Source organism: Crocuta crocuta, unplaced genomic scaffold (assembly GCF_008692635.1).
Source record: "Crocuta crocuta isolate KB4526 unplaced genomic scaffold, BGI_CrCroc_1.0 scaffold32, whole genome shotgun sequence".
NCBI classification, from domain to species: Eukaryota; Metazoa; Chordata; class Mammalia; order Carnivora; family Hyaenidae; genus Crocuta; species Crocuta crocuta.
Genome location: NW_027529424.1, coordinates 9,329,206 through 9,381,443, shown reverse-complemented (window position 1 = coordinate 9,381,443; position 52,238 = coordinate 9,329,206). Strand labels below are relative to the sequence as shown.

General features: G+C 47.5%; 1 protein-coding gene across 1 annotated transcript; it reads left to right on the top strand.

Moving 5' to 3' along the window:
* Positions 1–12,272: 12,272 nt before the first annotated feature.
* Positions 12,273–51,896, top strand: FBH1 (F-box DNA helicase 1). Its single transcript, XM_077758541.1, has 20 exons — positions 12,273–12,428; positions 14,767–15,368; positions 18,363–18,493; positions 18,599–18,734; positions 21,164–21,354; positions 23,505–23,597; positions 23,965–24,059; positions 25,816–25,984; positions 26,683–26,905; positions 27,586–27,673; positions 27,758–27,844; positions 28,537–28,673; positions 30,773–30,872; positions 30,965–31,086; positions 33,828–33,903; positions 34,445–34,642; positions 35,087–35,212; positions 36,681–36,787; positions 50,770–50,901; positions 51,397–51,896. The coding sequence occupies exons 2-20, from the start codon at positions 14,832–14,834 to the stop codon at positions 51,565–51,567; spliced, it is 2,919 nt and encodes a 972-aa protein (XP_077614667.1). The 5' UTR covers positions 12,273–12,428; positions 14,767–14,831; the 3' UTR covers positions 51,568–51,896.
* The last annotated feature ends 342 nt before the right edge of the window (positions 51,897–52,238 follow it).

Below are 52,238 nucleotides of genomic sequence, written 5' to 3'. Positions count from 1 at the left end.
AACCTTTCCGCTCGCCTCCCCAGCCCTAGCGGAAGCACGGACGGGGCGGAGCCCGCCAGCGGTAGCCACGCCCCCTGCGTGAGCGCATTTCTATTGGTCGCTGGGCCAGTCCGTCAGCGCGGCCCCTCCGCTTGCCGTTCCGATTGGGCATGCAGGCCGTCCGTCAGCCCTGGNGCCGGCCGTCGCGCTGTGCACGCAGGAGGGCGAGGGGCGCCCCCACACTGCGTCCTGCGGCCCGGGGACAGCCGGTCGCCCCGCGTCGTTTGCGGACGGAGCCCTGGGGGACGTGGCCTAGGTGGCTGGCAAGCCTGCATTGCCTTTTCTACCCTGGTGTTTTGACCTTGGGCGAGTCGCTTGATTGTGCCCTTCTGCCACTCCCGTTTGCGGTCTCCCTTCTGCTTATCTATTAAGAAAATTAGGGTGAGGTGGGAAGGCCTGGAGCTTGTCTGGCGGAGGGGACGTTGAGATATAAGCAGGCTGTGTGGGGTGATGGGAGAGATTAGGGCGGGTGCTGAATTCTCAACCAGATCTTAACTGGCTACTAGTCATTTAAACCTGCTGTTTTCAGTCCAAAAGTTGCTGCTACATATGCCAGGCCTGGAAACAGTTAGGCTTTACATTTTGTGTTGCGCTATATGGTTTACAAAGTACTTTACGTTAATTATCTAATCTGCAAACAACCCTTTAAGGCATCATCACTACAGGTGGGGAAATTGAGGCCTAAAGAAGTGAGTCCTTTCCCCCATGGAACTACAGGTAGTAAAGTCCTCTGGAGTGTCTGCCGGTGCCAGGCACTGTGCTCGCACAAATTAAGGGAGATAAAAATGAAAAAAGACATCTGGTGAGGGACCCATGAAAACAATCCATTTTACTAATGAGCATATTGAATTTGGTTCACTTACTGGGTAATATGGGTAGTCACTGGGGACAGAAGTGGGTCCAATATCAACTTTGCCAAAGTTATTGTTCTGTTACATCTTGCCACTTCAACAAAAGGTAGGCATAAAAGTATTTTGAGATGCATGACGTTTTAGAACATGCCCAGCATTGCTTTTCCTACAGCCGTTGGTGTGGTGCAAATGGAAGTTGAACATCTAGTGACTTCATATTTTTTGCTGTTCATGCCCTCCCACATCCTCATGACACGGCTTCACTTTTTCTTGCCTGATGTCTCCACTTTCCCAGTTTTAAAAAACAAAATGGGGACACACACAGATGCAAATAAGAATACTTCAGATCCAAATAAGTCATTACGTAACTAGTGCCCAGTGCAATTCTGCCTCTCGCGTGTTCTTCAGCAACCTAGCTTCTGTATCCCCCTTTAGATAACTAGTTGATGATGGATATAGGCATGACCACAGCCCTTGTAATTTTCTAGAGCAAAAGCTCAGTGTAGAGAGGAGGAATCTTGATAATACGCTAACAGATGGAGCCGTGCTTGGGTCTTGCTAATTTCCCAGTTGGGCTGTCCATTCCTTTTGTGCAGGCTTTGGAAAGCCTGTTTAGTGTCACATTTCTCACGTAGTCAGTAATGGCTTTGTGATTTGCCATGTGGCTGCTTCTCTCCTTTCTCTTATGTCGTATTTCGTGGTGCTGTAGCATTCAACCCTGGTCATCAGTGTCACGATCGTTGACATCGTTTTGTGGTCTTGGAGTGTGTGATGCAATTGGTAACGGCCTTAGAACTCTAAGTTCAGATTTGTTGCCATCATCTTTTCTCTGCTCATCATATCCCTCTATCCTTCCCAGGCTGGTGTTATTTGAAAACTGAATTTGGATTCTGTCTGTGCCCTTTGGGCTGTGAAATCACTTACTTCTAGAAATTCATGTGTCATCAGAGCTTCAGCTGTCTGTCACATGCCTTTTGAGGACTAGTGTCCTGTTTCAGAGTTCTTCCTGGACCTTTAATGTGGTGAAAGTCACAGGTAACTCTAAAACAGAACAAAAACAAACACCTGTTTTTCAAAATAGGAAGCTTTCATCTTCCCCTTCAAGGAAAAGGAGAGTAAAACAAAAACTCTCTCTTCCTCCTTTACATGGTTACTGACATGACCACTGTTGTTCTTTCTCTTTCATCTCTTTTCAGTCTTGTCAAAAAAGAGGTGTTGAACTTCCTGCTCCCCTTCTCCCTGTTTCTGCTGCTCCCAGGCCTTTACCAGCTCTTGTCTCGGTTAGGGAAGTGACTTTCTGCTTATTTTACTGGCGGTCTCTGTGTCTACCCATCCTCTGGACCCAGCTTCCTGGATTACTGTTCTAGAGTGTAAATTTGTACATTGGCCCGGCTGGAAAGCTGGATGATCCCCTGACTCTCCTACACGCTCAAGCCCACGATTTCTTGAGTGTTATATTTAAGGACCTTTACAATCTGCCTCCAAGTTCCTTTGCCAGCCTTGTTCCCCATCCGTGAACTTGGTGTTCTAATGAAATTCGACTTCCCGCTACACCAAGTCTGTGCTGTTTCTCTGTGTTTTTTGCACATACCGTGTCTCCTGCCTTACCGAATCCTACTCCTGTTTCGAGGCAGAACACATCGTAAAGCCCTTTTCAACCTCGCTACGCTGTCCCCCTTCCTACCGCAGCGCTTCATGCGTGTGTTTGTGCAACATTTATACTGCCTTATGTCACACACCTTGTGTGTGTTTTGTGCACTGCCTTATGGGCAGGCAGAATCTTTCCCGTTTTGTGTGCTCCGTGTTTATATAATGAATCTGGGACAGAGTAGATACTTAAATACTTAAACGTGGTCGTGGAATGAATGGACAGCACAACATGCCTCTCAAATATATAGAAATATATTCTGGTCTGTAAATAGCCGTCATTGTCTTGTTTTCCTGTTCGTTTACTCTTCCTTCGTTTCCTTGTGAGACACCTGCCTCTCCGTCCTTGTGTGCTGTAGCAAGTGAGTGCTGTCTCTCGGGAGGAGCAGGTGTTTGCGGGGCATGAGGGGATCCGAGGAAGATGAAGCCTGACGCCTAGGCCTTTGGGGTTTAGAGAGAAGCAGGATGTGGTGATCGGAGGGACCTGTGTCATAGGAGCCAGGCCCGTAGTGTTTTCTTTCTGTGTTTATTTCTTGTAGTGCTGATGGGGACAAACTTGTGAAGTTTTTCCATTTTGAGCTTACTGTATTAAGTGATGTTTTCCTTACTGTTAACGTTTCCTAGTACTTGCTTATTATTAAATCTCTGGTTATGACATTTCACAGTGAGTAAAAAAAAAAAAAGTGATCTAGAAATTAAACCTGAAGTTTTTAGAAGCTGCTTTAGACCTTTCTGGATTGGAAGGCAGACTGTGACAGGAGAAAGGACACTGCCCCTGGGGAGTCAGAAGACCTACGTCCCATCACCTGCAAGCTGCCTTGTGACTTGAAGCAGGCCTCCCTGAGCCCCCGCGAAATCGTGGGCCCTGCGGAGCATGTGTGAAGGTCCTGTGGGCACATGTGAAGGACTTTCAGCAGCTACGAAGCACTTGTGAGCTGCGAGGTGTCGGGGGCGGGCGGCGGGGGGCGCGGTTCAGAGCCACGGAAGAAGCAAACTTCTATCGAGCTAAGCAGCGCTGTGGCTGTGTGTTTGTTAGTTTAATCGCAGTCACTCACGGAACAGTGTGTGCTGGGTGCCGGGCTGCGTGAGTCCCTCGCTCCTCCCTCCTCCCACCAGACCACAGACCTTTCAGTCCAGCAGGGAGGGCCTATTTCCTAACACAGTTGACAATAATACAGTAATGGTGAAACATACCACAGGAGGGGTACAATTTGCATATGAGACATAGCGAGTATGTAGTGATGCAGATGATCATTACAAGTATCTCAGAGACGCAAGAGGTGGTTTTATTATCGCGGGTTGCTTCCTGGCTCGAATGAATACTTGCTACAGTGCTCAGGTTGGGTGGTAACTCCAGTAACTGTTTAAATTGGGCCCTTGGTTGTGACTTGAGCTGTGGACCTTTGTCATCACATAGCGGCACAGCCCTGCTGCCTCCGTTGGAAACACGAGAGGGAAAGTGCCCGCCTGTCTGTCCTCACAGAGCCCCGGAGAGAAAAGGGGAGGCTCTTGGGGAGCTAACACGATGAGGTTCTGGCACTCGGTGAGTTAGTAGCAGGACTGCCCTCTGTGGCCCTTGTTCTGAGCAGTCTCTCCGGTCAGGTACCTTGCACTAGAGAGATACCTAGATTGGTTTATCTTTTTAAGTGGTTATTTCACAGTCTTGCCCTCCAGGAATTGGAGGCAGTTAGTATCTTCATCTTGTCCATTGAGGTCTGTAACCTGTAAGTTTTAGAGGACTTTCTGTTACCAATTCCGGTTAGTAATGTAGGGGAAGAACGAAAATGCTTGGTGTTAATTTCAGATGATCCTCGACTGGTTAGAGTAGGTTTGGCTGCAGTAACAAATAGATCCAAACATGTAAGGACAATCAGTTTATTTCTTCATCCCATAACAGTCTAAGGAGGGCCCATGCTGTTACAGTGTGTGTGTGTGTGTGTGTGTGTAAGTAAGTGTGTGTGTGTAAGTAAGTATTGGAGAGTGGGGCAGCTGGGGTGGCACTCTTTAAAGCAGTTATTCAAGGACCATGGCTGCTGGAGATGCTTCCATTTTGAACACGGAGCTTCTAAGGATTCCCTTGGAAGCCCAATTCCCCATTAACTGGAAGAGGGGCAGAGGATGGAGGAGTAAGCCTGAGGTTTTGTGGGCCAGCCCTGGAAGAGGTACCTATCCCCTTCTTTTTTTAATTCTAATTTTTTAATTTTCAACTTGAGAGAGAACGAGAGAGCAAGCACGAGTTGTTGGGGGGGAGGGGGTTGCAGAGGAAGAGGTAGAGAGAGTTCCAAGCAAGCTCTGCACTGAGCACAGAGCTGGATGTGGGGCTCGAACTCACAAATGGCGAGACCACTACTTGAGGCGAGATCGAGTTGGATTCGTAACTGGTGGAACCAGCCAGGCGCTCCGGCACCCATCCCTTTTATTCCCGTTCCATTGGCTAGAGCTCAGTCAGGGTGACCTCCCGGTAGTCGAGACCGAGAAGTGTAGACGGGTTGTGTGCTGAGGAAGAAGAGAAGCCACTGTCTTTGCCACAAAACCCAAAGCACCCTACTCTCTGACTTGTCCCGCACTAGGGATCCTGGAGTAAAGCCGATGGATGAAAACAGGATGAGGAACCACACTCATTGGGTGTTGGAAGGCCTGTTATTTGCAGAGTGTTAGAGGTTGAGAACAGCTAGTTCCAGGGAGGCTGGCGAGGGTCGTGGACAGCGGGCCTGCCAGGTGGTGGGGGCGGCCTGGGAGCGTGGCTGGCACGGGACAGAATGACAGGGTGCGGAGATTTGAAGATGGCTAAAGGTTGTAATTCCTCCAGGTAATCGCCACTTTGAAGTCAGACAGCAGACAGTGGGAACCCGAGGTGCCAGAGGCCTGAGCTGTGGGTATTCGAAAGGGGGGGGCCACAAGAGTGGGGGTCGGGGACAGATGTCAGGCTGGACGAAAGCCATCACAGAAAAAGTGTGGGAACGGGCAGAGTTCTGTTTGACAAAATGGCTTTCGTACATTCTCAGTCTTTCCCCGTCCTGACATGAGGGAGATGACACATGTCTGTTAGTCACTGTGCCAGAGTCCCCAAGAGGGGCACAGATGCCCACCACGGTGCGCAGGTGACTCCTGCTTGGAGAGTCCCTCGGAGGCTCTGATCTCTCGCACCCCTCTATCCTATCACCACCTGTGCTCCTTAGAGGCCCTCGAGCAGTTCGAACAATAAGAGAGGGCCCCCGTGGGCTTGCTGGTTAGAGGGGCAGGCAGCCATGAGGTCCGGGTGACTCAGGGGAGGAGGTGGCAGCACTCGAGCATCTTTATTTTGACAAGTTCTATTTGAAGCGCTGGCTTGTTAATAAGAATAGAAGGGCGGTGAGGATTTTGCCGGAATATCTTTGATCCCCTCGCCAGCACACTCCTGCCGTTAAGATGGAGCTTCTGTACCTTTCAGGAGACACATGGTGTGGCCGGCACGTAGTGCTCACGTTTCGGCTGATGGTTCCGTCAGCCTCCATACAGACGTCTGCAGTGTTTTCTCTACGAGGTCTCATTCGAGGCTCAGCCGTCCTGTGCATTCAGTGTGGCAGGTTATCGTATTGCCGTTTTTAATGATAAGGGAGTCAAGGCTCTTAGTGATTACTGCACCTCCCAGGCGGACGCGGTCTTCTGACTCTGGGTCTGAGAAGGTACCACACAGCCTTTTAGTTCGAGGACTTGACCCCAGGGGCAGACGGACACAGGGCTGCTGGCTCTCAGTGCGGCACTTCCTCGCTCTGAGATCTGAGGGTCAGAGAAAATATAGGCTCGTTTTTCCGAGCTGAAGTCGGAGAAGTAATTTGTGATGTGTAAGTCCAGTCGAAGTGTCAGCTCTGGCTCCAGGTACGTGGTCACGGCTCACGTGACACCGTTTCAGATGGATGGTACCCAGAAGCCACATCTCTCAGCCTGGGCGCCCTGCTCCTACTGCTCTTCACCGTGGCTTCCTCCACGACGGCTTCATGCCAGAATACACGGGAATATACCAGAACTCTCCAGAAGCAGAGCACTGTTCCACTCACACCTGTTAACGTCTTTCTTTTGCTCTTGTGCCGTTGTAAGATTTCTGCAGACATTTTTAAGATTCTGATGTATTTTCCAGAATAAATACATAAGTGAAAGCCTGACTTGTCCTTATTACCTACTTACTTGTCCATATTACCTACTTTTCCAAAAACAGTTCCTTTTGGGTAATTCCTGATGTTCTCTTGTCTGCCTGGGGCAGTACCTTTAGGACGCCCCCCGATGTGGTCTGCCCTGGCTGAGTTCCACATGAAAGCACTTCTGCGCCAAATTCCTAGTGATCTGAAGCCTGGAGTCCGGAGCCATCCGGCCTTACCACACCCTGCTCTCTCCTCCTCCTCCCCTCCCCTCGGTGTCTTGAACAGGCGCTGTGTTCAGAGGGTATGGTAGCGGAAAAGGCAGACTAGTTCCTTACCTACTTGGAGCACATGTACTGTCAGTCTGACTTCTGGGTGTGTGTTTAAAGCATTTCTACCTAGTTGCTGGTCATTATCAGTGCCTCTGTGTTCTCATTATGGCATTGTGGTTATAGTTAGTTGGTTGGGGAAGGCTGTGCTGAAGCCATTTCGGGTACTTTTATGGAGAAAGTTCCAGGGTGAGTGGTTTCTGTATTAGCACCTCTTCTTTTTTTTTTTTTAATTTTTTTTAATGTTTATTTCCAGGAGAGAGAGAGAGACAGCGTGAGCAGGGGAGGGTCAGAGAGAGAGGGAGACACAGACTCTGAAACAGGCTCCAGGCTCTGAGCTGGCAGTCAGCACAGAGCCCGACGCGGGGCTCGAACCCACGAACCGCGAGATCATGACCTAAGCGAAAGTCGGACGCTTAACCGACTAAGCCACCCAGGTGCCCCGTATTAGCACCTCTTCTATGCACACCTGCTGTCAGCTACTGTTTAACAGTTTCCAGGGGTGCCTGGGGGGCTTTGAACCCTGCCTTGGGCTGTACTGGCAGCTCAGAGCCTGGAACTGCTTTGGATTCTGTGTGTCTCTCTCTGCCCCTCCACTCATGCTCTGTCTCTCTCTCTCAAAAATAAACATTAAAAATAATTTTGAAAAGAATTTTTAAAGTTTCCAAAAGCCAAATTTAGGGGTATATTATAGATTCAGGTAAGCATCTAAGCCCTTGATTGACCCCAGTGTTTGAACTGGTTCTATGCTTCTGTTGCTTTTTGGAAGTCTTCCATTACCTGACTCATGCGGGTTAGTCTGCTGGCCCCAAGGCCCAGGGTTGTATGGATACGAGTGGTTTGATGTTCGTCTTACTCTTTTGTGACTTTTCCTGTGACAGCTTTTCCTCTCCAGGCCACTTTGGCAGTAGACCTTCACCTTTAAGTAAGGTGAAACTTATTTTCTATCTCTGTTAGTGTTTGTGTCTCTATCAGTATCTTTTTCTCATCTCTATTAGTAACTCTTTGCAACTCTCCTGACTCTAGACATTCTATTTGCCGGCTGTGAAACAAGTGGGGGGTATTTGAATTTGATTTTGAAAAAGCAAACCCAGTCATATATTTGGGGTCTGCAGTGTTAGAGGGCCTGTTGGGTGGAATTCTGCAGCAGCACCAGGCACACGCAGAGCACCCGAATTGGGGGCCGGGATTTGTCAGCGTTTTGGAAGGTTCACTGTAGCTCTACCTTCTTTCAGCTTTTTTTTTTTTTTTCTTTTCTCTTTTTCTTTTTTTTGACCCTTTGCCAGTTGGACCAGAGGTCCCCATTCAGGCAAAATGGTGAGATTGTTGACTTTTGTTATATGAACGGTTCGGAGCAGAAGTGGTGAAGGCATGCTTACGTATAAAAAGAGAATAATCAGACTTTAAGTTTATTTTTTTCCAGTGTAGAAAATTTCAAGTACATTTTATTTTTTTAACGTAGACACAGCTCACATTCATTTTTTGCCTCTGAGTGTGAATGAGGCTATTGATTTTTAGTGTGAAGGAATATATTCAATGGCAACAAAAAACCAGTTATAAGACCATTACAGTGAGGGGAGATTTTCTGTTCATAATGAGTAATTAAGATATATTACCTTTTCCTTTAGAAAGGTATTTCCTGTACTATAGAATTGGCTGTAAGTGGACTGCTAATGCACTTGACGTCTTGTCATTAGGTGGCACCTTTATAGTTTGAATGTCGTTCCAATATTTTATACACATCAGTCCTGTCTCAGCTTTGTTAAGTAGAGTAAGCAGATGGGTATGTTTGTGTGGCGTTTTGTAGTTCAACAGATGTTTGTGGGTGTATTTTCTCATGTGAGCGTTGTGAACCTCTGAGTCTTAGAGAAAGAGCTAAGTGAGCTGAGGTCCTGCCAGCTGAGGGCTCACACTGCCCCCTTCAAGTGCACTGGCCTCTCGCTCTATGTATGTCCCGCTTTGATCCATCTGGGTGTGTTTCCAAAGGCTGCTCCATGGCCCCACAGTCTGTCACTGCAGCTTGTCTCTAAATTCACAGAGTTAGAAGGTCTCCAGCTTCCTTTTAGAGGGGCTTGGATGACTGCTTTTGCATGTAGAAATGATTAAAGTCTTAAATTATTCATGCAGCTTAAAAAATTAATTTTTTTTTTTTTTTGAGAGAGAGAATGAGAAGAGTGAGCAGGGGAGGGGCAGAGAGACACACACACACAGAATCAGAAGCAGGCTCCAGGCTCTGAGCTCTCAGCATAGAGCCTGACTCGGGGCTTGAACCCATGAACCATGTGGGAGCTGATATTGAATACCTAACTGACTGAGCCACCCAAGTGTCCCAAGATTTTTTTTTTTATTAAAAAATTTTTTTGGTAAAATTTACATCCAAGTTAGCTAGCATAGAGTGCAACAATGATTTCAGGAGTAGATTCCTTTATGCCCCTCACCCATTTAGCCCAGCCCCCTCCCACAACCCCTCCAGCAACCCTCTGTTCTCTGTATTTAAGAGTCTCTTATGTTTTGTCCCCCTCCCTGTTTTTGTATTATTTTTGCTTCCCTTCCCTATATTCATCTGTTTTGTATCTTAAATTCTTCATGTGAGGATATCGGTCTTCTCTAATTTCACTTAGCTTAATTCCCTCTAGTTCCATCCACAAAGTTGCAAATGGCAAGATTTCATTCTTTTTGATGGTCGAGTAATACTTTATCCATTCATCCATTGATGGACATTTGGGCTCTTTCCATACTTTGACTGTTGTCGATGGCGCTGCCGTAAACATTGGGGTGCGTGTGTCCCTTCGAAACAGCACACCTGCATCCCTTGGATAAACACCTAGTAGCACAGTTGCGGGGTTGTAGGGTAGTTCTATTTTTAATTTTTTCAGGAACCTCCACACTGTTTTCCAGAGTGACTGTACCGGTTTGCATTCCCACCAGCAGTGCAAGAGAGATCCTCTTTCTCTTCATTCTCTTCATCCTCGCCAACATCTGTCGTTGCCTGAGTTAATGTTAGCCATTCTGACTGGAGTAAGGTGGTATCTCATTGTGGTTTTACTTTGTATTTCCCTGATGATGAGTGATGTTGAGCATTTTTTCATGTGTTGGTTTGCCATCTGGGTGTCTTCTTTGGAAAAGTGTCTATTCATGTTTTTTGCCCATTTCTTCACTGGATTATTTGTGGGTTTTTTTGTGTGTTGAGTTTGATAAGTTCTTCATAGATTTTGGATACTAACCCTTTAACTGATAGGCCATTTGCAAATATTGTCTCCCATTCCGTCGGTTGCCTTTTAGTTTTGCTGCTGTTTCCTTCACTGTGCAGAAACTTTTTATTTTGATGAGGTCCCAATCTTTCATTTTTGCTCTTGTTTCCCTTGCCTCTGGAGACGTGTTGAGTAAGAAGTTGCTGTGGCCGAGGTCAAAGAGGTTTTTGCCTGCTTTCTCCTCTGGGATTTTGATGGCTTATCTTATATTTAGGTCTTTCATCCATTTTGAGTTTATTTTTGTGTATGGTGTAAGAAAGTGGTCCTGGTTCATTTTCCTGCATGACATGTCCAGTTTTCCCAGCACCATTTGCTGAAGAGACTGTCTTTATTCCATCGGAAATTCTTTCATTCTTTGCCAAAGATGTTTGTCCATTTTGGGGTTCTCTATTCTGTCCCACTGATTAGAGTGTTTTTGTGCCAGTACCATACCGCCTTGCTGATTACAGCTTTGTAATACGTCTTGAAGTCTGGGATTGCGATTCCTCCAGTTTCGGATTTCTTTTTCAGGATGGCTTTAGCTATTCGGGGTCTTTTCTGGTTCCATACAGATTTTAGGATTGTTTGTTCCAGCTCTGTGAAGAATGCTGGTTTATTCTGATAGGGATTGCCCAAGATTTTTCTTTTTTTAACTTCAAACTTTTTTTTAACTTTAAGCCTTCAAAGAATGAACTGAAATTTGGAAGGATCGTTTCTGAAGAAGCTAAAGGCCAAGGGGGATTAATGATAAAAACAAAAACAAACTGTGCTATAGTTATACTCCTCAGTGACTTGGTTTTAATTTGCTTTTTTAATGTTTTATTTATTTCTGAGAGAGAGACAGCGTGAGCAGGGGAGGGGCAGAGAGAGAGGGAGACACAGGATCTGCAGCAGGCTCCAGGCTCTGAGCTAGCTGTCCGCTCAGAGCCCGACGCAGGGCTCGAACCCGCGAACCGTGAGATCATGACCTGAGCCGAAGTCGGATGCTTAACCGACTGAGCCACCCAGACACCCCTGTGAGTTGGTTTTAGACATCTTCATGCTTAAGTGTTGAGTGAGCTTCTGGCATTTGACACTACAATTCACATGAGTATTTTTAGGACCTGTGGAAACTCATTTTATTCTTTCTTGACTATCTTCTGGAAAGGACAACTTTAATTCTGTCCTATCTCTTCCTGTCTTTTCTCTCTCCTTGTTCTTCCTTTTTAAATGTAACAGTAATCAAAATGCTGAACAGTAGTATAACTATTCTATTTTATGCCTTAAGGAGGTAGCTAGATCTTCTACGTGTTAACAGACACAGAAACGTGAAATCTTGGTTGAACAAGAAAATAATTTCCTGACAGAAGATGATTAACGTAAAGGTACCAATGTCAATACTTCTGAGACAGACTTCTAGGCACAGTTGGTGCTCTGATGCGTTGCTAAGGGAAGGCATCAAATTTCCTCCTCTGCAGATCCTCCAGATTGGATCTGATTCTCTTCTACTTGGGGGCTTTGCTCCTGTCTTCTGCATCAGTGCCAATACCGACATGCTCTGGGGGCGGAGAGGCACACATCATGGTCCCCTCCAGGAGTTTACAGTGACTGTTTCATTAGTCACTGTGTTCTGCTTCTGGGATTCTGAGAAGCTGGTATGTGCAGGGGATGACGGATGAGTTTATTTTTGTAAAGCTGTAGCCTGCACTTAAATATTTATGGTTAGTATGGGAACATCAGTGGCCTGGTCGAAGTCAAAGAAAAGATGCCCAATCTTAATTATCCATTCGTGGCAACTTCCTTTAGAATACACAGTTCATGACCAGGGCTTCCAGAAGTTATAATAAAAAAATCATTATAGGATCTTATATTAGGGTTCTTCCTTAAATTCTTAGGAAGAAATTTTAAGAAAACTGTAAAATGACTAAAAGTTGATGGGAGTATAGGGATGAAGGAGAGGGCTGGCTGGGGTGGGCCATGGTCACCTTAGTCCTGGAAGTTAAGTCTAATTTGCTGGCTAGCCTGTAGAGTTGGTGATAACTAATGAGTGTCCCGTTTCTTCTGCCTGTTGGTACAAAACAGTGAGACGGTTTAAGCGGAAGCATCTTACAGCCATCGACTGCCAACATTTGGCTCGGAGTCACTTGGCTGTGACCCAGCCCTTCGGTCAAAGATGGACCAACAGAGACCCGAACCACGGTCTCTATCCTAGACCCAGAACAAAAAGAGGGACTAGGGGTACGTCTTCCCAAAATACCTCACATTTCAGAATCTGTAGTGTGTGTGCCCTTTACTATCTCCTGGTATTTGTTAATATCGCTGCTGTGATTTTGTAGTCCTATTGCAATAGTTTGACACGTTTTTCATTATTTGTGAGTTTCTGTGAAAATTCCATTCTGTATTGTGGTTGGTAAAAGCCCCAGGAAAACGTGGGTGCATGAGTTCTGTTAGCTCAATCCCACCATGGTGGAAGATGTGCACCAGCATCAAACCACTGCGATTTCCAGACTCTGCAGTAGTTGGTCACTAGGTCTACTGGGCCATTAGTATTCCCCAAAAGGTCCCCTCATCCAGTGGTTTCGTGGTAGGCTGTGCCCTTTGTCCCCTTGACCCCAGGCTGCTGCAGTAACCCTTCTCCATGCCTTTAGGTTTTATTCCAAATCAACTGGAAAATACATCATCAAGTTAATATTCTTGAGCACCATTTTCTGTCATGTCACTGCTGCTCGAACACCTGCAGCAGAATGTTCCCGTTACTGTCCTGGACACAAGCTCAGACTTGCCATCTACTTATTTTTGATTACATGCAAGTTCTACTTCGGGTAGTTTGGTTTTCTTGTTACCCATCTATGTGCCAAACAAAATCCTACTTTTGTTAATACTACCTGTTAGTATAATCCTAATTGCCTTATTTCCCTTTGATACATTTCATTTCAGAATCCAACTCATATCCTACCTGGTCATCTTTAAATATTGTCATATGTGTTTATCACTTTCTGGAACTGCTGCAACCAACTAATGAGGCAGTGTAAACCCAGTGGTGGTATTTTGTTTGTTTCGTGTATATTAAGTCAGCTTCTCTGTGTTGTGAATTCTTCACTGACAAAGACTTTGTTATCATATCCATGTTTCCGTGCAGAGTTCTAGCGCTCAGCATGTGGCGGGCTCTCCAGATACTGGCGTGACTGAATCCTACGATTGGAAAATACCAGGATTTGACTCAGACCTATTGACTTTAAATTCTGGGTTTCTTTTTTTTTTTTTTTTTTAATGTTTTTTATTTATTTCTAGGAGAGAGACAGCGTGAGCAGGGGAGGGTCAGAGACAGAGGGAGTCACAGACTGAAACAGGCTCCAGGCTCTGAGCTGGCAGTCAGCACAGAGCCCTACGCGGGGCTCGAACCCACGAACTGCGAGATCATGACCTAAGCGAAAGTCAGACGCTTAACTGACTAAGCCACCCAGGTGCCCCAAATTCTGGGTTTCTATCAGATTGCCCCAGAATCAGTTATACTTTTTCCCCTCCCAACATAGAAAATATTAAATTCTATAAATTCCATTAAGGCTAAACCTAGTTTTGTTCCACTTATTTTCCAAAGTAAGAATTCTGCCTCAGCCATTTCAGGAAGGAATCATGGATTTTGTTATATATATTGTTGAAGATTTAAAATACATTGGTGATGTGTGAAATCACCATTTGGACTCCCTTAAGTGCCTGCATATCTGGGAGGTCAGGGACCGTATATTCCATGTTTCCTTTTTTTCTTTTTAATATTTATTTTTGGAAGAGACAGAGACAGCGCGAGCAGGGGAGGGGCAGAGAGAGGGAGACACAGAATTGGAAGCAGGCTCGAGCCTGTCAGCACAGAGCCCAATGAGGGGCTTGAACTCATGAACCCTGAGATCATGAGCTGAGCCGAAGTCGGACACCCAACTGACTGAGTCACCCAGGCGCCCCCTCCCCCCCTTTTTTCCTCCCATGTTTCACTTTCTACTTGTCTCAGAATCACAGGTGCTGAATAAATGCCCATCAAATAAATCCGTGGACCGTTAGGTACCACTCTAATAACATGAAGAAGATTCTGACTTCTTTTTATTTTAAGATAAATTAGTGTGTCTGCTTCATAGGAGGAAATAAAAATAGAAGTATTTTAACTGAGTCAAAAAAGTGGGTTTCCCTGAGTCCTGATAACCTGAAGCCTTTTCTACTCATGCACACTTAGATTTTCTGTTGTAAGAGCAAGCCAGGAGAAGTGAGTTTTTGTTAGTGGGTGTGTCCACGTGAGCAGCTGTTGACTTTTTGTCTGTCCATTCGGTGTTCAGTGTGTACATACTGCAAGGTGGAAAGTGGCCCTCAGACCCTCCAGAGACTGGTCTTTGTCTTTCCTTGTATGTATAGGCCAAATAGGAATGTTTTTTCAGTTAAACTTGCGCATACTCACCTGACCTGAATATATCCCCCTCTCTCCTGTCTGTTAACAAGTATAACTGCTAGTTTAGCTGGTCTCCTTGGGGTCAACAGTGGGTCAGCGGTCACCGTTCATTTCTCGTTCATCCTGTTTGGGTTCTCCGTGCAGGTCAAGGATGTCAGAGGTACACCCCTGAGTTCCTCCTCGCTGGCCAGCAGCGGCGCACCAATGACATGGCCAAAAGCAATTCTGTGGGCCAGGACCCCTCTAAGGACTCGGAGGGGGACATGATCTTTGCCGCAGGGAGCAACTGTGCCCCGCCTCCGGGAGGTGACGGAGACGCCAGACGGGGGCCCTCAGGGTCCGCGCTGCCTGCAAGGAAGCGGTCCCGGTCCTTCGAGGACGAGAAGAATCCGGCGACAGGGACCAGTCAGTGGGACGGGGCTTCCAAGAAGATGCCACGGCCCCGTGCGGTCGTGTCGTGCCCGAGACCCCGGGAAGCCAGGCGGGAAGCAGAGGACTGCGGGGGCCGGCTCCCCGCAGAGGGCGGCGAGCCCAGCCCGGAAGCGGAGGACCGCGGCCCCGCGCCCGCCCCGGACTCTTACTACGGGCTCCTGGGGACCCTGCCCTGCCAGGAAGCGCCGAGCCCCATCTGCAGCCTGCCCAGTGAGGTGCTGAGGCACGTCTTCGCCTTCCTCCCCGTGGAAGACCTCTACTCGAACGTGAGCCTGGTGTGCCGCTTCTGGAGGGAGCTCGTCAGCGACCCGCTGGTACGTACGTACGTCCGCACGTCCGGCACGTGGGGCCCCGGCGCTGCCTCCGGGAGCGCGCGCCGGCCTCGCCCAGTTCGTGCCTCTGATCGGAAGGTTCTCCCAGCAGTGGTGGTTTCCGTTTGCCCCCAGGACCGTATCCAGATCCCCTGGGGGCGCCCAGGCTTTCGGGTCTGCCCTGTGCGTTGACAGCCTCCCGGCTCGTTCTCAGCACGTGCCTGTATTCTCTCCACACGTGGCTTTCTGCATCCCGGGCCCTGGCGGCGTATTCCTTACCCTTTGCAGGGTGGTCCGGCCGCCTCCCCACCCCCACCCCGTGGAGAGGGCCCTCAGGTCTCTGTTCGCATCTTACGTCTTCGAGGCTTCACTCCTTGGAAAGTGAAGGAGACATCGCCTGCTCTCTCTTGTGTTTCTGTAGCGGTTTCCACTTCTGCCTGAGGCTTACCGCATTCTGGGTTAGGTTTAGAGAACCTTCCTCCTCCCTTTAAACTGTTGGCTCATGGAGGGAAAGCTCTGGTCCTATTTGTTTTTGCATTCCGCCCTGTGCCCCAATGTATGTTGCGTACAGTGGGTGATTCATAAATGAGTCTTGCGTGGAATCACCCTGGTGTCCCTTCTGAGGCTGATGCAGGGGGCAGCCCGTGCTCTCAGGAGAGACATCCTGCTGCTGACGTAGTGCTGCCTTCTGTGTGGGCTTCGGGCACACTGCTTCCATCCCAGGTGCAGGGTCAAGGGCAAACCTGAGGGCTGGGAGCATGTTCTGCTTGGCTTGTATATCCCTTAGACTAGCCAGTGTGGATAAACCACAGAAATGAAGATGAACTTGCCCTTCAAATGAAGTTTAGAAATGTGGGGATGGAGTGCGAAATGCACGTATCCAGACCGAGTACGTTTTCCTTCGAGGCACGCAAGGGTTTGGGAGGAAGTTTCATGTCATCCTTTGCTTGAGGTCTTGTCACCTGCTTTCTGAGGACTGTCAACTCGGTTTTGTGTCCTAGTATTTTTGCCCACTAAATCGAGGTCTCTCCACGGTGACCTGAAGAGATGGGGATAAGCGAAGGCTTTGTCCATTCTGCTTGCGAAGATTTGGAGAAAGATATCCCGGCTTACGCTCAGCCTCACGAAATGTTAGACTGATGCTGTTTTTATCATCAGTTTTTCTGTATCATCCGGTTTTCTGTATCATCCGGTTTTCTGTAACAGCTCTCGTTTTCTTTTCACAGTTCATACAGTCTGGCTTTTGTATAAGGTAATGCCGGCCTCATGGAGTACGTTTGCAGGTCCTTCCTCCTCTTCGGCTTTTTTGGGGCATTTGAAAAGGAAGGATACTAATTTTTCTAGAATTCGTGCTCAAGAGAATCCTCCAGTGAAGCCCTCTGGTCCTGGGCTTTTATTTGTTGGGGGCTTTTGGTGATTGAGTCAGTCGCTTATTATTGGTCTGTGGGAATTTCTTGTGTCTTCATGAGTCAGCCTTGTTAGGTTGTCATTTCTTCTTGACTTCTTGTCCAATTCGTCAGTGCACAGTTGTTCATGCCCTTTGATGTCTGTCATGTCACCTGTAATGTCCTCCCTTGTTTCTTTTTTTTTCTTTAAAAAATTTTTTAAATGTTTTATTTATTTTTGAGAGAGAGCGTGAGCAGGGGAGGGTCAGAGAGAGGGGGAGACACAGAATCTGAAACAGGCTCCAGGCTCTGAGCTGTCAGCACAGAGCCCGACCTGGGGCTCAAACTCAAGAACTGTGAGACCATGACCTGAGCCGAAGTCGGATGCTTAACTGAACCACCCAGCTACTGCCCTCCCCCCCCCCTTCTTTTCTTAATCTACCAAAAGGGTTGTCAATTTTGTTGATCTTTTAGGGAAACCAACTCTTAGTTTCATAGATTTTTTTCCTCTCTTTATTTCCTTTATCTCTGCTCTGGTCTTTATTATTTCCTTCCTGTTGCTGGCTTTGGGTTTAGTTTGGGTGCCTTTTTCTAGTTCCCGTAAACATAAAGTTAGGTTGTTGGTTCGAGATCTTCTTTAATGTGTTTACAACTATAGACTTCTCTCCTAGGATGGCTTCCCTTCATCCTGTAAGTTTTGGATGCTGTGTTTTTTCATTTTTTCTCAAGGTATTTTCTAATTTCTCATGATTTCTTTTTTGACCCATTGTTGTTTTAAGAGGGTGTTGTTTCATTTCCGCATACTTGTGTGTTTTCCAGGTTTCTTTCTGCTACTGATTTCTAGTCCATTCCATAGTGATCAGAAGGGATACTTTCTGTAGTTTCAGTCTTTTAAAATTTGTTAAGATTTGTCTAGCCTAGATCTAGCCTGTGATCTACCCTGGAGAATGTTACATGTGCACTCGAGAAGACTGTGTATTCTATTATTATTATTATTATTGAGTGCAATGTTCTGTATCTGTCTGTTAGGCCTGCTTGGTCTACTGTTGTTCATGTCCTCTGGATTCTTATTGATCTTCTTTCTGATTGTTCTGTTGCTTTTTCAGAGTGGGTATTGAAATCTCTATGACTATTACGTTGCTGTCTATGTCTGCTTCCTGTATTTAGGAGCTCTGATATTTGTCACATGTATATTCAGTATTGTTTTATCTTTTTGGTGAATTGGCCCTTTTATCATTACGTAATCTCCTCTTTCTCTCGCAATAGTGTTTGATGGAGAGTCTATTTTTGTCTGATATTAGTACAGCCATGGTTCTCCTATTATTTCATCTGCTTTAAAACTCTGAGCTATTAGTGTCCTGATGAGAGAAACTGAAACGTTAGCTTCCCTCGGATTCTATATCAAGTTAGTGTCGGAACCAAAACCAGGGCCCAGTTCTCCTAGTTTCCAACCAAAACATGTGTAATGTTTCGACCTTACCTGCCTAGCTTTTGAATTATGAGCTTTAAGTGCTTTCCAAGTGTTAGAAGATTGTTTATATGTTTGTGGCTTCATCTGCTGTCTTGTAGCCATTGCCTGCATGTTATCTTGGATTTTTTTTAAACTATTCAGTTCATTCCTTGGAAGAAGCTGTATTATCGTTACCTGATGAATGAAGAGCAAGCCGTGAGCAAAGTGGATGGCATCCTGTTGAACTCCGGTATAGAGAAGGAGTCAGACTTGTGTGTGCTCAACCTCATCCGGTGAGTTGCTTTTCTTCCGGGAGGAACACTGTTTCTGAAGTCCTTTCCCACGCGTTAGTGCTTAGGATCACCTCTCTCATGGAGTCTGCTGTGAATGTCGTACAGCTATACAGCCACCACTAAGTGCTCTCCAAGTGTGGATCCCGGACGAGCGTTGTGGAGTCTGAGGGATCACCTCCTCCTCCCTGAGGCAGAGGCCTGCGTGCGTCAGCACCTCCCCGATCTCTACGCAGCTGCCGCGGTAAGTGAAGTGGCTGTGGGGGGCGGCTGGCGAATGCAGCGCCTTTTCTCACTGGAAGAAGTGTATTGGTGATTGAGTTTGGCTGAAGGTCATTTTAGATTTATCTTCAAAACCTTTTTTTTTTAAATAGTTTATTGTCAAGTTGGTTTTCATATAACACTCTGTGCTCATCCCCACAAGTGCCCTCCTCCATGCCCATCACCCCCTTCCCATCTCCCCCATCCCCATCAGGCCTCAGTTTGTTCTCAGCATTCAAGAGTCTCTCATGGTTTGCCTCCCTCTCTCTCCCCCACTATTTTTTCCCCTTTTTGTCCCCCATGGTCCTCTGTTAAGTTCCTCCTAATCCTCCTATACGTGCAAACATAACACCCTCAAGTTCCATCCATAGGGGATGTTCTATTATTAATTTTTTGAGGAACCTCCACACTGTTTTCCAGAGGGGCTGCACCAGTTTACATTCACACCAATCGTGTAGGAGGGTGCCCGTGTCTCCACATCCTTGCCAGCACCTAGAGTCTTCTGATTTGTTCATTTTAGCCAGTCTGACCAGCGTGAGGTGGTATCTCAGTGTGGGTTTGATTTGTATTTCCCTGATGAGGAGGGATGCTGAGCATCGTTTCATATGTCTGTTGTCCATCTGGATGTCCTCTTTGGAGAAGTGTCTGTTCATATATTCTGCCCATTTCTTCACTGGATTGTTTGTTTTTCAGGTGAGTTTGGTGAGTTCCTTATAGATTTTGGATACTAGCCCTTTGTTTGATATGTCATTTGCAAGTATCTTTTCCCATTCCGTTGCAAAACCTTTCTTTGATCTCTGCTTTGAAGACTTAAATTTGTCATTGGTCCCATTATGGAAATAACAGGCCACATTGTCATAGATTTCTCAGTTTGGAAGGAACTTTAAAAACATTTAATCCAATTTCCCATTCTGTTGGGGTATCTTCAACAGAAGATGGTCATCCAGTCTCTGAAAGCTTTGGCTAATAAGGATTTCTTTACAAGGTAGCACCATTCATTGTCAACAACTGGGTTATTTAAAATTTTTTTTAATGTTTTATTTATTTCTGAGAGAGAGAGAGAGAGACAGCGTGAGTAGGGGAGGGTCAGAGAGAGAGGGAAATACAGAATCTGAAGTAGGCTCTAGGCTCTGAGCTAGCTGTCAGCACAGAGCCCGATGCGGGGCTCGAATCCACGAGCTGTGAGATCATGACCTGAGCCGAAGTTGGATGCTTAACCGACTGAGCCACCCAGGAGCCCCAACAACTGGGTTACTTAAAAGCACCAGAGAAATTGAGGTTCTGAATGCAGACACTCATGAGTCAGTGGGAAGCTAGAAATAGTTTTCAGTTTTCCTGACTCAGTCCTGTGGCTTCTTATTTAGATCAGGAATTCTTAAATTTTATGTTGGAAGCTATGTGCAGCCTCAGCCTATATTCTGCAACCAGCAGAGGGTGGAGATCTGGCCACGTGCATTTCTCTTTCTGTCTTTGCTGAAGCAATTGCTGGTGATGGTGGAGTGAGGTTTCTTTTGCGGGCTGGCTGGAGTGCAAGATGGCCGGCGAGTTAAGAATGAGAAAGATGCATGTCCAGGGTTGAGCATTTCCGTGTTGGTGAACATTTTCTTAGATCCTTGTGGCATGCTGTGTCCATAATAATACATTGTCATTTATTTAATGTTTAACTTAATGTTTAATAATTATTAAAGAGTAACACGGAGTATGTAGTATTAATGTTTTAATGCTAGAGAATTGTCAGTCTTAGTTTTCCCTCCTAAAGGTTGCTGTCTTCTTTTTTTTTTTTTAATGTTTTTATTTTTTTTTGAGAGAGACACAGCATGAGCGGGGCAGGGGCAGATAGAGAGGGAGACACAGAGTCTGAAGCAGTCTCCAAGCTCTGAGCTAGCTGTCAGCACAGAGCCAAACGCAGGGCTCGAACCCACGAACCATGAGATCATGACCTGAGCCGAAGTCGGACGCTCAGCTGACTGAGCCACCCAGGCCCCCCATCTTGCTGTCTTCTTTTGTGGCTCTCTTCCGTGGTGCCTCCCAGGCAGGCACCCATGTCCTGGTGAGGTTGCTTGGACTCTGTTGGGTCTCTGTGGACCTGAGAGCTCACGTTGGCCTGGCTGGGAATGGTGGGGAGGCGAGAGCACCCTTTCTATGCAAGGATGCAGGTCCTATGTTAGGTCCTTTAGTAATGTTTTCTAACTAAAGAAAACCAAGAACTCAGATCCAAAAGTGGTGAGAAGAAAGGAAGTCCAGGGTGAAAGGAAAGGTTCCCACGGTTCCCCAAATGCCGTTTTGGAGGTTTGCGCTCAGTTCGGGCCATTTGAGATGGTGGCCAAACCCCAGACTCGGCTCTCCTCGCTGGTTGTGTGATGTGCTTTTATCAGTTGTGTTCTGGGTCTTTTCTCTCCTCTCCCCCTGCAGGGTGTCAACGTGTGGGCTCTGGTAGCAGCCATTGTCCTCCTCTCTAGCAGCGTGAATGACATCCAGCAGCTGCTCTTCTGCCTCCGGAGGCCCAGCTCCACCGTGACCGTGCCCGACATCATGGAGACCTTGTACTGCATCGCCGTGCTTCTCTATGCCATGAGGGAGAAGGGGATCAACATCAGCAACCGGTAAGCGGTGGGAGGCAGAGCTGAGGCTGGGGTGCCGGGAGAGGTCCCAGCTCTATCCCTGGGCCAGCTGGAGAGCACACCTCCCCGTCCCCGCTTCTGTAGCCCTGAAAGGAAGGAGGTGTGGAAATTCCATGTGGCGAGGCAGGAAAGGGCTCTCTGTGGATGGGAAGCACTATGCGACTGGGACATAGCACCAGGCAAGTGGACGTTCAAGGCTCCTGAAGCCTCAGGTGAAGTCCCCTCGTTAAGGGGATTCTTCATTCATACGTGGCCATATTTTCCTAGGAGAGCATTAGGATTTGGTTCCTCTGTTTCTCTCTTGGGGCAGGATGTAAGAATTGTGGCCGAGTCCTGCCTGCCTGACCTCTCCAGCACGTGGGTGGTTAATACAGAGTGACCGTCATGCTTCCGCTCGCCGGCAGGTGCGCACAGGCCAGGTTGGAGAGACTCCGCCAGCTTTAAGCACCTGCTGCATGTCAGCTAGTTTTTCAGGCATTCGGGATACCTCTGGGCATGGGTCAGCTGATGTCGTTGCCTTCGTGGACTGTGTGTTCCAGGGAGGGGAGCCAGATCCCGCAGAAGTAGATGCGTTCAACGGGCACAGTTTAGTGAGTGGGAAGCGGTACAAAGAAAAAGAACTGGGTGGTGGGCAAGGAGGTGGGGAACACTGCATTAGATGGCGTGAGGAGAAGCTTCTCTGAGGAGGTGACATTTCAATTGAAACCCGAGTGCCAAGGAGGGGCTGCCACTTTAAGATTTGAGGAGAGAACATTTTAGCAGCCGTAGATCATTTCGGGGCCCAAGGACAGAAATGAAGTTGGTGTATGCAAGGAACAGAAGCAGTCTAGCGTGGAGGACTGTAGTGAGGACACCAGTACACGGTTATGTGAGGCCGACAGCGGCCGGATGAGGGAAGCTGACGTGGGCCACGGTGAGAAGTCAGGATGAAATCCGAGCTGTGAAGAGCAGCTGTCAGAGGGCCCTGATCACCCACCTGGAGACAGGCGATGTGATGATGCACATGTCCCGGGGAAGTGGAAGGTGCGGAGAGGAATTCCTTTCCCTGGAATCTGTGACCGTGGCTGGTGGCACCCTGTGAGCTGTGGCCCCATCATCCTTGGTGAAGCTCAAGGATGGAGCATTCATTCTCCAGAAATGTCAGAGTATGTGCTGCGTATCTGAGTTACGTTTCACTTTTGAACATAATTTACATTGTATCCCACACCATGAGATGAGACGTGGGACAGGGAGCTTTATGATTAATTTGGACGAGACAGATGCACAAATGGTGAAGAACATTCTCAAGTGCAAACTCAAACCTGTAAATCAGCTACATGTTCATAAGGGCAGAGATGAGGAATGGAGGGTGTGATGTGTTGAATTTTGTTGTGTTTCTGTATCTTGTCCTGCTTTACATGGGAGATAATAAACCTGGAGACTTGTTATTAAAGGTGTTTGTTACTTGGAGATCACTTATCACACTGGATGCAGGGAGTGATGCACTAAATGTGGGCAGCTGGTGATGGAGGGAGAGGAGTCTGGGGTCACTGGACACAGACTTTGGAGTGGCCTCTAGCAGGTGCCCTTTGTCATCTTTCGCCCCTCGTGGTGACCTGGAGGCCATTTTGTTTCCAGTCTTTGGTAATCATATCTTGTTATCTGTGTAGCACCCTTCCTTTGGGACCTTAAAAGACAGAATGTTCTTCATGCTTCTCCACCAGTGATCACCTTACAAGAAGCAGAGAGCAGAGCAAAGGAGTCTCAGAAAGATAAGATGACGTGAAGTTGATTCTGAACAAGAATCTCACCGTTGGGAGTAGAACTTACATTTGTTTTCAGCTCGTTCTTACCGCTTTCGTGAAGATTTGTCTCTTAGGGTCATAGCTAGTGCCTTGTTCCCCAGAGAGTATGTCCTGGTCTCTCTCTTGCCATTACACACAGGAGCCAGGCATCTTTTCTGAGCTGTGCTTTCCGAGGGTTTTGGTCAGCTCTAGGTATATTTAAAATCTGTTTTTTTCCTTTAATTTCTATAAAATGGTGGCAGGTCTTTGGTTTTAGAAATGGTAAGGAGTCTAAATACATCTGAGGGAAAACGGGATACAGATTGTGACTTAACTTGAAAATCTCTAAATCTGCTTTTTCCCTATTAGGATTCACTACAACATTTTCTATTGCCTGTATCTTCAGGAGAATTCCTGTACTCAGGCCGCAGAAATTAAAGAGGAGCCTTCGGTTTGGCCAGGGTATGTATTGGGGTGTGTGTGTGNTGTGTGTGTGTGTGTGTGTGTGTGTGTGTGTGTGTGTGTGTTGTCTTCTCGATTCTTTCTTAAGGGGGAGAGGTGTTTTACCTTAACAGCATCATTGAGGTATAATTTACATTTCATAAAACTCGCCCATTATAATTGTACAGTTAAGTGATTTTCAGTAAATTTATTGAACGTGCAACCAACATCATAAGCTAGCTTTGGAACATTTCTATCACCCCAAGGGGAGACCTTTTCTTTGGTTAATTTTGTTCCTCTGATTTGCCTGTTTGCTTTGTGACAGTCCATCACCTGGTCTTTTAAATTCCTTTCTATTTTTCTAATTTCTCCTCTGTAACAATTACAGCAAGAAAACCACCATCCAGCTCACGCATGAACAACAGCTGATTCTGAGCCACAAGATGGAACCCCTCCAGGTGGTAAAGATTATGGCATTTGCAGGTAAGGGAGCTGGCCAATCCTGGACTCGAGTCAGGTTCATGCCTCTTATCCCTACATCCCCTTCCCTGCTACCTGCCAGAATTTCTTCCCTTGTTCTATTACCCAACTCTTGAAATTAAATAGTTTGAGAAGCAGCTGTTAGGGAATGCTTTTCGTTTTGTTTTGTTTTGTCTTTGTTTTTTGTTTTAACCACTCCAGGGAGCATCCACACTGGACTTCCAGGTTGGACAAATAGTTCACAGGAATTAGTCTGTGGGCTAGATCCTACAAGGAATGACCCAGCTCGTCATTTCTCATTGTAGACGCTCGGTCACTGGTGGCTCATGAAGTCGCAGGTCCTGTTTCAGTAGCTCCTTGATTTCTGTAGGGTAAAGTCTAAGAGCCTCCCCGACCATTTGATTCTAACCTGCATTTCTAAATTCGCTGTCATTCTCTTGCCTCATTCAACTAATGGTACTTACAGTCTCCTGAAGTCCTTTGTTATTCTTTTGTTTGAACCTTTGCCCATATTTTCTTTATCCAGAATTCCTTCCTGCTTCTTTCATGCCTAAATATTCTACTGTAAACAGCAGCAACCATTCATCAATGCCTAGCACTGTGCTGAATCCTAACAATGTTCCATAAGGTTGGTTAGTTATCTCTATTTTGTAGATAAGGATTTGAAGCTCAGAGAAATGAAAATGACTTGCCCCAGGTTAAATAAGTAAGTGGAGGAGGTAGAATTCAAAGCTGCATCTGTTTCTTCCTAAGAACCTGCTTTTTCCCTCCCCTTTGCTCCCCCCACCTCTTCTACACTGTGTTTGATTCTATCATTTCTGCTTCTTCATGATGGAGCCCTCTTTAGCCATTTGAGTCCTTTATGATCTCTGAACTCTTATGGCTTATCTCATGTGTATTAACTATTTGGTACCTGATTATATAAGAAGTATAGCAAACACACACATTTTATAAATACTTCTACACTGTGTCATTAATCTTCACAATAGCCCTGTTAGGTAGGGAAAGAGGTACTATTATTTTTTTCTTTTACAGGTGAGTGTTTTTTTTGTTGTTGTTGTTGTTTTTTTCCCAAATTCATATTCTTTTTTGGTCTACTGAGTTGTCATACTCTCATTTTGTTCTAATTGTTTCAACTGTGTTAGTACTGTATTCCCAACGAGATTATAATACAGCAACCTGGCTTTATGTTTTATTTTTAACATACGCCCTGTGTTTAGCATACAGCTGAACATGTAGTAGGTGCTCATAGGTACTTGTGATGTGAATGATAACTGAATAACTGAATGAACGGTGGAGAGGCAGGGCACCCCAGAGAGCTCAGAATGGGCCAGAAGCAACCTTGAATCTCTCTTGCGTGCTCTTGCTATTGAAGCATTACCGATGCCTGTGCCAGCAATAGCTGAGCCTCTCTGCTGGAATTATCTTTGATGATTATCCTCATCCTGCCAGACCCTACATGGTCATTGTTACCCACACATGGCTGAGGAGCACAGTGGTGGTCAGTGAGGTCGGGTGGCTCGCCCTTCGCTGCTCAGCTAGAACCTGCCAGAGCCACGATCCCAGCCCAAGCCAATCTGGTTTAGAATCCATTGCTCTTTTCATTACACCGTTTTTCGTTTTTACCAGTATCGAAAAACTTGTCACTGTCTGGTCTCAGGCAAGAGGCAAGGTAAGCACGGCTAAGACTGATTAGGACATCCTTTGGAATAGTTTTTCCTGATCAGAGGGTCACCTCCTTTCCTCTTGGCTTCCCCAGGCACCGGGAAGACCTCTACCTTGGTCAAGTATGCTGAGAAGTGGTCTGAGAGCAGGTTTCTGTATGTGACATTCAACAAGAGCATCGCAAAGCAGGCCGAGCTAGTCTTCCCCAGCAATGTCATCTGCAAAACCTTTCATTCCATGGCCTATGGACACGTCGGGCGGAAGTGAGCATGGCATCGCCACCATCATTGTTGTGTCTCATTCCTGTTTTTCCCATTGTGATCATCATGGTTACATATGAACTTATACACAACAGCACTAAGAAAATTCAGTGCTTTTATCTCCATTCATAGGCAGGAAATATAAAGATATTTAGTGATTTCTACTTTTACCCTGTAAAAATATATTGTTTGCAAATACTGGTGTCTTCCTGAGGTGAGCATCCTCATTTCTCTGGAACTGAGGCACAGAAAGTCAAAATGACTTGTCTGAAGTGCAGACCTGACTGACAGGCTTCCCTTGGGTGAGGGGGAGACGTCTCAGCTGAAGTGCACTTGGCCCAGGCTTCCTGGGGCCTCTGAACTAGCATTTCCTTGGATGTGAAAGCTTCAGGGAATCTCAAGTGCTCCCCCAGACCTTTTAGAGTCTGTCCACACCACAGAGTAATAGTGTCTGCCTTGAGCCAGTTCATCTAACGGTTATTATGTGAGAATTCCTGAAAGCCTGATGAAGCCATTTCAAATCCTACATGGACCTTGCTCAACTTCTTTAGCTTTTTTTTTTTTTTTTAACCCCTCATGTATGTGTGACACTCCAGGTGGCCAGGTGGTGTCATTGTAGAGAAAGGGGTTGGGATAGGAGGAGACACTAAATACCACGTTACCAGTAAGGTCATACTGTTTATTTGGGGTATGCATTCCAGGTACCAATTAAAGAAGAAATTGAATCTCTTCAAGTTGACCCCTTTCATGGTCAATTCTGTCCTTGCTGAAGGGAAAGGTGGATTCATAAGGGCCAAGCTCGTATGTAAGACTTTAGAAAACTTCTTTGCTTCTGCTGATGAAGAGCTGACGATTGATCACGTGCCCATCTGGTGTAAGAACAGCCAGGGACAGAGAGTCATGGTTGAACAGAGTGAAAAGCTGGTGAGTATCTAAATCTCTTTTGTATTAGGTAGGGGTCTAGGACAAATGAGCAGAGCTGACATGATACAGTGTCCTGCTTGTCTTTCATTTCTTTGAAACTGCTGGCAGGGTCTCCCGGAAGAGGGTCAGACTGCAGGCCTGTTTCCATTGCTGTGAGGTGTGCAGTGTTTTCTGCAAAGAGCACTCACAGACTTCATCTTCACACTGGACCTCTTCATTTGACAGATGAGGCTCCTACCCAGGGTTTATTATAAGAGCTTGTTGGTGGGTCTGCTGGATGTAGAATCTACAGATTGGGATTCTTCTCAGTTTTATCATCTTTTCAATCATTGGCCATTCTTTGTATGGTTATTGGTCAGTCATGAATCTAGAGAATTAGTCCAGCCTTTCTGCTTCATCAGATCTTGTGCTCTTTATTTCCTCCGCCCCCCTGCCCCCCCAACCCTGTAGATCTTGTGCTCTACTGGCTTTGGTATCATCCCAGCGTCTTACTCATCTCTGCACTTGACATTGTCGAAAGGCTACCATGGATCCAGAGGGAGATTAGGGAGGTGACTGTCCCTTACCATGCTGTGATGGTGCCTTTGCTCTGACTTTTGTATATGGGAATGAAAGTGATTTCAGGAGGTATCTTTTCCAGGGTCTTAAACCGTGACTTGCCATTATCAATTGCTTTCTAGAATGGTGTCCTTGAAGCAAGCCGACTCTGGGACAACATGCGGAAGCTGGGGGAATGCAAAGAAGAGGCTTACCAAATGACTCACGATGGTATGCCAGTTCCCAGATCTCCACATCTGTTAAATGTGACTGCTTCACTTACCGGTTCTGACTCCTGCTACTCCCTTCTTTTAGGCTATTTGAAACTCTGGCAGCTGAGCAAGCCTCTGCTTGCCTCTTTTGACGCCATCTTTGTGGATGAGGCCCAGGACTGTACCCCAGGTGATAAACTATTCAGGACATCAGTAGTCTCAAACACATAGAAACAACATCACGATTATGTAAGAGGACATGTGAAATAAGTTGATTATTCTCATTTGTCATAAAGAAGAGAAGCAAATGACCATTTAGTCATGCAGAAATCCCTTATTATTTGACTTTGGGTTCTAGCACTTGTCCTTTCCCCACTCAGAGCAAATTTTCGTGTAAATGTTTTGCTTCGGTTATTCTTAAAACGTTGACTAAGCCTAAGACATCAGGCGATCGGGTCCTAGACTCCTGCTGAGTGGGCACAGCCAGTCAACTTAGAGTGGACAGTTTGTGTTGTGCGTTTTTCAAGTGGCTGAGAGAAAATAGTGTGACTTGGTAGGTCCTTTCTGAGCTTTGAGTTACAATGTTAGAGAAGACAATTGCCTCATTTTTTTATTTGCCAATGTGGTTTCTTAGACTCCATCGTTTATCCAGGACTAAAAATAATCTGCATTCTTAGGAATAGAAACGGTTTCTCTTGTCCATTACACAGTTGCGTCTCCGCATTGCCTGCGTATCCTGCAGGGAAAGACAACTCTGTTGTCCAGCGTGCCCTGGCTTAGTTTCATGAAAGCATTTTCATCTTTTTCTGTCGAAAATATGGTTTCTTTTTGCTCTGAGTCAGCATCCTTCAGCTCTCTTACTGTCCCTCTTATTGGTTGCAGCTATCATGAACATAGTTCTGTCTCAGCCATGTGGGAAAATCTTTGTAGGGGACCCACATCAACAGATCTATACCTTCCGCGGTGCGGTCAATGCCCTGTTTACAGTCCCTCACACGCACGTCTTCTATCTCACACAGGTAAGCCTCTCTCTGCTTCCGAGTCCCCGGAAACATATAAGCGAGCATTACTGTTCCCCAGCCTCCTTTTCCACTGGTTACTGTGCGCCAGGCACCGCGCAGGGTTTCACGTCAGGCGCAGAGTGTGTAGCAAATCCTCGCTTCGCCGCCCTGGCGCTGTGCGCTTCTCAGGGGGCCTGCGGAGTCCGAACCGTTCTCACGAGTAACATGCCTCTGTCCCCGTGTTCTCGCTTGCACTGCCGACGCCTTCCCGTGAATCAAGGCGGTGGCACCAAATGGTGCTGGCAGGCTTCGTATTCTTGTGACGCACTTGGAACAAAACAAAGAAGCAGCTCACTCAAGAGTGCCCTGGTGACGCAGCACACGTGACTGGCTGCTGGCCCTTCGGTCCGTCCCCAGTATTCTGTGTGACGAAACGTGGAGTGCGAATAACGTGCTTCTGCACGCCGGAGTGCGCAGGCCACGTCTGACGCACGGCGCTGTGGTCACGTGTGAGCGCGCTGGCCGGCCGCGTTGACGCATGGCGCCGTCGTCACGCCCCAGCGTGCCGGCCAGCCTGGGCTGACGCACGGCGCTGTGGCCACGCCCATGGCTGCTGGGCGGCCGTGCGTGACGCACGGCGCGGCGCTGTTGTCACACGCGAGGGTGCGGGCCCGCGTCTGACGCCGAGCGTTGCTGTGAGCGGGTTGGGAGCTCAGCTGGCCGTGGTTGTGCGTAGCGCTGTTGGGACCGAGAGAGCAGCTGACAGACTTGGGTATTTGGCGTTTTCTCAAAAATCAGTGAAAGGAGCTGTGACTTCCAGGAAAACAACTGACAAATGTTTGTTGCTAAAGATGAAACTCCTGCTTTCAAGTGAAAGAGAAGTTTTGGGAAAACGTGTGTCTGTCACCGCAAGCCTGACAACTCGTGGCGTCCTTAGTTGTCTGAAGAAGCTGGAACGATCCTTCCTTTCCCAGCACCTGCCTAGAACTCTTCTGGAAGGAAGATTTTTATCTTCCTCCCCACTTGTTTAGTTATTCAGCCGTTTATTTACATCGATGTGGACTTGTGGGTACTTTATTTTTTATCGTGGGTTACACCAAATCGTTCTGCGGCAGCAAAGTACTATTTGTTCACAGTTTCCTGTTTTCCTTCAGCCGTACGATTGATGTTCACTAAAGTACATGGTAGTGTATGCAGGTCATAAATGCCTGGAAGAGGGCAGTACCTACAGGGGTTTGGAGACAAGTCTGTCTTTCTAGCTGCAGTGAGCAAGGAAGTCTTGGGTGTGGGGCCACTTTTTGAAAGGTAGGAAATTGTTCTGCCGTGTGCAGAGGCAGGAGGTGCAGGGAAGGCTCTAGAAGGGAAGCTATTGGTGGTGTCATGTGGGGCAGTGATTTTAAATTAATGTTGAGAGAGTCTCCAGGTGAGGGGGGAAGCCCCCACCCCAGCCTCCCTGCCCTCCCTCAGTCTTTTACATAATTTACATGTGTTTATTAGATTTGATTTGGAAAGAAGGGTAGATTTGCCTGAAAGAAAAGTTTTCCAGTGATCTTGGGGAATAAAAGTCAGGACTGTCAGGGTGTGAGGGACGCTGAAAGTGCATGTATCGCCTTTTCCTTCACATGCTGCTCTTCTGTGTCTGTGGCAAGGGTGTGGCCTGATGAAAGTGTGCGGGACTGACAGGGACATAGAGACTCCTTTGGCAGCGGGAGGGAGAGACCCAGTGGTGAAGCAGGAAGCTCAGGTTGCTGAGCTGAGTGGAGCTGGTAGCCGTGGTGGGAAAAATAGTAGAGAGCCCATGGTGAGAGAATTGCCCAGATGTGGATTTGGGGGTAAGGAGTAAAGAAAAATAGGTAACCTGAAGGTTTCAAGATGGAAAATGCAGTTCTGAAAGTTTGAAGTCAAGTCGGCGATGGTTTGGTTGTTAAGATTCTTCGATTCAGTACGAGTGGCCTTACAGTGGGGAATCCGCACATCCCCATTCCAGACAGGGTGAGTGGGGGGGTGACCAGTTGGGTTTGGCAAGGCCGAGACTTGCGACTCAGTGGTGATAGAAACGTGCTAACGCACTTCAGGGAGGGGTTGTTGACTCCTTTTGTTTTGTCATTTTCCCGCAGAGTTTTAGATTTGGTGTGGAAATAGCTTATGTGGGAGCTACTATCTTGGATGTCTGCAAGAGAGTAAGGAAAAAGACTTTGGTTGGAGGAAACCATCAGAGTAAGGCTTTCAGTTACTCTCTGTTTATTTGCTACAAAAGTTAGTTTTCTTGTTTATTCGGATTTGCCACAGTTTGTACTCTCTCCCAAAAGGTGGCATTAGAGGTGACACAAAGGGGCAAGTGGCCCTTTTGTCCCGGACCAATGCCAATGTGTTCGATGAGGCTGTGCGGGTGACCGAAGGAGAAGTGCCTGCCAGGATACATTTGATCGGGGTAAGAGTAAATTTCTGTTACTGCTTCATGCTGAGAAACAAACATAGCCAACGAAAACCATCAGCTTAATTATGATTATTGTGCATGGAAGCATTTGGGGCTTGGGGCACCATCCTCCCCAGAACCGAAGTCTGTGCCCCTGGCCGTTCTGATTAGGTGAGCCAGATGTTCCTAGAAAGACCCGGTGACGACTGAGGACCTTTCCTTCCATTCCTTGAAAAACTAACTCCCTTCTCCTCTCTCGCTATGCAAATGAGGCCGCCAGCTGGCTACCTGCGAGTGTGTGTGTTTTGTTCACTAGCAGGAGAATGGGTGAGCTGCCAACGCAGCTGGAGAGTGCTGGCGGGCCCCAGTGTAGACAGTGTGAACTAGAATGGGTTCTAGCTCTGGTTCTGTCACTAACTTTGTGTGGTTTCCGGCAAGTCACAATTTCTGTGTGCCTCATTCTCTCCATCTATGAGACAAAAACAATGCCTTTCCTTTACCTGTTTCATGGGGAAGTTATGGTTAAGTGACACGTGTGACATTTTTAAATCTTCGAGGCAGTTACCTAACTAAAAGACAGTCACTCCTTTTATGAAAAAGGGTGTTTTTGAGGGCCTACTATGTGTCATAGGTCCTCACCAAGTACAGTCAGTGAATTGTAATCAAAAGATGTTCTGAGTTTTCCTTTTTTGTTGATAAAGGTTATAGAGCCAAGTTATAGAAATTTCAGAAGTTAAAAGGAAAAAAAAGTCACTCTTAATCTCCGTATTTCAGATAATACTTATTAGTGTCGCTACGTATGTCTTTGTCTTTACAGACATAGGTTTCTACGTATTGTAATTATAGTGCACGTAAAAATGTGCATTTTTTTACTCACGTAAGCATCTTTTCTATCATGTTGCTACTTGAGTGATTGCAGTATTTCATCTAGTGGTTAGAGCATCATTCAGGCATTTTTGTTATTGTAAGAAAGTAGTACTCCCGGGGTGCTGCCCGAGCTGGGCATGGTAGACAGTAAGCGGCTCTTGTCCCTCTGTTGCGCCCGCACACCGCCTGAAGCGTGCCTCAGCACCTTTGACCACATCTGCTTTCCAATGATATAACATGTACCATCTTAATTTGGTTTGTGTTTTATGTTAATGGCTCATGTGTCCCTTCCCAAAATGATGGCAAATCCTTGGAGTGTGACGCCTTGGTCATGGTCTCTTTTCTGCCAGGGTCCCCGGGCAGTGCTGAGCCGTGCTTCTAGGTAGAATGGAGTACGCAATGATACAGTCAGCCCCCTCCTGCAGGAGCTAACTTTTTAGAGCATACAACATTCTAGGCCTGCAGACATTTCTAGCATAGCTCTTTCCTTCAAAGAGAGGGGTGTTAAGTATTCATACTCTATACTTTGTATTCCGCCGTCCTTGTATCCTTCACTACAGCCATGTTCCTGTCCCTGGAAGGTAGACAATTTAAAGTTTAAAAAAATTTTTTTTGTAGTGTATTCATTTTTGAGATGCAGAGAGACAGAGCACGAGTGGGGGAGGGGCAGAGAGAGAGGGAGACACAGAATCTGAAACAGGCTCCAGGCTCTGAGCTGTCAGCACAGAGCCCGATGTGGGGCTCGAACCCACAAACCGTTAGATCATGACNATGATGGCAAATCCTTGGAGTGTGACGCCTTGGTCATGGTCTCTTTTCTGCCAGGGTCCCCGGGCAGTGCTGAGCCGTGCTTCTAGGTAGAATGGAGTACGCAATGATACAGTCAGCCCCCTCCTGCAGGAGCTAACTTTTTAGAGCATACAACATTCTAGGCCTGCAGACATTTCTAGCATAGCTCTTTCCTTCAAAGAGAGGGGTGTTAAGTATTCATACTCTATACTTTGTATTCCGCCGTCCTTGTATCCTTCACTACAGCCATGTTCCTGTCCCTGGAAGGTAGACAATTTAAAGTTTAAAAAAATTTTTTTTGTAGTGTATTCATTTTTGAGATGCAGAGAGACAGAGCACGAGTGGGGGAGGGGCAGAGAGAGAGGGAGACACAGAATCTGAAACAGGCTCCAGGCTCTGAGCTGTCAGCACAGAGCCCGATGTGGGGCTCGAACCCACAAACCGTTAGATCATGACCTGAGTCAAAGTCGGATGCTTAACCAACTGAGCCACCCAGGCACCTCTTTATTTTTAATTTTTTTAATTAAAATTTTTTTTAAATGTTTATTTTTGAGAGAGTGAGCATGTGTGCACACGAGCAGGGAAGGGGCAGAGAGAGAGGGAGACACAGAATCCCAAGCAGGCTCCAGGCTCTGAGCTGTCAGCACAGAGCCCGACGCGGGGCTCGAACTCATGAACCATGAGATCATGAGATCATGACCTGAGCTAAAGTTGAATGCTTAACCTACTGAGCCACCAAGGTGCCCCTAGAAGGTAGACGATTTAAACTGCCCTTTTTGACAAGAAAGCAACATGCAGCAGTTCTTGGCTCTTTCTTTTTTTTAAACATCGGAAGAGTTTGAGGTAGCAGCCGGAACTTAGCATTTGATAATCCCTGTTGTTCAGGCCGTGTGACAGCCCAGGGCTTCTGTGCCCGATGAAGCTTCCTGCCTTGTGTCTGTGTGCTTTGGGTACAAATTGGGATCCATTGCCAAGAAAACCTCTTATTTCAAAGCCCCGTCTCTACGTTTGCTCTATGTTGTTTTGTTAAAACAACGACAGTAACAAACTAGCATGGAGAACAACAAAAAACCAAAAATCCCACCAAAAAACTTTTTCAGGGGATTAAATCGTTTGGATTGGACAGAATCATTGATATTTGGATCCTTCTTCAGCCGGAGGAGGAGCGGAGGAAACGTGAGTACCCGTCTGGCTGTGGTGCAGCCAGGTCCTTTTCCTGCAGAAGGACGGAGCCGGCGTGGCTCTTCCCCCATCCAGAGTGGGATGCCTGAGGTCTCCTGTTTCAAGAGGTGCAGAGAGCTCTTTCCAGACCCTTCTCTCAGGAGTCTGAGTTCCTTCCTAATGCTGGTCCCCTAGGCCATCTTCCCTCACCATCTGTCTCTGCCTGGGTACCTTTACCTACTTACGGAGACCTCTACCCGGGCCCCAGACAATCATTTCTAACGCTCTGGAGCGCATTTCTTTCCCATCCTGCACTGTTGCACCTCCCTCTGAAGTAGGTAAGGACGTCAAGGGTAGGGCTCTTGAGCCTCAGTTTGGAGGCGGAGAGGCTAAAGCACAGGCCTTTTCTGACCTGCCCTGGGTCACCCAGCAGGTTAGCGATGCAGTCGGGACTAGAACCCAGATCTCCCAGCTCTGAGACGTTTGCTTGTGATGCTTCTGATGCTGTCGCTTCCTGTAGCCCTGTCGTGTTAACCCCAGTGCATGCTCTCCTCAGAGAACCTCGTCATTAAAGACAAGTTCATCAGAAGATGGGTGCACAAGGAAGGCTTCGGCGGCTTCAAGAGGTACGTGACCGCGGCCGAGGACAAGGAGCTGGAGGCCAAGATTGCAGTCGTGGAGAAGTACAACGTCAGGATTCCAGAGCTGGTGGCCAGGATAGAGAAGTGCCACATAGAAGACCTGGACTTCGCAGGTAGGGAAGGCGTGGCTTCCCCCCCTCCCCCTCCTTCCTGCAGGGAATCCCTCGCAGGGGGGGCGGGGGGGAGCAGAGCCGCCCTTCTTCGCCAGGGGCCCCGTGCTTGCGTTGCGGCCGCCCTCCGCCCCGCGTGTGACCCCGGGCCGGCCGCCCAGCGCTCCTGCGGCCTCTGTCCCTTCGCGTGCAGACCGGGTGTGGGCAGGTCCCCGTGGGCCCTGGGTGTGATTCTGACGGGCTGACTTGCCTGCAGTGAATTTGCTACGTCCCCCCACTTTTCTCTCTTTTTTTTTTTTGCCTCTTTCCCCCCTTTCCCACAGACCAACACACGGGCGAGGGAACGTTGGTTTTCAGAGTATAGCCGCGAGAGCACGCTTCTCCGTTCCTCTCTCGGTCCTTGCCCTGCCGGGCCCCCGTCTAACGTGCGCTCTCTCTTTGTTCCAGAGTACATTTTGGGCACTGTGCACAAAGCCAAAGGCTTGGAGTTTGACACTGTGCACGTTTTGGATGATTTTGTGAAAGTGCCTTGTGCCAGACACAACCTCTCACAGCTGCCCCACTTCAGAGTCGGTGAGGAGCCTGTGCATTGGGTTGGGGGGCGTGCCTCCTGGACGGCCTGCTTTCTGTTGGCTGGTGTGGGCTCTGGGCAGGATTCTTCTAGAAGGAAAACACCTCCTGGGGATTTTTATTGTTGTACTGTGTTTTTTGAAAAGCCAGTCTCTGGGCCACCCCCAGGGCTGCTGGCCGGACAGCTGGGCCCCCGGGCCGCCTGTTCCGCCAGCTCTCAGCTTGGGGCTTCTCACCACCACGTGCTGGGCGCCCAGCCTCATAACAGCTTTAACTCACACGGGTGACCTGCTCACCCAAGTGTTGTTTTTTAAAATTAAATCCCCTTTTTATTAAAGAGGCCGGGAAATCCTAAAAGGTGAAAAAGTAAGCCCTTTGTGTCATCTGTCTGCTCTTACATAAACTTATACTCAAGGCTACTTGTTACACTCTAAGCATCAGTGCGGTTATTTTGGTTTTGAGTCATAGAATTAAACCATGTGAAGTTTTTCTGCCAAACAAATGCTCTGTTAACTGTAGACCTTGAACCTAGGGCATAGGGTGTATTGGTGGGGTGAAAATAGAAATACTAGAACCTCCTGATCTCCCACGAATACATCCATTAGGTGTTGAAGATAGATTAGAGCAGAGGGCGGCAAGGAAGGGCCCAGAGACCAGAGTGGCTCGATACTGGGGAAGAAGAGTTTATTTAACATGCTGCTGCTTTCTTTTTCCTTGCTGGTCATTGCACGTGTACGTGTAGTTTTGGTTTTTGTTCTACAACAGCTTTATTGAGTTGTAATTCACATATCATACAATCTATCCACCTAAAGTGCACAGCGTAACTGCCTAGTGCATACTCACACCTCAGCCACTTGGTACCGAGCTCCCAGCATCGTGCTGGCTGTTGTGAATGCGACGGGGGCAGCTTCAGGGAGGCAGGAAAGCCTCATAACGTGTGATTCTTCCCAGCTTGTCAGGTGCCAGCCCAAGGCATTTCCAGCGTGGATGGAGTCAGGGAGAGGGACGGTGTTGGGAAAAGGAAGGAGACGTGGGCTTTGGGGACACGTAGCATTGGCTTCAGCTCCTAGGCCCTTGCTTAGCCTCGGCCTGTGTGTCAAAGTGACTTGACCTCTGTGAGCCTCAGTTTCCCCTGTCAGTGCCACACGGCTGTCATGAAGGGGAGCGGGAGAGCGGATAAAAACATGCACCGGGCACAGCACGGCTGCTGAGTGACTCGTGAGCAGGATCCCGGGACAGACCAGCAGCCGCACAGATGAAAACTCGACCTTTTGTGCCACAAGTCTGTTAGGTGGTTGTTTGTTTTATGGAGGTGGTGTTTGTAGGAAAATTTTGTACATACGGCCAGCCCATCTTGAGTGGTTTTTCTCGGTGGGGGAGGCACGGAGGGGCCATAAACATTTAGACAGGGACACACGGTTTTGTAAGCAGGCTCTTGACTTGATCCATTTCTTCCTTTTACTTGCTTTAGAGTCATTTTCCGAGGACGAGTGGAACCTACTCTATGTCGCAGTAACTCGTGCCAAGAAGCGTCTCATCATGACCAAGTCCTTGGAGAACATCCTGACTTTAGCTGGGGTAAGAGGAACCGGTAGCCGAGTTAACTGAGCGACATTCAGTTTGTGCGCATGAACAAGGGGTCAGTCTGTGGTCTGCGAGGGCCTTGGGTTCGGGCTCCTGAGTGGGAAGAGAAGGGCTGCTCTTGCGCCAGTGCCCGGGGGCTCGTGGCTCTTGGGAAAACACCAGCAAGAGTGTCTGCACTGCCTCCCACCCCTTCCCCAGTCCCTTTTGCACCGGCTCGGAAGGAGTGTGTCCTCCGCAGGGGAGCGTGGGTATTCAGGCACCCGGCCTCCTGGGGCTGAGATGCCACAAAGTGTCTCACACTTACAGACCTGCCTGCCTCCCACCCTCTCGATTCTGGCTCTTTGCTGCCTTTCACAGGTCAGAGCATTTTCATCGTCTTTTCAGTCCTGTTGGAAACTGCACAGAAACTCGAGCTCAGGGTCACTACTCTGGGTAGTCATGCGTCTTTCCCTGAGCCAAAGATACTTAACTTTTACACTTAAGCTTCAGGTTTCAGCCTATCGATACTCTTCCATCCTTGGCGCTCTCCCGAGCAGAAGGGATTCTACAGAGCAGAGCGAGTGCCTTATTTCGTGCTCTCTCAGGGGGGTGAGGATATCTGGAGCTGTAGAATCTAAGCATTGCCACCTATGGCTTTGAACCTCGGGGCGGGCGGCGGTGTGGAGCGCTAGTCAGTTTTAGTAAGTGGCAGTCCGAGTCCTCGCGTTGTTAGGTGGTGGTACCACAGAACCGTGATGCTCAGAAACGCCCGTTCCGGGGGTGGGATGGTGGGTGAGGGGGCTCCTGCCCTCCCAGAGCCCGCGCTCCAAGTGAAGAGACAGATGGTAAACATGGCAGCACATAGGATTTCTCCCCACATATTTGAAGAAGATGGTCTGAGAGCCTTCCGGGGAGACGCTTTGCAGGTCCACACTCTGACCCATCACAGCAGCAGAAGACGGATTCCTTTGTGTTTTCATAGCACTTTTGTCTTTCAAGTCTCCTTGTCATTTTTCCTCTGAGCCCCTTGCAGGCCCATTTGGCCATAAGAACGTGTCTGGAACTTGCAGTCAGCTGCACGTTCCCCACGCAGCTTTGCCTCACCTGAGCCTCACCGAGTGTGACAGCTCACGTGTCTGGAGCTCAGAGCAAGAGCCCTTTTCTTGGTTGCATCCTGATTGGCTCTGGGCCACCCAGCGGTTTCCAGAGGTGACTTAGAGCAGACCTTTAACGCTTTTTCTGTGAAGGGCCAGACAGTGACTAGTTCAGGCTTTGCGCCTGCTCAACTCTGTTGTCAGAGGACGAGGGCAGCCACAGGCAGTTCATTAGTGAGTGGTGTGGCTGTGTGTCCCAATAAAACTTTATTTACACAGGCACTGGGCTGGATTTGGCCCCCTGGTTTATAGGTAAGTGTGGTTTCTCTTATCTCTAAACCAGTACCGGTGGGAGGAAGTAGAAATACAGTTGACCCTGAACAAGACCGGGGTTAGGGGCACTGAACAACACCCACCCCTCCCGTGCCCCACACCGTTGAAAAACTATGTATAGCTTTTGACTCCCCCAAAACTTTTTTTTAATGTTTGTTTATTTTTGAGAGCGAGAGAGCACGTGCGAATGGGGAAGGAGCAGAGAGAGAGCGAGACATAGAATCTGAAGCAGCTCTAGGCTCTGAGCTCAACTGTGAGATCATAACCTGAGCTGAAGTCAGATGCTTACCTGACTGAGCCACCCAAGCACCCCAGACCCCCCAAAAACTTAATAGCCAGCTGTTGACCAGAAGCTTTACGGTAACATAAACAGTTGATTAACACATATTTTGTATGTTAGACGGATTATACTGGTGTTGTTGTTTTTTTTTTTAATTTTTTTAATGTTTTATTTATTTCTAGGAGAGAGAGACAGCGTGAGCAGGGAGGGTCAGAGAGAGAGGGAGTCACAGACTCTGGGCTGGCAGTCAGCACAGAGCCCGACGCGGGGCTCGAACCCACGAACCGTGAGATCATGACCTAAGCGAAAGTTGGACACTTAACCGACTAAGCCACCCAGGCGCCCCAGTACTTTTTTTTTTTTTAATGTTCATTTTTGAGAGAGCACGTGCAAGCGGGGGAGTTGCAGGGGGGGTTGGTACAGAGGATCTGAAGCAGCCTCCAGGCTCTGTGCTGACAGCAGTGAGCCTGATACGGGGCTCAAACTCACCAACTGTGAGATCATGACCTGAGCCAAAGGCATTCAACCGACTGAGCCACCCGGGCGCCCCTACCTGTGATATTATTATGATAAAGTAAGTTAAATGAAAATTATAAGGAAGAGAAAGTTACATTTACAACACAATACTATAAAAAATCCATGTGTAAGTAGACCCATGCATTTCAGAGTTACTCAGGCGTCAACTTAATACTTTTTATATGGAAATAATCTCTACCTATCATGAGTTTTTATGTAAATGTTGGTCATAAGTTTTTTTTTTAGAACTTGTAGTGTGGTTTTCTCCTAGAACTAGCGACACCAGTGGTTGGATTTATAACAAAATCAAATTGTCATGTTGGTGATTTTTAGTGGAAGTATTCTAGAGCATTAATATTTCACAGCATGTATTAAATAGGATTTTTTTTAACTTAGGAAAATTCTGAGATCTTCAAAAATCAAGAAAATAATAAATTGAATGACTACATACAAGTCATACATATATATATATATTTGGAGTAGGCACCTCTAAAAAATGGATTTTTTTCATAATTATAGTGCTATTACCATAGCTTATAAAATTTTTACAATTCCGTTGGCCTCTGCCACCCAATCCATAATCATACTTTTGCGATTGTCTCAAAAATGCCTTTTCTGAGTTGGTTTGTTCAAATCAGGGTCCAAATTAACCTTTGGTTGTGAAGTCTCTTAAGTTTCCCAATTCAGGGGCACCTGGGTGGCTCATTTGGTGGAGCATCCGACTTTGGCTCAGGTCATGATCTCATGATTTGTGGGTTCAAGCCCCGCGTCGGGCTCTGTGCTGACAGCTCAGAGCCTGGAGCTGCTTCAGATTCTGTGTCTCCTTCTCTCTCTGCCCCTCCTTACCTCAAGCTCTGTCTCTCTCTGTCTCAAAAATAAAAATAAACATTAAAAAAAAATAGGAAAGCTTCACAATTGAGAGCAGTCTAAGGCCCCTCCTTCCTTCTAAAGCGCCTGTCTCTGAGCCACTTGTCCTGCAGAATGTTCCACACACTAGGCTTGCCTTCTTGTGTGCTTGTATGGATTTTGGTTCGTAACCATATTGATTATTTATACGATTCTACCGTGTGTAAAAGCTATATAAAATAATAGTAGTATTACTATTAATAGAATACTGAGTGGAATTTAAGATGTGCTAAGAGCTCCCTTTCTCCAAATCCCACTAAAGATGTGCTCTTACCATGTCTGAGGGCGCTTAAAGGAAGTCCGTTTTCCTCTGCTGAGATCCAGCAGTTGAATTACAGTTAGATACATCTGTTTGCTTACTGTCTCTGTAAGGATCGTTTTACTTCTGGTTGATTTCATGGTCTTTTTGAATATTCGAAACATTTGTTTTCAGAGTAAAACTTTGCAACAAGTGTAAAAGTCTCATTCTGTTTTTGTCCCCATCAGACTCTCTCCCTCCATCATTATAGCTATTTTTTATTACTATTATTTTAGAAATTTGTTTTAAAGTTTATTCTGAGAGACAGAGCACGAGCAGGGGAAGGGCAGAGAAAGAGAGGGAGAGAGAGAATCCCAGGCAGTCTCCACACAGTCAGTGTAGAGCCTAGCGCAGAGCTTGAACCCACGAAACAGTGAGATCAAACCGAAAACTTGATTTTGACCTGAGCCAAAATCAAAAGCCAGACCCTCAACCAGCCAAGCCACTCAGGCACCCCCATAGCTATTTTTTAAAACTAGTTTTTGATTTATCCTTTGCAAACGTCAGCAAAAGCATACATTTTTCTATTCTCCTTTTTCTTGAAAGGTAGTATCCTGTATCTAATATCCTGAACTTCACTTTGTCATTGAGAAATGTGCATGGAGATCGCTTATTATAATTAGATCATGAAGCTCTCGCCCATCCCTTGAGAAGCTGAGTAGTAGCCCCTGGGTCAGTGCATCATGACTGATGCAGTCCCTGACTGATGGCTACTGAGTTCCTTCTGGTCTTTTGCTTTGAATAATAATACCACAAGGCATAATCGTAGGCACAAGTCATTTTCCGTTTTGCCAGTGCATCTTGGGGAACACATTCTAGAATCTGTTTCTATGTAAAGGATAAATGGGTGTGGGATTTGTGTAGATCCTGCCAAATTCTTCACAGTGATTGTAGACCTTAGAGTCCACCAGTTACGAGCAAGAGTCAGAAGGCTTTTTAAAGCGAATTGGAAGCTTATCCGTTGGTTATTGCATATATTTTATGGAGAACATGAGTATTTCCCCTTGAGGAAAAGGACTCGGAGCCTAGAGAAACACTTCCACCTTACTGAGACCAGGTTGGAAAACGTCTCTTGCTCACAGAAACGCTCTGAGGAGGCCCCGGAAGTACGCCCCTCTGTGTGAACAGATGTTTGAGTCCGAAAGCCCATGCGTGAGAGGGAACACTTCTCCTTTTTTATCACAACTTATGAATCTGTTTGGGAACATCCTCTTTGGAAGTGGCGACATACCCTGTGCTCAGAGAGGAAGGCTGTGGGGAAGCGGGGTCATAATTTGCAGGACACGAGAGCACAGGAATGGGAGGGTCCTGTGCGTGGAGGCTTTCGAACAAAGGTGAGCCGTCATCTCCTGCTACCTAGGGTGAGAGGCCATTTTGGTCTCTCTCTCTCACCTCTTTTTCCTCTCCCAGAAAATCTAGCTAATCACCAGCAGCCTTTTTGGTTCCTTTGTTTCTCTAATTTTTGAGGAAGTGAAGGGAGTCATCGCATTAGCGAACGAGGGGCCATACAGTTAGGCTAGTTGCTCGGAGACCTCTTCTCTGCTCCTCCCCCCGCCCCCCAGACCCAAGATTGTTAATCCAGGCCGCACAAACATGTGTTCAGAGCAGTGCGTGGCGGAGTTGGTGCTCAGTGCTTGTCTCCGGATGGAAGTGGCACGTCCATCCTGCTGGGAGGCCTGGCCCCATTCCACAGGCCCCGGAGCACAGTGCCTCAGTCCATGTCCCGGTCTCCCGGCCCTGGTCTCCTGGCCGGGCACTCTGCTTCTGTTTCCTAATCTGTAAACCTGGCCCCCAGGCGATCATGGCGCCTCGGAGGAGGGGTTAGAGGAGTGTCCCGTGGCCTGATGGGGGCTGTATTGGTGGATTGGGAGGGCACAGGGGTCCTCAGAGACAGGGAGCCCCAAGAGGGAGGCGTCGAGGGGAGAACCGGCGTTGGAGGAAGGGCACGGTGGTTGGGGCAGGGAGGCGCTCGCTCACTCAGCAGTGCCTGGCACAGTTTTTACACAACAGAAGTGTTGCTGTCGTCATGTCCTTGTCACGTAGCTCTGTATCGCCGCCTCCTAGGAGGGACCTCTGATTGCTGCTAGAAGACCAGCGGCCCTGGGCCCCACATGTGCAGTGGTCTGGCTCTCTGATCTTGTGCATAAGTCACCTAGGTTCTCAACTCCTGTGCCTCCTCTGTGCGGCGGGGACGGGGACAGTACTGCCCTCGGGAAGTCTATGGTGAGGATTGCGTGCACGGTGCTTTGTGGGCCAAGGGCCTGCCTGCTAGTGAGGGGCCAGTGCATCTAAAACCCAAACAGCCTGGAGTCATTGAAGGAAAGGATGTGTAGGCAGTGGGGACACGTGCCTTTGGGTTCCTGAAGGCCAGGGGTTCAGATGAAGCCTTGGGGTTGGATTCTGTTTCTCCTCCTTGGGATAGTTCGCAACAGCTGACCGTAGTCCTGCCCTCGGCCCTCGGCACAGATCGGTGGTTTGGTGTAAGCCCCTGGCAGCTCCTCAGGTGGTGGTGTTTCCCGCAGCCCCTGGTCTTCATACCTTTGGAAGCACTGGAGACCCAAGATGTCACTAAAGAGTAGAGATGGCTTTTTTTTTTTTTTTAAAGTAGGCTCTATGCCCAATGTGGGGCTTGGACACGGGACCCTGAGATCAAGAGTTGGATGCTCTGCCCACTGAGCCAGCCAGGCGCCCCAGAGGTGGTTTGATTCACTCCTTCACTTCGACAACAGACTAGATGTACGGAGCCCCTGTGGTGTGCCAAGCACTGGAGTGAGCCAAGGGGGAACAAAATAAGTAATGCGCTCCATGGTCTCGTGGGATTTATGGTCGAGGAGGGGAGCTGTTAGGCAGTTTCAGATGCACCAGCGAGATCTGGGGAGTTGAAGAGTCGGCCACGTGCACGTGTGCCGTATAATCCCCGTTCTGGCCAGGTGCGCAGTCCCCACCGTAACACCACGCCTCTCAGCGCACCAATGACGGTTTTCAAGCTAATCATCCACATAGAAAGATTGCTTTATCTTCTTTGGGATTATAAAGTTTGTTTTGTTTTTTTAGCTTTTAGAAATTGTTAGACTTTGAAATGACTCGTTTGCCCGGTGGGATCCTTCTGCATCTTAAAGATCCTATTTATGGTTTTTTGTTTGTTTGTTTGTTTTGAGGAGGACACTTGTTGAGATGAGCCCTGTTGTATGGAAGTGATGAGTCACAGGAATCTACTCCCAAATTCAAGAGCACATTGTATACGCTGGTGTGTTAGATAACTTGGCAATAAATTATATTTAAAAAAAAAGATCCTATTTATGGATTGAAAATGAAATTTCTCCCTAAAGAGTATGCTCAGTGCCCCATAGGATTTAATCCTGTTAGAATTTGATAAACTGATTCTAAAATTCGTATGGTAGAGGGATAGCCCCAAAATAGTCAACTTAAGGAAGAGCTTGGTGTGGGGACTTCTGGATGGATATTCTAAGTGTAAAGATTGAACAGTCTGGTGTTGGTGCCAGAGGAGATAGATCAATGGGAGTTCCAGAAAGTCAGGTGGATATGTGGGACCGTCATACATAATAGCTAGGGATTACAGGGGCACCTGGGGGACTCGGTTGGTTGAATGTGCAACTTGTGATTTTCCTATCAGGTCATGATCTCACAGTTCATGGGTTTGAACCCCATGTCTGGCTCTGTGGAGATAGCACAGAGCCTGCTTGGGTTCGTTCTCTCTCTCTGTCTCTCTCAAAAATAAGTAAACTTAAAAATTGCTAGGGGGGCACCTGGGTGGCTCAGTTGGTTAAGTGTCTGACTTTGGTTCAGGTCATGATCTCGTGTTCTGTGAGTTTGAGCCCTGTGTCAGGCTCTGTGCTGACAGCTCAGAGCCTGGAGTCTGCTTTGGATTCTGTGTCTCTCTCTCTGCCCCTCCCCTGCTCGTTCTTTGTCTCTCTCTCTCTCTCTCTCAAAAATAAACAAACATTTTAAAAAAAACCTAAAAATAGATAGGGATTACAGATAGTGAAGGAATGTTCTCGTCAGCATTGGGGCAGTTCCATATGGAAAGAGTGAAATTCATTATGCCCTATTAATAAATTCCAATTGGATCAAAGACCTAAGTGTAAGAAAAAAATGTTAGAAATGTTAGAAAAATACCTTAGGTGAGGAAGGTTTTCTTAATAAGCTTGACATGGAAATAGGAAATCATAAAAAAGCTCTTTACGATTACATCAAAATGTAAAAACTTGAGTGTGATAAAATAACAGCCAACATTAACCTTTAAAAAACATCCTTTGAGATGCCCATTCTGCCATTTTACAGATACAGAAGCGGAGGCACAGAGTGGTTAAGTAGTTTGCCCCGAGACGCACAGGTAGTGAGTGGAGGGGCTGTGAGACTAGGTGGCGTGGTCCCGGGCCTGTTCCCTCTGCTGTGAGGGCCGCCGCTTCACATCTAATGGAAAGACCTGCTGCGGGGTGGAGGCAGACGCCGAGTGGGCCCTCCTGTGTGCCAGGCGCTGGTCTGCGAGCCTGGCAGCGAACGACATGGATCTCTGGCCTCCCGGAGCTTGCGTTGCTGCAGGAAGTAGGGCTGACAGAGGCCATAAACAACCACAGGTCAGTCAGAAACCAGCAGCCGAGTGGTTGTGAAGGCACGAGATGTAAACGAGAAGTTCACAGAAAAGGGACCCCAATGGCCAGTGAACAGATTCAAAAAAGAAACAAAAAAACAACTCTGTCATAGTCCCGGAAATGCAAACTAAAATAATCAGACCGGTGAAGGAGAAAACGATTGACCTTGTCAGGTGTCGGCTAGAATGATGGGAGATGGGCGCTCACGGTGTCCCCTGCTGCTCAGCAGTGTCACGAGAGCTCCGGTGCTGGGGGACTCCGGCCTCCTCCCAGTAGATGCCGGACACAGACCTGGGTTTGGTCCGTCTGCCGGGTGGGTGCGGCAAGGAGGGGGTTTCTTCCAGAGGCAGCCACAGGGGGAGGTGGGAGGGCAAGCCTCAGGCCACCTGCTGGGAGGAGGGGAGAGGGAAGGGAGTCCCAGAATTGAAAGGCAAATGAGCAGAGGTCACTGCTGACTTAGTGGCCCCACTAAGCCTTCGCTTCCGGTTCCGGGTTTCAGTCCCCACTGTCTTTTGATCATTCTTCACTCTTGAGGGAATTGGGAACCTGACCCGTCTAGTCACTTGTGCCAAAATGGAGCGAAGATCCGAGTTAGAGGAATGGAAACCTTCTGCTCTCATTGAGGAATATTTAGTTCCATGTTGAAACCCAATGTCCTGCATTAGCAAGAGTTTTATTCCTTGGTTATTAGTTCTTGGACTGTATTTGGTCTTACTTCATCTGGGCTTTAGGGGAGCCCTGTGACCGGGTTGCTTCGGGCCAGCTCTCCTCGAGGTTGGTTGGGTCCATCAGGCTGGCTGCTGCAGGCCGGCGTCTTCCGGGTTGTCCTTGCTCACAGGGTGTACGTAGAGCCCGTGGATTCTGTAAGAGAGTGACGAGTCCCCGTGGTCTCACTGGAGGAGGGCTGGCCAGCACCGCCCACGGTCCTGTCTGACGAGGTGGGGGCTGGTCCTCGGGGTCCTCCAGGATTGAGGCCGCACAAGGGCACATCTGTGTCCTGAACATGTGTCCCATGGTGTCCGGTTCCCTAATGTGCGCCCTGTTGGAAATTCCAAAGTCATGAAAAGTATACAAAGAATCTTCTAAATAACACGCCACAGGGGCTGAGCCAAGGCCTGCTTCTAAGGGCCGCTCCGAGGCAGGGCAGGCAGCCCGCAAGGCCTTGTCCAGTTTTATAGGCAAACGAACGCTCAGACAGTTAATTCAGAACCAGGCTCTAACCTCCGCCAAGGTGTGTTACTGCCACAGTTCCTCTGAAATCAGTCTCACTTTCAGAGATAGCCAGAGTAAGACTAATTTGCGTGTAAAATAGGCCCACTTTTAACAAACTTGTCCTAATTGCATAAGCATAAACAAAAATAGTGATTGGCCTTTTTTAAAATCTGCTTTCCTGGAACTTCTCATAAGGAATTTCAGATTGAACTTTTTAACAACCTTTTGAGGCTAAGAAGACAAGCCAAACTTGCCATCAGACTTTGCCTGCAATACCTACAGATTTGGTGAATTCTCTTTGAGGCCCCCAAAATATTTTGAGTTTGCTACACCTGCCAGGAAGTGACCTTCTTTACTCCTGTGGTAAGGCTGCCGGGAACCCTGTAAGCAGGTATCAGGCTGGTTTTTCCCAGGGGTGTCAGGGGCTCCATAAAGTCACCCTTAGTTCCTCAAAGCAGTCTGGTCATATCTGAGTCTATGCGTGTGTCCCTCAAATATGACATTCCAGTCACAGCCGTAGCGATACCACCAGTGTTTCCAATTGTGCTCTGTCATAAGGAGAACAGATTCTTACCGACCTTATGTAAATAAATACGTTGCCGTGAAAATAAGAATAGTCACTAAGAAAAAAAATAGTCACTGAGAGTTTCTGAACTCTGGAAGGATCAGGTTGGGAGAAAATGATAAATGTTCATATTTGTTTACAAAGGAATATTTTACCAAATTTCCCCAAGTCACAGCCTTAAAGCTGGAAGAGCAAACAGAACCAGCAATGTTTCAAACAAGAATCTATCTGAATGCAGTTTTCCCATTCGTTCAAAGTCTTCAGGAACAAAGGGCTCTCAGCTGTAGGAAGGCTGCCCTCAGCCCTCACGGCCAGCAGGGATTGCCCTGACCGAAGACAGCCGAGGGCACGCCCTCTACCCCAGTGGTCACAACCAGTGACCTTAAGTTTAGGATGTTCTGAAGGGTAATCCAACTTTTGGAACTCCTCGGAGGATCAGCTAAGGCTTCTGTTACTGGATCACTGCTCAACTTCTGTCCGGTCTTGCACTCTTAGGCTCTTTTCTCTTCCCTAGGTGTTGATCACTCCCTAGTAGACTTCTTTTGTTTTTAATTTTATGTATTTATTTTGAGAGACAGTGAGTGCAAGCAGAGAGGGGCAGAGAGGGAGAAGAGAACGAATCCCAAGCAGGCTCCGCAATGTCAGCACAGAGCCCAATGGGCAAGGCTCGAACCCACAAACCATGAGAGCATGACCTGAGCTGAAACCAAGAGTCAGACGCTAAACCGACTGAGCATCCCTAGACTTTTTACATACTAGTTCTCCATAGTCTTAGTCCCGACCATGTACAAAATTCCCTTCCAAAGATTCCCTTCTCAAAGACCTTCTGCAGCTTTACAGAATTGTTTCCCGTGTCATTTCCATTAAACCAGCAACTTTAAATTAGCTTAATTCCAAATATTTTTCAAGATCATGGGAATTTAAAAACCATTTGGTTAGTTTCTATCTTTCTGAGTTTTAGAATGCCCAGTTTTTACGAATGCTTGCCTTTAAATTTTTTTTTAATGTTTTATTTATTTCTGAGAGAGAGAGAGAGTTCGAAGCAGGCTCCAGGCTCTGAGCTGGCTGTCAGCACAGAGCCTGACACGGGGCTCGAACCCATGAACTGTGCGATCATGACCTGAGCTGAAGTCAGCCGCATAACTGACTGAGCCACCCAGGCACCCCAACAAATGCTTGCCTTTAAGCAAACTAAACAGAGCTCTTTTACAAATTAACTTTATCAGTACCATCCAGAGGTAGAGAAAAAAGCTCACATTTACAACATTTGTGGACACATACAAATAGACAAACAAGATGCAAATGTCTTAAAGGCCTAACGTCCAGATATCTCCCTTTTACAAACCTAATTGCAAGATGATATTACATAATTTATGGATTTGTCAAGTGGTCATTTTTCTCCAGAGTGTAATGAATATTGTGGCCAGGCAATGTTGCAAAAAATGATTGCCCAATTTTGGAGAATACAGCCCAAAGGGCTGCGGGTGGGGGAGTCAGATAGTCATGTCTCATTTTCCAGGTAGAACATAGTTGGTTTTATTCAGAGGTATCAGAGCTCTAGCAACACACAAATGAAATGAAGCCCAGAGTAGCACTGTGAGCACTGGTTCTTCCCCAGAAGTTGGGCTTCATGAACGGAACAAATAGCTTCCTAGTTTCTGGTTCTTCTTGAAGATCAGAGCTCTACCGACTGAACCCAACCGCTTCCTCACCACCTTTTCTTAAGCAAGAAGAGGAGGTTAAGAGAACCCCCCTCCCTATTCAGAGACCGCTGAAGGGGAGGAAGAAATGAGCTCATGTACCACTTGATAGGAAGTACTCACCAAGAGATGTCTGTCCAAACCGAACCCCAAAACTGTTTCTTGCCAGCATCCGAGGTTGGCCGCGCCCAGTCAGGATGGGGCCCCGGGGACGGGCCGTTGGGCAGAGAGCCCAGGCAGCTGCTCGGACCTGTCACTGGACTCTGCTACTGGCTGGGGGCCGACGAACCACCAGCAGAGAGCTCCCAGTGGGCTCGCCACATCTGAGGCCGAACCCAAGTTCGTCTGCTCAGCGCGGCAAAGACTGAGACATTAAGCAAGCAGTGACGAAGGGACATATTCGAGGGGCAAGCCTCAAACCCGCCTGCCAGAAGGAAGAGAGTCTGAGAACCGCAAGGGCAAATGAAAATGAAAAGGCCTGGGTAAAAAGTCACAGCTGTGCTTGCCAGTCCCATTAACTCTCTGGCTACCGGTTCAGACATAAACTCTGTACTGTTGTCTGATGCTAGGAAGGCCCCACCCTTTGCCCTCGGCGCTCCACAAGCACACAGTGGAGTTTTCTGCAGGACGTGACATCACCACGGATGGGACGCAGAAGCAGTTGTCTTCCACTAAGCCAGGTGTTAAAGGGATTTGCAAACGTGGAAAATGATGCTACTCTTCTAAGCTTTTTTTTTTCCCTGAAAATACGGTGGTTTTTCATAAAAACATATTAACATGTGATAGGTTTGCTATTGCTAAGAAGAATAAACATACAATTTCTTAGCCTAAATTCTAACGTGAACATTAAGGGATGTAACTCACATGAACAAACCTTCTGTGGAGCCCTTAATGTTCAGTACTGTCAGGGGGTCCCAAGGCCTAAGTGAGAGCTGCTGTCTGGAACCGTGTTTTCCCGAGTGCGGCTGGCGGTCCTTTCATGATTTAGGAGACTAGCTTTGTGGGTTATGATGAGCTTGTAGAAAAAGGCAAGGTGGAATAAAATCCAGAAGAGAAAGACTACACCGCACAGAAGTTAAATACAGTTTTGTGGAACGAATATTTCAGTCTTTTGTGTACAGACGTGTAATGCTAAGTGGGCTTCTCGGTGAGGACCATGGGCAGAATGCTTGTGGAAAGAAACTGTGGTGCACGTGGGTGGGAAAACACGTACAAGTGTATTCATTGCTGCATCGTGGGCAATAATTTGAAAACAACCTGAGTATCCACACAGAAGGAATGGCTACATGAGATGTGGAAGGACGATTTGATTAAATCCTGTGTAGCATGTAAAACAAATGGACTAGATGAGAAGCAAACTCAGAGTATAACATTTGGGTCAATAAATACCTTTAAGATGGCACGTAATGTTCTTGGATACATATATACTTAAAGCCGTCTTAGAATGGACCAAAAAGGATGCACAGCACATTCACGATGCTGGTTATCTCCGGGGAGTGGCCTGGCGATGACGGGCAAAGGGGACTTCAGCACAGTCTGTTGTTTTATTTTGACAGCATTTGACGGTTTCGTTGTCCCTCAGTCATTGGTGGGAACATGGGTGTTTGTGTATCTTCTGTTCTCTTCTGTAGCAGGCAGACGGATCCTGCAAGAGAGAAAACCAAATAAATCAAACCACTGGATATAGATTTTGCAAAAATTAGATGAGCCCGTTGTCATCTGGAAAACATGGAATCCTAATTACTTGGGCGGCAGACGCTTGTGGTCCCGCACCTATGCCACAGCCGTCTCCAGAGACACAGCAGACCAGACATCCATCCCTGTTCTTGGGGCATTTTGTGTAGGAGGTGGTTCCCACTTGATTTGGGTGCTGGCAGTGTGCCAGGCCCAGAATGCTTCGCATATATTAGGATTTCTTCTTCGTGACAGCCGAGGGATGCGGGTGCTGTGTTCCCTGCATTTTATAGCAGAAGAAACTGAGGCTCACAGAGCTCACATATTTGCTCACTAGCAGAGCCAAAAGCTTGGGAAGATGGAAGGTCGATGCGGGCACATCTTTTAAAGTCCTCTGTTTCCGCTTACCATGTACCATAGCAACGTGTTTCGCTATGTTGAAAAGCGAACATACAGATAATTTTTAACGATTCTGGGACAGGTCAGCAGGATGTAAAATCCAGAAACAGGCCTGCAGTGTCATTATAGCCGATAGTATTACATGTTTGCCCATTACACTTCTTTTTTTTTACTTGACCATTTTAACAAGAATCCAGCTGAACCGCTTTCAGTGCTCTGTCTTGGCGACAGCCTTGCAGGCAGGGAGGAAGGCAGGAGAAGCGAGGGAGATCGGGGCGGGTGGTGTCGTTCTCACGTGAGGACTCTGCCGGCTCTCCAGAGCCTTTCCATTTCCGGAGCTATTGGAGTTTGCACAGGGAGTGCGGGAGAGGCATTGCCATTACTCCGTCTCACTCTTCCTTTCCCAGGAGTACTTCTTGCGAGCAGAGCTGACGAGTGACGTCTTGAAGACCGGGGTGGTTCGCTGCTGCGTGGGGCAGTGCAACAACGCCATCCCCATGGACACCGTGCTCACCATGAAGAAGCTCCCCATCACCTACGTATGTGCTCTCGCGGCAGGCTCAGCCTTCCGTAGACTCTGACTCAATCCTTTGCATCTCATTACACGTGAGCTCTGTGCTGACCTGGGTCGAGATAGAAGAGAAATCTGTTTGATCCTTGTTCAGGACTTTTTATAATTTTGTAAGACACAGGCGGTGTCGGATCTACCGCCGAGGCGGAGGCGGAATATTCGGGAGTCAGGCTGTGTGGCCGAGTCTGGGAGCTTGGGTTGTGGCCCCGCAGAGGACAGCTGTTTAACTGCAGGGCCCGGTTCAGCTTTCCCTCCATGGCTCTTCATCCCTTACCTTGATCGATTCTGGTTTCTGCTCTGCGGGAATCGATGGAGTTGAGTCTAGCCTAGATGGTCATGCTACGTGTCACCTTAGAGGTGTGCACGGGTCTGGAAGCCTCAGGATGATAATGCACAGTCTCGGTGCAAAACAGCTGTCTGTCGATCGTCCGCCTCACCTCTGTTCTTACCCCTCTCTCTGCAGAGCAACAGGAAGGAGAACAAGGGTGGCTACCTCTGCCACTCGTGCGCGGAGCAGCGCATCGGGCCGCTGGCCTTCTTGACGGCCTCCCCCGAGCAGGTGCACTCCATGGAACGCACCGTCGAGAACATAGTGCTGCCCAGACACGAAGCCCTGCTCTTCCTCGTCTTCTGAATGCCACGAGGAGCTTTCTCCATGGTACAGAATGCCTTGTGTGGACTTCCGTCACTTGAAGAAAGCCAGTGTGGGGTGGGGTTCTCCCTCCCTGAGACTCTGAATGCGCTCATGGAGCATCTTTTGAGGAACACAAAGCCAACGAGTGTTGGACCTGCCATTTGTCCATCCCTTGTACGTAGCCGGTTCCCACCGCCCTCCTCTGGGCGCGTCCGGCTGGGGGCGTGGGGGGTGTTCTTTTGATAAAAAAACAAAAAAACAAAAAAACATTTTATGTATTTAAACTTTTATTACAAGATTTCAATTAAACAGGCATTGTAGCACTGGCATACCGCTGTGTGACGCCTTGGCCTCAGCCCTGTTGGTTTTGAACTTTCTCTGACTTTCTCTTCTTCCTGCTTACTCTTTTCCACACCCGTCACTGCTCCCATGGGACACCCAGCAGAGTAGGACACTTAACGTCCAGGGTGGTAACTGCCAGATCAAAAAAGAGATTTTTGTGCCGTGGGGACTCACATAATATGTAAGATGTGGTGTGTGCCTTTGTCATTGCACGGGGTTCACGGTGTAAACAGGGAGGCAACAGTGCACAGAGAGACAAGTACGAAGCGATGGTAGCCAGGCTCGTCTTTCCCACAGGTGGAGCTGAGGATCAGGAAACCTTGAGAGAG

Bases quoted from the DNA above. Each gene is read 5' to 3' on its own strand.
- FBH1 (XM_077758541.1), top strand. From the start codon at position 14,832: ATGGCCAAAAGCAATTCTGTGGGCCAGGACCCCTCTAAGGACTCGGAG. The intron at 27,674-27,757 runs GTATGCCAGTTC...CCCTTCTTTTAG, and splicing joins TTACCAAATGACTCACGATG to GCTATTTGAAACTCTGGCAG. The intron at 31,087-33,827 runs GTAAGAGTAAAT...AAACTTTTTCAG, and splicing joins CCAGGATACATTTGATCGGG to GGGATTAAATCGTTTGGATT.